Genomic DNA, 72,089 nt, shown 5'->3' with positions numbered 1-72,089 from the left:
AAAGGGTCCCTACCCTGCTCATTGTAGTGAACTATTTTCTGAGTACTTTTGCACTCCATCGTCCTTTGCTACTGTTAATCTCCATCTTCTCCCCCCCTTTCTTTTTGTTGTTGTCACAGTTTAAATTTGGTTTTATTGTGTTCTTCTTGGAGCTTTTACTTGTGGCTCTGTTTTTTTTTTTTGTTCTTTGTATCTGATTGGAGAACCCCCTTTAGTAATTCCTGGAGTGGGGGTTTTCTGATGATAGATTCCCTCATCTTTTCTGTATCTGTGAATGTTTTTATTTCTCCTTCATATTTGAAGGATAACTTTGATGGGTATAGTACTTGTGGCTGAAAGTTCCTCTCTTTCAGGATTTTAAATATTGGGGTCCACTCTCTTCTAGCTTGTAGAGTTTCTGCTGAGAAATCTGATGATAATCTAATAGGCCTTCCTTTATATGTTGTATTCTTCTTTTCCCTGGCTGCCTTGAGAATTTTTTCTTTGCTGTTGGTTTGTGTCAATTTCATTATGATATGCCTTGGAGTAGGTTTGTTGGGGTTAAGAAAACTCGGAGTTCTGTTTGCTTCTTGAACTTGATGCTTTAGTTCTTTCCACAGGCTTGGGAAGTTCTCATCTATTATTTGTTTGAGTATGTTCTCCATTCCATTTTCTCTCTCTTCTCCCTCTGATATACCTATTATTTTTATGTTATTCTTTTTGATGGAGTCAGATAATTCTTGTAGGGCTATCTCAGTTTTTTAAATTTTTGAGTCTCTTTCTTCTTCTCTCTGTTGTGCCTCAAGTTGCTTGTCTTCCATTTCACTAATCCTCTCTTCTATCTGACCTGTTCTATTAACTAAGCTTGTTACTTTGTTTTTCAGCTCGTGAATTGAGTTTTTCATTTTTGTTTGATTTGTTTTTATAGTTTCAATTTCCTTGGACATATATTCTTTGTGTTCATTGAGTTGTTTTTTGGGCTCCCTAAATTGCCTTTCTGTGTTTTATTGTATATCTTGGAGGATTTTTAGGATTTCTATCTTGAATTCTCTGTCATTTAGCTCCAAGGTTTCCAATATATTAAATTTTTTCTCCATAGATATTTCCTCATCTAGCTGTGTTACCTCCCTTTCTTTTGTATCCATGATATTCGATTTTCTCTTCCTTAATGGCATCTGAGGGTGGTTTTGTTGATAGTATTAATGAGATTTAATAAAGAATAAAAAGTTAAAAAAATAAAAAATCGAAAAGAGTTGTTTTTTTAAAAAAATTAATAATGAAATAAAGAAAAATAAAATAAAATAAAAATTTTAAAAAAAGGAAAATATTCCCCCCCTCCTTTTTTCGTCTCCTCTCCTCTCCCCTCTTTCTTGAGAAAATCTTTTGGTGAACTGTGAATTATAAGAAACAATGCCTGTAATGGAGGGCCTGAATTGGGGAAAAGTAATAAAGGGGCAAAAAAAAGAATAAAAAAAAAAGAAAAGAAAAAAGAAGGGGGTATGGACCCACAAAAAGCAAATAAGGAAAAAATTTGGGTCAAGAATAAAATGATTTGCTTTTAGTTGTTGCTTGACTAAGAGTTATGATGAGAGGAATAAGAGGAAAACAGAAGAATGGGGGGACAAATTAAAAAATTACTATTGTATTTAGTGGAACAAGATCTAGATAAAATGGAGAGCCAGGGATGGGAGCACTGCTAGTGAGTTAAAAAGGTGAAGTAAAAACCTCCCCAAATGCCACAAACATAAGTTTGAGTTCCAGATAAGATAATTTGTTCATTATTGAGGTTTGAATGAGAGGAAACGTAAAGGAGAAAGGAAGAAACTAATATAGAGTGAGAAAAGAAAGAGAGAGAGAGAAAAAAAGGGAACCACTAAAAGAAGAAAAAAGAAAAAAGAGGAGAGAAAGTTAAGGGTTTTGGAGTGCAACCCTCATAGAGAGAAAGGAAGAGGAGAGAAAAGATAATGGGAGATGTAACACTTATGGGTAGTGTAGTTCAAGGAGAGGAGAGAGTAAGACTGGCAGAGAGTTAATCAGCCAAATTGGAGGAGGAAAAAAAAATCAAGAATGAAGATAAGAGAAACAAACGAACAAATATAATAAAATAGGATATGTTATAAAGTCTGCAGATTATTCTTGATTTTGAGAGGTTATCTTCTTGCTTTTTCTTTTCTCTCCCTCTTCCTGGTCGGTGACTCTGTACCCCGGGTTCTGCCCCTTTGGCACGCTCAGGTAGAGGTTTGCAGTTGATAAGTCTCTATGGTGATGTCATGTATTGTGCTTTAGTCTCGTTGGCAGTCGAGGCTCATTAGCATTTATAGGCTCCGACAGTGAGAGGGTCCGTGTTCCTGGAGCCTTTCTCCTAGTCTTTCCTTCCTCAATTATTAGACTGATAATCCAGTTATGGGGTTGCTGCTGCCTCTGCCTGGATAGTAAGAGGCTCAAAGAGCTGGCAACCCCCACTCTATTTCCACTCAGCACAGGGCTCTGGGTAAGGCTCAGTCAGTCAGAGCTGCTATCATAATCAGGCGGGGTTACCGCCCACTCAAAGATCTCTGGCTCTGCCGCTCTGTCCGGTAACACAGGCGGGCTCCCACTTCCGGGGCGCTTGGAGGAAACTCTCACTCACTATCTGCTTGCGCAGAGCAGGATATCCGGCCAGCAGTCTCACGCTCTGAGTGAAACCCCCAACCGCATGAAAAAGTTGCAGCATTGGAACTGGCTCTCGCTCCGTTTCCGTGCGCGGCTTTTGCAAGGCGCTGGGGCGGCCCGAGATTCCGCTTTGGCCCACACAAAGGCCCCTTACTCTGCCCCTCTGTGCGATAACACAGGCACGCACTGCCGAGGCACTTGGAGGAATCTCTCGCTCACTATCTGCGCGTGCAGACCAGGATATGAGGCCGGCCGCATTTCCCTCTTAGTGAATCCCCTACCAGCACAGAAAAGTTCCACCGTTGGAATTAGTTCTCACTCCCTCCCGTGCGCGGCTTTCCCAGGGTGCTGGGGCTGCCCAGAGATTCCGCTTTCGGCCCACAGAAAGGCCTCTGACTCTGCCTTTCTGTGGGGTAACACGGGCACCCAGTCCCTGGGCTTAGGAAGAAATCTCTCGCCCACTATCTGTGCGCGCTGACCAGGAGATCGGGTAAAATGGCTGCACCGCTTGTCTTTCTTTGTTTGGGTTTGGCGCGAGTGTTAGCTTGTATTGCCCGGGTTGCCACAGGATCAGTTTTTCCTTGGCTTGGATCTCCGTGCCACAGCCTGGTTCGGCCGTTTGTGCCGTGGCCTGGATCTATTCACCCCCTTTGCCCGCTTCAGTTTCTATATTCATGGATCCCAGAGAAATCCGCCCTGTTTAGGTTAGTGAGGAAGGCAGAGCATTTCTTACTCCCTATTTCCTTCGGGGTTTGGTTATATATTTAGCCACTTTTTTGCTCGACCATACCTTCGGGTGTATTGCGAAACATCTGGAGGCTCCAAGGATAGGTTTTTCTGTTTCTGGTTGAAGATCTTGTTGAGTTTTGGGGGAGATTTATCGGTATCACTTCCTACCCCACCATTACTCTGATGTCATCTCTCCCTGAGGCTTTCTAAAAACAACCCTTAAAGAAAAATGTTTTCTAGAAAACATGGAAATATGTTTACAAATATACAAAAAACATTTCAGAGACAAAAAGGATAGACTGAGAAACACCACAATTTTCTATTTGGAAATAATAAATAGCAGAAATAATTAAAGTATATATATGAAGAAAGAAGTGCTCAGAAAATTCTAGGCTAAAAGGGAGACTTAAATTTCCAGCTTAAAGCTCATTTCAAGAAGTAACCTGCATTTTTTAAAATAAAAAGTAAATCCATATCAAGAAACACTATACTAAAATTACAGAATATGAATTCAAAGGAAAGAGTCTTAAGTCTACTGGAGAAGAAAAAACAAACGCAGAGACATGAGAACAAATGGGTATCATTAGCAATATTTTCCAGAAGAAAATGAAGGTTTTGTGTATAATAAAATGCTAGTTAATTGTTACATTGGATTTACTTATGTTCTAAATAATCTGTATATCTGAGGATATAGTTATTAATATTCTTAATTTAAAAATGAGAAATCAGGTCCAGAAAAGTTAAGGGACTTTCCTAAGCTTATATAGTTATCAAAAGGTGAAGCTATTTGTGTAATATATATTTTCATATCCAGCTTAATTATTATTTGAGAATGAGGGTTAAATCAATATAGAACAAGATATTAGAAAAGAAAGAATTTAGCACCCAAAGTTACTCAAATAACTTCAGGAGATTGTCCTTGATTAAGAAGATAAGTGAAGCCAGAGAGCATGTACAAGATCGAAGGAACAGCAAGCACAGAGTCTGACTAATGATGTGAGAAAATTTGATTATCTTTATATTTTATTTACAGTACAATTTGATTGACTGTAAAAATAATACCTACTTTCTGAGTTTAAAAATCAAAATAAAAACTTAAAAATTTTAAGATGTGTTGACTGGGATGGTAAAGAATGGCAAGGTTTACTGCCATCTTGGGAGGATGACCAAAATATTGAATAACAGTTGGCTTTGTTAAATTAAGATGTTAATAATTTGTATTAAAATTATATTCTATAATATATAGTAACTTAAATATGTTATATATGATCACTTCCAAACAAGGAAATGAATAAAAGAAGAATATGGATTGTAGAAAAAAACAGTATTAATTTCATGGTAGCAAAAAAGGAAATAAATGAAGGGAAAACATAAAATGCAGACTAAAAAGGTGGAAAAAGTTGAACTATATAATCATAATAAATGAAAATGGATTATATATACCTACTAATGCACAAAGGCTTTTTTGTTTAAAAAAGAACTTATCTATTACTTACTTTTAAAGGATATATAACAAATAATATTACATAGAAATGTTCCAAATAAAAAAATGAGCAAAAGATATATTGAATAAAAACTGTTCAGATGAAGATTATTAAACCAATACAATATTAGACAAATTAAATTAAGACAAATGTATTAACATTGACAAATAGGTATATGGCATAATAAAAGAAAATTTACTTTGAAGACATGACATTATGAAACCTTATTACATAACCACATAGTCAAGAAATTAATAAAGTAAAAATTGCAAGCATTGCAATTTCACCAGACACTGATAAATCAGGTAGGTAAAGAAAGAAATTCTTAAACTCAACACACTTTTATACAAAACTCGTTATGATTTTAAAGAAATTATTACCCACAAAACACATTTTAACCATAAGGCAATTAAAATGGAAACCAACACTTTAAAGATTAGTTTAAAAATAATTTTTTTCTAAAATTTAAAATCTTTCATAAATAAGAGTTTCTTTGAAACCTTAGTTGAATGGTTGATTTTTGAAAAATCTAAATGCAGTATTTTATATTCATTACTTTTCAATTTCATCTTACTAAATCAACATTTGGTCCTTTATTTCAACCTGAAAAGATTGTCTTAGATATTAATCTGTAACCATTGTAATTTTCATTCCTCCATGATTTGTGTTTTTTATATTAATATACATGCCTTCATACATTCCTTTGAGTCATTTATAAAAATGAAAAATCTGTTAACATGAAGGATAGAAAATTAAACTCCTAATGTATCTAATTAGCAATGGAATAATGCATTAACCCTTCCAGATTAGAGAGACTTTTAATTTAATCTTCTTTTTTGCTCTCTGATACTTTATAAAATAGTAGCAATGCAAATCCCATTTTTAAGCCTATGCCCAATTATGTACTTAAACTCTCTTTTACTTATTTACACAGACTGAGCAGAAAGTGATATATTTTAAAAGGGAAAAGACTTTTCTAAAGGTTTTATGGAGCAAAGAATAAATAAGCAAATAATGCATAAATCATCTGTTTTGCAGATACAACATGTTTTGAAGCATAGAGAATTTTTTTATAGTCATAACATATAAAAATAAAAACAGCCACAACACTGAATTTTCAGCTTCTCATCTCCCTACTTAGAATAAATACTAATCATATACCTGACCTCTAAGGAGTGTCCTCAGATAGCTAGAACCATTAGTGAAAGCTAAGAAAGGACAAAAAATTTTGTTTCACGTATAATTTTGTGGCTAGTCTCTCCAATTTTGTACAATGCATCAAGATAGCAAAACTTAAGAAATAAGAATAACAATATTCATACAAAAGAAATTCTATTTCTATGGTCATGGAGGAAATGCATTATTTTAGTTAGGTGTTAAGTGGCTTGGGAGCCAATCCTTATTGAAATCAAATACTGGAGTGTGAGTTAGAACAAGATCTTTCCCTTTTGGTTCTCAGTTTGCTCATCTGCAAATGATGGGGTTGAACTAACTTAGGTATCGGTTTCTTCTTGCTTTAATCTTTTGCTGGGCCATGATTTCCTTTACCCTGTTCATCTGTCCAAAGCTTGGTTCCCTGTAAAACTCAGAAAAATTAGTCTTTTTATATAGCTCAGCTATCCAGAAAAAAAATTCTTTTCCTATTATTTTAAAAATATTTCTTGGAAGACATATCTCATTTGTTTATAGTTAAAACTAATGCTCTCTTTCTTTAGTTGGCTCAGATTTTTGTGTTTGTTCAATTGTGATGTCTCTGGTTTCTCAACAGCAGTGGTTTAGCTAGCTGATTTTTTACACTTTCTTGATAGAGAATTAAGTCCTCTCCAGCTTCTCAGTCCTTATTAATCACATCAAGATTTCCTTTTATTACCTGAATCTTCTTCATGTAGAATATTTTCTGCTGTTTCTCTAAGTCTATATGGAAGGTAAGTCTTTAGTAAAATGCAAATATTCCCCAGTATAATTAGTGACATGACCTCAATCTTCAAACATATCCCTTAGCCTACAAGGCACCTCTGACCCTTCAAAGCTGTTTATAAATTGTCTATTAAATATGCACTTCCAGAACAACTTTCCACTCAAATGTCAACAACTTTTGTATGTGGACGTTAAAGGATACCAACTATCTGACCCAAAGTTTCAGGTCCCTTGTTGCAGTAAGGTGCTATCCTATAACATACCATAGAAACTTACTGCCCTGTTATCTCACTCTTCAATACCCTACAACTTGTTGGGAACCATAAATAAAATTTTAAAAAGTCAACTTCTCATTTGTAGATTCTAATAAACTCTAAGTTAATTTATTAATCAACAATAGCTAATTTTTTATTTGATTGTGAAATGTATAACTTATCTTAGTGGAGCAGCGACATTTTAACTCAGTGTTTAAGGATAAGTAGTAATTCACACAGGAGAGGGAGAAAAGAATGTTAGGCTATAATATGTAAGATAAATATGTTGGCTTGGAGTAATAAAAATTTTCTTATAGATATGCTTAAAGTATAAAAGATATTAGGAAAGTATTACATTATGAGGTTAAAACCATAGTCTGGTAAACATGATCAAAAATGTAATCTTAAAGAGTCTTTTTTTAATATTATAGTGAAAGGCAAACTTTTAAAAGGTATATTTGAGGAAAGTAGCAATCAGATTTGTGTGATAGCATGATAATGAAAAGGATGGATTGGAGAGAAAGAGACTGGAAGTGAGAGAAAGTTAAGAAATGTGAACTGCGATAGTGACTAGGAGAGGACAAACTGATAGTTTGGAACTGACTTGGTAACCACCTGACATGAAGATGACAGAGCATTGGCAAAAGGAATAGAGAGGGTTGAGCCATGCCTTACAGTTGAGTAAGTGAGTAGATGGTGATGTTATTAGCAGAATTAGAAAACTGAGAAGTGGTGCAAGCTTGGGGAACCAAGGGTAGACACGATTTCAACTTTAGAGGTGTTGCAGTTAAAGCTGCAAATTTGAACCTTAGGGATGTTCAAAGCTGAGATGTAGAGGTATGGAGTTTGAAAGGTGTTTGAAAAGCAATTACAGCCCTTGTTAATAATTGTGTCTATAAAATGAAGGACAGTCTTTATGGGTACAGAGTTTAGATGTCACCATTATTAGCAAAGCCACATACATTTACTTCATAATACCAAAGACTACTAAATCTGTAAATGCAATGATTTTACGTTCCTTTGACTCCTAGAATCTGACTTTCTTCTTTAAGGTCCATATTATTAAAATGTCTTCAGCATTTGTACAGTTACTTTTAACTACATGACTTAAATTAATGGGAGATTTTAATAAATATAATGAATGAGGATGAATTATATATTAAAGCTATCAGACAAAGGTATTCTTAGTTGCTTATTATATTTTAACCAAGATGTTCTGTCTATTTGTGTGTGTGTGTGTGTGTGTGTGTGTGTGTGTGTGTGTGTGTCACAGGAACAAAGAAAGACAGAGAGAGAACAGATAGGGATAAACAGACAGGAAGGAGAGAGATAAGAAGCATCAGTTCTTCGTTGTGGCACTTTAGTTGTTCATTGATTGCTTTCTCATATGTGCCTTGACTGGGGGACTACAGCAGACCTAATTACCCCTTGCTCAAGCCAGCAACCTTGGGCTCAAACTGATGAACCTTGCTCAAACCAGATGAGCCTGCGCTTAAGCTGGTTATCTCAGGGTTTCAAACCTGGGTTCTCCATGTCCCAGTCCGATGCTCTATCCACTGCACCACCGCCTGCTGGGCCAAGATGTTCTGTCTTTGAAAATTTTTATTGAATTTGACTGAAGCTTCTTAAGTGAAAATTTTAGTGTTTCTTTCAATATCTGAAGATTTACTTATTATTTTTTCAAACAACATGGAATTTCTGTTTCTGCAGGGTATCTCTGCTCCAAATCCCTGCATTTGTTCTCCACTATTCCTCTGAACCTGTGCCTATTCTAGTTTCCACTTTCATTTCTTAAATCCCATTTCCCCCTTCCATATCTGAGTAGTATGCCAAGACTTGGACAAAGGTAACTATTTACTGATTTTTTTGATGATGTTTTGACATAACAGAAATAACATCATATTGCTACACATGTAGCATATTAATATTACTAATATCATTAATTCATAGTCTTACCATTTTGCTTTGCAGTTCCTTTCCTCAGAAGCTTTAAACAACTCATTTCTACATGTAGAATCCTGGCCTTCTAGCATACTTTCAGTTCCCCTTTTATGATTCCCCAGTTTGTTGAACCACAACCACACACCCCAAATCACATTCATCATGTTTGTTTATTAGCAGGGATATATATATATTTTTTCTAGTTACTTCTATGGGACTCATTTCTACAGGATATACTTAGCCTCAAGTTCACACCAAACAAGTACATTAAAGAATGTCTAAAAACAGATAATTTTTCTCCCTGAGAAAAATTCAAGGGTGAGCTCTTAAAATAACATTTTTCCTCTTAGTTCCAATATTATAAATTATTCCATCAGTCTTATCATGTGGCAAATTATAGTGAATAAAAATTCTGTCAATATATAAAATTCCATTAGATCTTTTCTCCCGTAAATATTCTCAAAACTAAAAAAATAACATATGGCTTACTTAAATGATTGCTATTTTATTATGTGGGAGTGAGGTATATTGTAAGAAACATTATCTAATCAATTGATAATGAACATATAAAAGTGGTTGTTTAGTTTCAAGAAACAATTCTATGTTTCTTAAAATTGTAATAAAAGTAAAATATCTTTGAGTTGTGACAGAGATGTTCCCTTGGGGAGTAATACACAAACAGAAATTGTATTTTAGAAACTAGAGTCCAGGAACGGAGCAGATGTGAGAAATGGTGAAGAAGAATGCACTGTAGATAAAACAATCCTGCCTAATATTAGTGATACTATTGCACACTAAAATATCATGGCTTCGTATTGTTCCATCCACTTTGAGTATTTGTGGTAAGGAGGAATTTGTGGTAAGGATCATGTCTTGACATGAGGACTATCTCATCCTAGGAAGATGAGGACTTCAATGATGCACTCACTTTCTCAGGATAATAAGATTCTGCCCTTGGAGAATTGTATCAATCCATCCAAGAAAAGAACAAACAAATAGACAAAATTGAGGAAGACCACAAGCTTTAAGGATAATTATAATTGCATAAACCTATAGTTACACGTCCTCTAAAAAAAAGGAGAGAGCCCACTTTCCAAGAAAGAATAGGCAGTAAAGAGTAACCCTGGAGCTCTAAAGATAAAAGCTCAGAAAGTAACAGAATGTCTGAAAACCATTTTCTCAAAAGGGGTTATCCATGATATTGACCATCCAATGCCAAAACCTGAGAATTGGAGGAGATACTAACTTCTCCAGGAAAACTAACTATAATATTCATTGTGCTTGGACTTTAACTCCAAAACTATTTAGTGTATTTAAAACTTATTTTAATAATGTATTCAGCTATTAAGTTTCTATTTTGTTCCAGATGCTTATGGCTTTTAATTCTCATAATATTGTGAAACTAATATTATCAATCAATAAGTCAAGATTTAATGTATATAATTTCTAAATATTATACAAATTTCAACTGTATATACCAAAAATACCAAGATTTAAATGTAGGTCTGTGTGGACTTGAATCACATGTCTCTTTAACATGATAAAATAGAGGGTTGGGATATAAAAGAAAAGAAAATATATTAAAGCTAGTTATGAATTTTAAGGTCAATTAAAACTTTCTGTTATACAATATTTATTTTATTTACTTATTTTTTTCTATAAAAGGACTAAAATATTCCTTCACTCCTAAGAGATTGAGACCATGGGTAAGTACCAAAGTATGATAACCTGAGGAGGAATTTATGTATATGTTCGGGGTTATACTGCACTTTTTTTTTGGAGATGTTATAACTTTTTATTTTTTCTAATTAATTATAATGGGGTGACATTAATAAATCAGGGTACATATGTTCAGAGAAAACATCTCCAGGTTATTTTGATATTTAATTATGTTGCATACCCTTCGCCCAAAGTCAAATTGTCTTCCGTCACCTTCTATCTAGTTTTCTTTATGCCCCTCCCCACCCTCCCCTCCGTCCCTCTTCTCCCCTCCCCTGTAACCACTACAGTCTTTTCCATGTCTCTTAGTCTCATTTTTATGTCCCACCTGTGTATGGAATCATGCAGTTCTTAGTTTTTTCTGATTTACTTATTTTACTCCGTATAACGTTATCAAGATCCATCCATGTTGTTGTAAATGATCCGATGTCATCATTTCTTATGGCTGAGTAGTATTTCATAGTATATATGTACCACATCTTCTTTATCCAGTCATCTATTGAAGGGCTTTTTGGTTGTTTCCGTGTCTTGGCCACTATGAACAATGCTGCAATGAACAAGGGGCTGCATGTGTCTTTATGTACCAATGTTTTTGAGTTTTGGGGGTATATACCAAGTAGAGGGATTGCTGGGTCTTATGGTAGTTCTATTTTTAGTTTTTTGAGGAAACACCATACTTTCTTCCATAATGTTTGTACTACTTTACATTCCCACCAACAGTGGATGAGGGTTCCTTTTTCTCCACAGCCTCTCCAACACTTGCTATTGCCTGTCTTGTTGATAATAGCTAATCTAAGAGGTGTGAGGTGGTATCTCATTGTAGTTTTGTTTGTCCCCTTGTACTAAAATTAATTCAAAATGGATCAAAGATCTAAATATAAGACCTGAAACAGTAAAGTACATAGAAGAAAACATAGGTACTAAACTCATGGACCTAGGTTACAAAGGCACTTTATGAATTTGACTCCAAAGGCAAGGGAAGTGAAGGCAAAGATAAATGAATGGAACCACATCAGACTAAGAAGTTTTTGCATAGCAAGAGAAACTGACAACAAAACAAACAGACAGCCAACTAAATAGGAGAGGATATTTTCAAACAACAGTTCAGATAAGGACCTAATATCCAAAATGCACAAAGAACTCATAAAACTCAACAATAAACAAACAAATAATCCAATAAAAAATGGGAAGAGGACATGAACAGACACTTCTCCCAGGAAGAAATACAAATGGCCTACAGATATATGAAAAGATGCTCATCTTCATTAGCTATTAGAGATATACTGAACTTTTGTTTCATCTGGCATTTAAACCAATGAGAAAGTCTAGTGAGGAATGGAGAAAGGCACTTTGGGGAGTGAGGGGCAATTTCAAATGTGTATGAGATTGAAACCCTACACATTTGATGTTATCAGCAGTACCAGACATTTCAGAGGAGGAAAACTAATCATTTGCTTAGTTGTTTATAACATGCTTGTTCTCATCTGGGGACATTTTTAAAGGACTTCAACTATGACATACTTTATATCTGCAGTGGCTAGAGAGTGCACAAACTCTGCACAACAATCTTTATATATAATTCCAATAGAAATTTGTGCATTTTCCTGATTACAATACTCATCATGGTTGAAATCAACATAACCTGTATTTTATCATTAAATATAAAATTATTAATGGCATAGTTTGAGTTATGAGTATTTTATTGCATTAATATACTCTATGATATAAAATGATAACAAGCAAATATATATCATAAAACAAAATAATCTATTATTCATTATCAGAATAAAAAAGTTTATTAGTTATAAGAGATATATTTTTCAAGCTACTGGGATATATTAAAAAAAGTAGATTTTAAAGCATATTTTAAATGTATAGTTTACATCTATATGCAAATTACTCCATATCTTAAAAATTATTTAAAGTATTATCGACAAATATATTTTCTTATTCTCAATCTTAGATATAGGAGGCATATTATACTTAGAGTGGTAAAAGATCATTTTAAGGTACAACATGTATTTGTGTGATTAGAGTACTTGTTAAAAATAATGCAGGTCTAAAATTCTCAAGATGGGGACAAATGTTTGCTCTCTATTAGAAGTTTTTATAATAATTTGGTGCTGTATTTCACCACTTGGTACCAGGCTGATTATCAGTGTTTATTAATATTTAACATAATGGGGCAATTTTAACTATTTTAAGATGACAATGATTCTTTTTTTCTTATTGCTGTGATAAAGTGGAAGATTTTTTTGATCTAGAAATAAGTACCATGTTGTTTTCCCCTGAGGCAAATTAATTCAAAATATTTTTTCCTTAAGCTTTAATATTATGATAATAAGCAATCAAATGTCTAGAGTGAGACATTAACATTAACAGTATTATTTGTTTTTACTTATTCATCAAATATATGCTAGTAGATAAAGAGGTCCAGAATTTGGCATAAAGGTCCTTTAAAGTCTTTGTCTCTGCATAGAGAGGGCAAAACCCATTCTGTTGTGTAAGAATAACTTATATAGAAGAATAATTAATATGGTTGCTGTATGGAAACAATTTCCAGAGTAAACACAGAGCTGTCAATCATTTGTGTTCCTCCTAAGCCAGAGTGGAGAAACCTTAGTAACTATAAAGGAAATTAATTAGAGAAGCAGAGGGCCACACAAAGAAATGAGGATGAATTAGCACTAAGGCAAAGGCTAAACTTGATCTCCCCAAAACAAAATATTCGAAATTTGTGAGGCCCTGGCCGGGTGACTCAGTGGATAAAATTTTGACCCAGCACACCAAGGTCACGGGTTTGACCTCCAGTCAGGACAGTTAAGAGAATCAATCAATGAGTACATGAGTAAGTGGAACAACTAAGTGAAACAAGTTGATGCTTCTCTCTTTTTCTCTCCTTTCCCCCATTTCTCTCCCTTCCTTTCTCTCTCACTCATAAATGAAAATTTGTTTAAAAAATTGTGAAATGTAGGTAAAGAAGTGTTCAGAAGAAAATTTATAACATTTAATGCTTAATTTTAAAAATGATGTAGAAACCACTGATTGAGCTTCCTCATTAAAAATAATAAAATAAGAGGCCCTGGCTGGTTGGCTCACCGGTAGAGTGTCTGCCTGATGTCTGGACGTCCCGGGTTCTACTCCAGGCCAGAGCACAGAGGAGAAGCACCCATCTGCTTCTCCATTCTTTCCCCTATCCTCTCTCTCTCTCTCTCTTCCCCTCCTTCAGCCAAGGCTCCATTGGAGCAAACTTGGCCCAGGTGCTGAGAATGGCTCCATGGCCTCAGCCTCAGGTGCTAGAATGGCTCTGATTGCAGTGGAGCAATGCCCCAGAGGGGCTGAGCATTGCCCCTTGGTGGGCATGCCAGGTGCATCCTGATCGGGCACATGAGGGAGACTGTCTGCCTGCCCCCCTATCTGCTTCTCATTTTGGAAAAATACAAAAAATATCATATAACTAGCTTGTGGCAGAGCTGAGATTCAAATCAGGGTTTGATTTAAAAAATAAATAAAAATAAATAAGATATTTAAATACAAAAATAAAAAAATAGAAAACAATTCAATAGGAATAAAACCAATGACATCAAAAGTTGACTCTTAGAAAAGATCACTAAAATTGATAAATCTCTAGAAAACTTAAACAGGAAGAAATAAAAAGCACACAAATCTAAAAAATCAGTAATAGAAGATGATTCCGCAGACATAAGATAATGAATGAGGGAAGGAAAAACAACAAACAGGCATAAGAAAACTTTAGGGAATAATGCAAACGTTATTTTGATTACTATATTTCACACATATATACATGTGCTAATCTTACTGTAAACTTTAAATATGTACAGCTTATTGTATGTTGATTATACCTCAATAAAGCTATTAACAACCATAGTTATTCCTATATATAAAAACGTATTACTGAACATATAGTGGCGTGTGTGTGTGTGTGTAGGTACATGTACCCAGGTATTTGAGTGCTATGCATGTTAATAAATATACATCAAAGATTTTTAAATTTTTATTTATTTTAAATTTATTGTGTTTACATGGATTCAAGTGTCCCACTGAATATAACTCCCTCATTCCCCATGAACATGGTTTATGCTTCCACTTCTTTGTATCTTCCTTGATTTCTTTTAGCAATGTTTTATAATTTTCTGAGTACAAGTTCCTTATCTCCTTTGTTAAATTTACTCCTAGGTACTTTATTTATTGCAATAGTGAAGGGGGATTGTTTCCTTAATTTCTCTTTCAGACAGTTTGTTGTTGGTGTATAAAAATGCCTCTGATTTCTGAATATTAATTTTATATCCTGCCACCTTGCCAAATTAATTTATCAGGTCTAGTAGTTTTATGACAGACCTTAGGGTTTTCTATGTACAGTATCATGTAATCAGCAAATAATGATAGTTTTACTTTTTTTTTTTTTAATTTGGATGCCTTTTATTTCTTCTTGTCTGATTGCTGTGGCTAGGACTTCCAGAACTATGTTGAATAAGAGTGGTAAAAGGGGCACCCCTGCCTTGTTCCTGATCTTAAGGGGATTGCTTTTAATTTTTGCCCATTGAGTATGATGTTGGCTGTGGGTTTGTCATAGATGACCTTTATCATGTTGAGGTATGTTCCCTGTATTCCCACTTTGCTGAGAGTATTGATCATACATGGGTGCTGAATTTTATCAAATGCTTTTTCTGCATCTATTCATATTATCATGTGATTATTATCCTTTCTTCTCTTTATGTGATGAATCACATTGATTGATTTGCAAATATTGTACCAGCCTTGCCTACCCAGAATAAATCTCACTTGATCAAGATGTATGATTTTTTTTTTATGTATTGCTGAATCAGGTTTGCTAATATTTTGTTGAGAATTTTAACATCTAAATTCATCAGGGATATTGACCTATAGTTTTCTTTCTTTGTAGTGTCTTTGCCTGGTTTTGCAATGAGGATTATGCTGGCCTAATAAAAGGAGCCTGGAAGTCTTGCCTCCTTTTGAATTTTTTGAAATACCTTGAGAACGATAAGTGTAAATTTTTCTTTGAATATTTGGTTAAATTCACCTGTGAAGGCATCTGGTCCAAGACTTTTGTTTACTGAGAGTTTTTTGATAACTGTTTCAATTTCATTTCTTGTGATTGGTCTGTTTAGGTTCTCTGATTCTTCCAGATTGAGTTTTGGAAGGTAATATGTTTATAAGGATTTAATCATTTCGCCTAGGTTGTCCAATTTTTTGGCATCCAGATCTTCATAGTATTTTCTTACAATCCTTTGTATTTCTGTGGTGTCAGTTTTTACTTCTTCACATTCATTATAATTTTATTTATTTGAATCTTCTCTTTTTTTTCTTGATGAGTCTGTTTAAAGGTTTATCAATTTTGTTTACCTTCAAAAAACTAGTTCTTGGTTTCATTGATCTTCTGTATTGTTTTTTAGCCTCTATGTCATTTATTTCTGCTCTGATTTTTGTTATTTTCTTCCTTCTACTTACTCTGGGCTTTATTTGTTGTTCTCTTTCTAGTTCTTTTAAATGCAGGGTTAAGTTGTTTATTTGAGCTTTTTTTGCTTCTTAAGGTATGCCTCTAATGGAATGAACTTCCCTCTCAATACTGCTTTTGCTGTGTCCCCTAAATTTTGAGTTGTTGTATGTTCATTTTCATTGGTTTCAAGGAATTTTTTATTTATTCCTTGATCTTGTTGTTAACCTATTTGTATTTAATAACATGCTACTTAGCCTTCAAGTGTTTGAATGTTTTTCAGTTTTCTATTGTAGTTGATTTCTTGTTTTATGCTGTTATGATCAGAGAAGATGCCTGATATGACTTCAATCTTCTTAAATTTATTGAGACTTGCTTTGTGTCTTAACATGTTGTCTATCCTAAAGAATGTACCAAGAGCACTTGAAAGAATGTATATTCTGCTGCTTTGGTGTGAAAGTTTCTGAAGATATCTATTAAATCCAGTTGATCTAGTGTGTCATTTAAGACCACTGTTTCTTTGTTAATTTTCTGTATTGAGGATCTATCCTTTGATGTTAGTGGGGTATTAAAATCCCTTACTATTATAGTATTGCTGTTGATATCACCCTTTATGACTATCAAAGTCTGCTTTATATATTTAGGTGTTCCTATATTAGGTGCATAGATATTTACAATGGTTATATCCTCCTTTTTAATAGCTCTCTTTATCATTATGTAGTGACTTTCTTTATCTCTTACTATTGCCTTTGTTTTAAAGTCTATTTTGTCAGATATAAGTATTGCTATCCCAGCTTTTATTTCATTTCCATTTGCGTGATATGCTTTTTTCCATCCCTTCACTTTTAGTCTATGTGTATCTTCTGTTCTAAGTTGGGCCCCTTGTAGACAGCATATGTACAGGTCCTGTTTTCTTATTGATGCAGCTACCTATGACTTTTGATTGGAGCATTTAACCCATTTACATTCAAGGGTATTATTGATATGTAGTTGTTTATTACCATTTTGTTCTTTAAATCTACAATCCTCTTTTTCTAGATTTTTTTCTTTGGTCTTTTTATAGCAGGCCCCTTAACATTTCTTGCAGTACTGGTTTGGTTGTAATAAATTTTTTTAGTTTTTTTTTTTTTTTTTTTGTCTGGGAAGCTTTTTATTTCTCCTTCAACTTTAAACAAAAACCTTGCTGGATAAAAAAGTCTTGGTTGTAGGTTCTTGCTTTGCATCACTTTGGATATTTCTTGCCAATCCCTTCTGGCCTCAGGTGTTTCTGTTCAGAAGTCAGATGTTATCCTGATAGGGTCCCTCTGTAGGTAATTAACTGCTTTTCTTTTGCAGCTTTTAGTATTCTTTATTTGTCTCTTAACTTTGACACTTTAATTATGATGTGTCTTGCTATAGGCCTCCTCGGGTTCCTCTTTAATGGAACTTCCTGTGCTTCTTGAACTTGTGTGACTTTTTCCTTCATCAATTTAGGGAAATATTCAGCTATGCTTCCTTTAATCAGGTTCTCTATCCTTTGTTCTTTCTCTTCTTTTTCAGGAACCCTTATGATGCAGATGTTGTCATAGAGCTCTCATATAATTTCCTCAGACTTTTTGAGCTGCTTTTCTTTTAGTTGCTCTCATTCTGTGCTTTCATTTATCTTCTCCTCTAAATTGCTGATTTGACCCTCTGCTTCATCGAGCCTGCTATTAATTCCTTCTAGTGCAGTCTTCATTTCTGTTGTTGTATTTATCATTTTTGACTGGTTCTTTTTTAATATTTCAATGTCCTTTTTGATGCTTGCTATCTCTTTATTTAGGTGCTTATTATGGCCATCTATTGTTGCGCTAAGATCCTTGAGCATCATAAAAATCATTGTTTACAACTCTGCATCTGGTATTTTGGTTATTTCCATCTCATTCAAATATTTTTCTGGAGATTTCTCTTGTTGATTCATTTGGGTGGCATTTCTCTCTTTGCCCATTTTGTCTATGTATTAGGTAGCACTGTCCAACTTTGAAATTTTTGTGAGATCTTTCTGAAGAAGATGTGCTTGGTAGTCCTGTCCTCCAGACCACTTGTTTTCCTTGTTCTAGGAATGATTCTTGAGGGTACTACTTTTCCTCTTGTTGCATGTGAATATTATATGCAGTTGGTCTTTTCGTGGGTTTGTTTATCCCTTCAGGCTGGTTGGCTCTAAGGGTCAGCCTCAGTTATGTGTATCACACACTGTGCAATGTCTGTCCTGCTGGTTACTTTTATTTTCCATAGGTTCTGGTGCCTGCTTGACTTCACCTTTTGGTGTGGAGCTTGTGTATGTAGTTGAATCTAGGGTTGGTGTGTCTGCTACTGACTACCAATAGTGTTGGCTCTAGTTCTCTTTGGATTGACATCAACTGTTGTTTGTTACCTGCTGTGGGCTACCAGTCTACAGCTACTGCAATTTTAGCTATTTGTGTCTTCATTTTCTGTGTCTGGGTACTGTGGGATGGGCCAACCTTTGTATAAGGATTAGCTTCCTCCTGCTTAGAGATGACAAGAGCTGTGTAAAAGCTTCAAGCTCTGTAATATTTGTCTCCACTTTTCAGCTGTTCCTCCTCCTCTTGCTGTAGGCCTCCTTGGATTCCTCTGGTCTTCCCACAGTGTCTTCTGTAGTAAGACTGTAGTGTGGGCTCAAATTGGCCTCACCCAACCAACTCTTCTACAGGTTGCACGCTTGGTGGGTTAGGGCAGCTAACAATGTGAAAACAACATTTGTGGGACTCCTACTTCAGGAGTCTCTTGGTCAGGAGCTCAATACTGGGAATGTGGCTTCTACTACAGAGCTTGATCCCTCAGCCACTGCTGGATACTCAAATTTTATTTTTTTCCAACAAGGTGAGCAGCAGGTTCAGACCAAGTGTGGTCAACAATTCCTTCTGGAGAACTTCTTTCAGCTGTTGAGGCCCTGGTCTGAGGGAGGAACACTAAGAGAGTCCTCTCCTGGGGTTGACTGTGCCCCTTCTGAAGGTGGCTACGCCCTTTACCAGATCCAACATTAGACTCACAGGGACCCACACTTTAAATGTCCATGCTCCAAGCCTCTCTCCTTCCTCCTGTAGAATCTAACCTAGCAGTACATAATATCCAGCACCCATTCTGTCTGAATGTGAAGCTCCACCCTATCCAATGCACTTGAGCCACTGTGCTTATCACAGAGAATGGAACTTAACTCAGCTGGGTCAGTTGTAAGGAGCTTTACCTTAGGATACCAACCACTCTAGCAAGGGTTGTTAGGTCCTGAACCAATGCTCTCTGCAGCTGGCCCCTGGATGTGCCATCACTGGGCCTCCTAAGCATAAACTCAGTGCAGACCAGTGGGAGACACTGCTCATGACTGGGCCTCAGCAAACTTCTTGGAGCTACAAGCAATTCAGAGTTTGTGGCTGCCTCTGTTGGGCTCAGGTGTACATGGAAAAAACAACCTGCACTCATAGGCTGGTTTTTACCCACTCTGGTCCTGGGGGAAGGCCCACTCAAATAGCCAAGTTTCCTCAAGTTTTGCCTCCTGCAGCCTGTCTGCTGGCTTCTTGTTGGGCTTAGCAGCTGAAAAAAACCTCTGCTAGAGTCTAGAGCCTGTGGCAATTCATGAATTAGGAAGGGTGCTGGTGTGGCTCTGCCCCTCAGCCCCAGGTGTCAGTCTGTCTAGACTTTTTTTACAGACCTCAGTTGGTTGAGGCCCCGGGAGTCTGGTGGTTGTGACCTCTGAGTCCTAGAAGTGTGGTCTGCCTACCCACAGTTTCAACTGTGTCTCTTGTGAGGTGGGAGCTAGCTCCAGTCTCAACACCAGATAACTGAGACACTGACATGCCTCCTGCTTTGTCAGTGGCATGACAAACAACCTCTCAGAATGACCTGTCACCATGACTGGAGCAGGAGATATTCCTGAGAGCAGAGTAGCTGCTTTTCCTCAAGCTGATACCACGCAGAGGAGATTACTCCACCCAAGAAAGATGGCAACTACAGTACTAGAGAATGATTCAACACAAGGGTTCCAGTGGGCATCCCTCACAGTTTCTCTCCCTGGGCCTCTAACTTTATACTCTCCTCCCACAACTCCAGTCCTCTCAGCTCTCCCCCAACAGAGCCCCAGGTAAGTGGCTGTGAACAAGGTTTTCTGCAGGGGTCCTTTAAAACAAAGTCTGCATCTGAGAGCTCTGTCTCTTTCTCACGGAAAGAAACCCAGCTCTTTTCACAGCTAAATGCTGTCTGGGTGCCTCTTCTAGGCTCTGGAGCTCTAGGCTGGAGCTCTGGGCCTAGGTCTGAGGACCCACACCTCTCAGGGCAACCCACCCTGCTGTGAGAGTCTTTCCGGGCCACCACTTGCCCCTGGGAGTGTGGAAACCCTTTCTGCTTCTCTGCACTTTCTACCAGTCTTGGTGTGGCTTCTTTGGTGATCTTTGATTATAGACTCCTCTCAATTTAGTCCAAAGTTGGTTTGTCAAGATGATTGTTCTTAAATTAAGTTGTAATCCAATTTGGTCCTGGGAGGTGGTAGTTGGAATGCCTGCCTACTCCATCTGCATCTTTCTTCCCACATCAAAGTTTTAATATAAGTTTCTTATAGCATTTACTTCTGAATGACCTTTTCCTAACATTAACAAGAATACATGCTTTCTCCTTAATTGTCTTTATTTTATATTACAATGTACTGGCATAGCCTGGATTTTTAGTTTTCTGACCTGACATTCATCAATATAATTAATAGTGTAAATATTATATATATATATATATATATATATATATATATATATATATATATATATATATGATTTAAACATTTTTTTCTTCATTAAATTAATCTCATAGCTATATATGGCTGTTCCAGTGAATAAGTTATAGTTATTATACATTTATGTGACACAAACAATGTTAATCTCTGAAACATCTTTTAAGGAAGTTATTTTTATTATTTAATTTTATAACTAAGTATAGTGAGACCTAGAGAAGTAAAATAAATAATGCATGAATAATTTCACATAGCTGTTAAATGTTAGCAGGTAAGTGTGGTTGACTCCAGGCCAGCATCTTTGTCTACCTTCCCATACTGTTGCTGCTGCCATGGCAGGTACCCAAAGTTGGGTATATTAGTTGGGCTGATGCATGTGGGAAGAAATTGCAGTTTCTATAGTTCCCTCTGCTTTCTGCTGGTTCTTTCATTCATACAGAGAGCTCACCTAAGTCAAAAGCTAAACTCTTTCTCCAGGATGTGATTAAAGGAAGTGTATCTCAAAGTCAGTCTCTGAAGCACCTGCATAAACATCTCCTACAATGCACATTAAAATGCAGATTCCTGGCTAACCTCAAACTGATCAAATCACAATCTCTGTTTGCAATGGCCAAGGAAATTGCATATTACAAACCTCTCAGGTAATATCAGCAAGATACTGATTAGAGAAGCTGGCCTCAAGAATCAAAACCCAGTGACCTCAAATACATAATGCTCAATTCCTTTATTTCTAAAAGCTGCCTCTATGATGGTAACTTTTAAAATCTTATTTTCAGAAATGTCTTCTTGCTTTCTCATTTAATATTTATGTCATCTATATGCCACTACTACCCTATGGTATGCTTATTGAGTCTGCTGGCTTGTGTCACTTCCTAGAAATAAAAAACACTGTCATTTATAAGTTATTTTTAAAAGCCAAGAGAAAACAAGGAAGTTACTCCTTCAAAATCAAGTACTTGAGCCCTGGCCGGTTGGCTCAGCGGTAGAGCGTCGGCCTAGCGTGCAGAGGACCCGGGTTCGATTCCCGGCCAGGGCACATAGGAGAAGCGCCCATTTGCTTCTCCACCCCTCCGCCGCGCTTTCCTCTCTGTCTCTCTCTTCCCCTCCCGCAGCCAAGGCTCCATTGGAGCAAAGATGGCCCGGGCGCTGGGCATGGCTCTGTGGCCTCTGCCTCAGGCGCTAGAGTGGCTCTGGTCGCAATATGGCGATGCCCAGGATGGGCAGAGCATCGCCCCCTGGGGGGCAGAGCACCGCCCCTGGTGGGCGTGCCGGGTGGATCCCGGCCGGGCGCATGCGGGAGTCTGTCTGACTGTCTCTCCCTGTTTCCAGCTTCAGAAAAATGAAAAAAAAAAAAAAAAAAAAAATCAAGTACTTGAATTATCCATCATCACCTGAACCCTCCCTTTCAAGAGGACTTTTCTTTGTGAAATTTCACAGGCATGACAGAAAGCCATGTGATCTCAGCTTTTCTTTGAACAAGAAACTTTTCCTACAGCTCTAATTAAAAGGAAGTTTCAAACCTACAAATTAACAGTTTTAATATGCTGTTCCTGGTGATTAACTGTTTCATTTTAACAGGCATTCACTGTTAATGCTGCAACTGTTAATTTTAACGGCTTGATTTTTAAATTCCAAGAGGAGTAAAACTGCTTCAAAATGATCCCCGTAATTTTTACTATTGGCCTAACAATCTATTTTGAAAATCTTCTTGAATAACATTATTCTCCTCTCAAGAATTTTATCTCTATTACATATAATAGATACTTAGAGAAAATCTATTTTTTTTTTCTTTTTCTTTGGATAGACAAAGACTTGACTTGGGGGATGATGAGAACACACAATATGATGTACAGAGATGTGTTGTAGAATTAGCCACCTGACACCTGTATAATTATGTCAACCAGTGTCACCCCCTAAAAATTCAATTAAAAAAAACAATAAAAAAATTGGCAAGGCTACAATACTTTGTTAAGATGGGTCTAATTCTAATATTGGGAATGGTTTGGTTCATAGTCTGTCTACAAGCCAAAAATAGCTTGATACTTTAATAAAAGATTCCATAAAAAGCAGTTTTAGCCTGACCAGGCGGTGGTGCAGTGGATAGAGTGTTGGACTGGGATGTGGAAGGACATCCAGGTTTCGACCCAGGTTCGAAACCCCGAGGTCGCCAGCTTGAGCGTGGGCTCATCTGGCTTGAGCAAAAGCTCACCAGCTTGGACCCAGGGTCGCTGGCTCCAGCAAGGGGTTACTCAGTCTGCTGAAGGCCCGCGGTCAAGGCATATATGAAAAAGCAATCAATGAACAACTAAGAAGTCGCAACGTGCAACGAAAAACTAATGATTGATGCATCTCATCTGTCTCCATTTCTGTCTGTCTGTCCCTGTCTATCCCTCTGACTCTCTCTCTCTCTCTCTGTAAAAACAACAACAACAACAAAAAAAAACTGTTTATTTAAAAAAAAAAAGCAGTTTTATTTTCCTGAGGATCTCAACATTGTCACTGGTTTGAACCTGTAAAGTAGACTTTGTCAGACTGGGTGTTTGTTTTCTTTTTCTTCTTATGAAACTAATTTCTATATATTTCCAGATAGTTTCTGTTTTTTTTGTTGTTGTTTTTTTGTTTTTTTGTATTTTTTCTGAAGCTGGAAACGAGGAGAGACATTCATACAGACTCCCGCATGCGCCCGACCGGGATCCACCTGGCACGCCCACCAGGGGGCGATGCTCTGCCCACCAGGGGGTGATGCTCTGACCCTCCGGGGCGTCGCTCTGCCGCGACCAGAGCCACTCCAGCTCCTGGGGCAGAGGCCAAGGAGCCATCCCCAGCGCCCAGGCCATCTTTGCTCCAATGGAGCCGCAGCTGCAGGAGGGGAAGAGAGAGACAGAGAAGAAGGAGAGGGGGAGGGGTGGAGAAGCAGATGGGTGCTTCTCCTGTGTGCCCTGGCCGGGAATCGAACCTGGGACCTCTGCACACCAGGCCGACGCTCTACCACTGAGCCAACCGGCCAGGGCCTAGTTTCTGTTTTTAATGGTTAAATTTAGTTGACCAATAATTACCAGTGACATTTTTAAAGTGAACACCTCATATATTGTATTGGTAGTATTTTCATATAGCAATGTTGACACACATCTGACCTAGTAAATTAGCATACCCATACCATACATATATTTGTCAATATAGTGAATTCATATTCTAGTGCATGGAGTGATATATAATTTTTATAAAAATATCATACATATTGAAATTATTAAACCACAATATTTCCTTTCCTTATATTCTTGTGGCAACAATCCAGATCTGTGTTAGAAATTAACATTCAATGGGAAAGAGTGAAGGGTCATAGGAAAATGAAAGAAACAGAGTTAAATAATATTTGTGATGAGTAATATAATGTTAGTTTTTGATCCAGTTAGACACAGTAAATTATGACTCTATATACCCCACTGAAGTTATTAAGTTCAAATGATATTTTTTTTTTCCTTCTGGAAAAACTAAAGTTCATTATTCCACATTAGGTTCTCCAAAAGCAATTTAAATGATAAAACCAATAACAAAAAAAAATTGTACAGTAACTCTATAAAATATAAAAGCATTATGGGCGTAAATATTATTTAGAATTTACTGTTAAATATAGGACAGTAGGAGCTAGATTAAAAGACACAATTTTAGAGTTTTCTCATACTTTCCTTACTGAGAAAATAGGTCAATATTCCTATTAGAAAGCAAATATTCAAGGGCAGCATTGCCCTTCAATTATAGTTCTATTTTCTTCACTACTGTATGTCCATTGCCTAGAACATTACTTAGAACATAGGTGTCATTCAATTAATAGTTGTTGATTTACCAAATCATTTACTAAATGAATAAAACACTGGGGTGAACAAATTTAAACAAAAAAAGTTAAGAACCATATGATTTCACCCATATGTGGGATATAAAGCTGAGAGCAACAAGCGAACAAACAAGAAAAACAAACAAACAAAAACTCAGAAACAGAAAACAGTGTGGTGGTTACTAGAGGAAAAGAGGATAGGAGGGTGGTAAAAGGTAAAGGGAGTGAAATATATGTTGAAAAAAGATGATTGTAATTTGGGTGGTGGTCACTCAATGTAATATACAGATTATGATGTAACAAAAAAAGTACACTTGTAACCTATATAATCTTATTAACCGATGTTACCTCAATAAACTTAATTTAAAAATAGTGAAAAAAAATGTATGGATTACAGGTAAAAGCATTGGCAGATTATATGAACTATCCTATAATTTGGAGGACCAAAGACTAGAATTCTGGTTGAGTTAAGGTTAGTGGTTTTTCATTTGGATCCCTCATTTCCAATGAGGGGTTGATATCACTTGATAGGATCTGTATATTGAATTGAAAGCCAAAAATAACTCAATAAAACCCAAAGTTCTTGAGTTGCAGAGATTTCTTGTAAATGAAGCTTTCCCACACTAAATGGTCACATCTTAATTTTTTTCCCAAAGTAGTATAGTCCTCTTTTAATGGAGCAGGCATTCTTTAGTTAAAGAAGAAGTCACAGGAGAGAGAATTACAGTGTCAGTCATGGGGGGCAGCATAGATATCAAGCCACATTGAAAACTAAATATGCAATGCTGGTCACTAATTCAGCAGTTCCAATAAACAGAGTTCAGCAATAACACAGTGATGACATTTCTTCTTTGAGAGTATATTCTTTTAGCTCCTTTCCCCTCAGCCCATCAAGACTGTAGGGTTCCTAAAATGATTATATAGAACTACATTATATCATTTCATGATTTATAATCTGACTGGCAGATTCTGACAATTCAGTGAAAAGTAAGAGACCTTGTAAAAACCCACTAATACTACTTTTGTCAAATATCTGCCTAGAATAGACTTATTTTCAGCTAAAAAAGAAGCAGACTTAAAATTTATGTTCTTTGAATAAATTACACAATATAATTAAAAGAAATATACATAACTCTCATGAGGCAAAGGAAAGATTACCATATAAATAATATTATGAATCGCAAAGAAATTTTTATAGCGTCAATTTTTGATCTTAAAGAAATGATGAACACGTAGATAATAAACCTGAAAGATTAAATGATGAATCAAAATACCGATACAAAAAGGAAAATATCCGATTTACAGACATATGTGTACATTTTATATGCATGAATGCAACTGTTAAAAATCCTTTTCCTATATTTAGAAATATTTGGTTGTATTTTTCTTCTCAAAATTTAACAATTTATTGATAAATCTGAAGTTAAAATTGTTTTGTGTTGGTTTTAAAAAACAAAACTATAGCTTGTACTTGGTGTCTGTGAAGCTGTCTGAGGGAAAGCAATTTAAAATTAAGGGTCTAGCAAATTAGTTTTGGGAATTCACAAGAGAGTATTATTTCATATATCTAATAAAATATGATGAAACAAATAATTTTAAAGTATAAGTATTGCTTTGGGATAGTAATATTGTTTAAGTCAGCTTCATAAATCTATCAGTAAATCATGGATCTATAATTTTAGGTAAGTGCCCTTCAAATTAAGAGCAATTTATTTGTAAGCATTTTAGTGTAAATGAGACTAAATGGCAAGGGGTTTTGGAAGTGTAGAGTCTGTTGGAAAGAAATTTATTTATATGATACAAGTGAACTATTTTTAATGTGAAAAATCTGCCTGGCATAGAAAAATGACTTTTTATGTGAACATAAACATAAAATTGTAGCTGCTGTGAAGTTCACCTATAAGTACCTATTATTATATTGTTGAAACCTTCCAAATCTTTCCCATGTCATTTTTTATATTTTTCCTTTATTGTCCAAATTCATCCCTCTGACAAGAGTCAAAATAGTGTCTTTATCACTTCTTTCCAATCTCAAATAATATATGAATCTGGAAGAGTCTAGTCATTCTCAATGTTCTATAGTCTTCAAAAAATATTATTTTCTCACATTCTCTACACTCTTTTTATAAATACTGTACAGTCAGTCACCAAGACTCTTCACTGCAAATACCAAAAAAATATATATATATATATCATTTATGTGCAATCTTTATAATTCACAAAGAAGACTTAGATTACATAGATCATTATGGCAAAGCAATAGATTTTATAAAAAAGAACTTGATCTAAAGATGAAAGTAACTTAGCTATGTGTATGCATTTGTTTCTACATAGCTCTATGACTATGCACATATGTAGCTATAGACACACATTCTCTTTTCATAGATACTCAAAAATGACTAAGACCTTATGTTTAAATAACTCAATATAACCATGACTGCCTAGGAAATGATAAAATCATTAGAGTATTTATTCTTTTAAAACCTTTGTAATTCAGTGAAACTTTAGTAGTCTTTTTGAACTATGGAAAGAAATCAATCAGAAATTATGGTAAAACTAATTGAAACTGTATAAGCAATAAAATACGAGATGGTTTATTTTGTGAAGAAACTATGACTATGTTTTGTTTTGAGTATTTTCTTTGTGTGACAACTGTCCAGCACTCTTGTGAAACAAGACAAGTGCTCTGTATTCACTCAAAGTCAAGAAAGTTTTACGTATGCAGGCCTGATTTAACACTTCAACTATAATTTAAAACCTTGTAAAAATGATTCCTAGCAAAAAAATGCAAAACAATTGGAGCTAGTATAATTCATTCATTAAAGTCCTTTTATATAGATAAAACTATTCCTTTCTATAATCATGGTTTGTTTTTCTAAAAAAAAATAACTAAAAATCATTTAAATTAAAAAAGTACTTATTGAGTGTGTTTAACACTTCAGATACTGTTTTTGGCATTGGTGATATATTAGTAAAGCAAACAGATGAAATATTTCAGCCCTTGAGAAGTTTTATATTTTCACAAATATGAAAAAAAGGCAAATAATTTCATATATATGCCATATTTCCCCATGTATAAGATGCTCCCATGTATAAGACACACCTTAATTTTGGGGCCAGAAATTTGAACAAAAATGTATTGCATAAAGTTATTGAACTCAAGTTTTATTCATCATAAAATTCATACAACTCTTCATCACTGTCAGAACTCTCATCCATTAGCTTGTCCTCATCTGTGTCTGATGACGAATCACTGTCTTCATACATTGCCTTGTCCTCAGTTCCATCAATGGCATTTGAAATGCCACACTTCTTAAATGACTTGACAACAATCTCAATCTTGATATTATCCCAGGATCTTTTCACCCAGGTACAAAGTTTTTCTGTCGTTGGTTTATTGACTCTTTCTGCTGGTGTCAAATTGTCCCCAGAAGACTTCATCCATTGGTTCCATTCATCTCTCATGGCAGCTTTGAAAGGTTTGTTAATGCTGACATCAAGTGGTTGGAAATGAGATGTGAAGCCTACAGGTATGACAGCAAGTTTTGTTTTTTGCTCTGCAGCAATCTTCCTTGTATTTTTTGTTTTATGTGCCCTGAACTGATAGGGCAGGTTTGCATAAGAGCCCCACCTGGTCTCCTTCTCCAAACTTTCTCAAACCAGATCTGCTTGCCATCCTGATCCATCCAACCCATGTCATGAACACAGACAATCACTCCTTGAGGAATGTTTTCATTTGGCATTGTTTTGTGTTTGAAAATCAGCATAGGAGGCAGCTTGGTTTCATCAGCACAACAAGCTAGAACAACTGTATAATGGCTCTTTTCATGTCCACTGGTCTTCACAGTTACAGTTTTCACCCCCTTCTTATCAACAGTTCTTTTACTTGGGACATCAGATTGAAGGGGGACTTTGTCTATATTTGTAACCTGTCCCAACTCAAAGTGATGTGTCTTCTGACACTGAATGACAAAACGATGAAATTCAAGGACCTTCTGCTCATAGCTTTCAGAAATCTTTTGGCCAAGTCTGGTGCATGTATGCATGCTTAGTCCACCCTCTTTCATGAACCTAAAGCACCAATTGTGTCTTCCTTTGAAATCAGTAACTTCTTTTTCATCAGCAATTCTTCTTGCCTCATGCTGAACCATCTTGGTGGGCACAGGAATTCCAATTGCGCTTTACTCTTCAATCCATATCTTCAATTCCCTCCCTAAATCAGGCCATTTCACTGACTTGCCTTTCATGGCCTTCTTCTGCCATGACTTTTTCAGAAGGATTTCTTCTTCCCATAGCCAGTCTTGGATTGATTTATCAATTGGAGGAGGACCAAACTTATGTTCAGCAGCATGACTTCCATTCACGTTTGCAAGCTGGATCACTTTTAACTTGAACTATATGAATATCTTTTTCTGAGCCATTTCTGTGTAGAACATGGCAAAATGTAACCTACGATAATATACCAGTAACAAGTGCAAAACAATGAGTGCAAAGACAACAAGCACAAAAAAGCAAAAAATGCAAGTAAAAATAAACTACAACCACTGTATAAGATGCACCCAGTTTTTAGACCCCAATTTTTTTTGAAAAAGGGTATGTCTTATACATGGGGATATATATGAGAGAGAGAATGGTAAGTAAGATTGGGAATGTCTTTGGCTCGGTGGTACATTAAATCCATTTTTAAACCGAGAGGTATATATTGGTATATTATCATATTGCTAAACTGCTCATTAATCATAGTAGATTAGTTAAAGATGTGTTAAAATTTTTCATATAGACAATGCTGTTATATGAGAATAAATGCAATTGTACTTCTTCCTTTTCAATATTTGTATCTTTTATTTAATTTACTTCCTGCTAGTACACTGACTAGAATCTCCAATATAATTGTTGATTAGAAATGATGAAAGTAGATATTCTAGCCTTATTCTTATAAGGGATAAAAGTTTAATATTTCACAATTTTTTTTTTACTATTTAAAAAAAATGTCTTAAGTGAGAAGAGGGGAGATAGTGAGACAGACTCCCATTTGAACCTCCACTGGAATCCAACTGGCAACCTTATCTTGTGCCAATGCTCAAGTACCAAACAATTTTTAGTATCTAAGGATATGTGCTCCAATATGAGTTATCTTCAGTGCTTGTGGCCACCGTCAAACCACTCAAGCCACTAGCTGCAGGAGAGAAAGAGGGAGAGAAAAGGGAGTAGGAGGGGTGGGAAACAGATGGTCACTTCTCTGTGTTTCCTGACTTGGAAATCAAACCTGAGATGTCCATATGTTGGGCCCATGCTCTATCCACTGAGCCAGCTAGACATGGCCATATTTCATAATTAAGTAGATGTTGACTCTGTTTTCTGAAGAGGAAGTTTTCTGTTTTCTCATCTATATTTGAAAACAATCATGATATTTTCCTAACTTTATTATATCACTTTGATACATCTACTATGTTGATTTTTTAATGGTAAACCAGCCTTGCATTCCTAGGGTAAATCTCCTTGACTGTTATGTCTTATATTTTTATGTGTTTCTGGATTCCATTTGCTAATACATTGTTTATAATTTTTTTTATCAATGTACATGAGAGATATTATCTCTAGTCTTTTTTTTTTTTTATCTTGCAATATCTTTGCCAGTTTTTGGTGTTGTGGTTGAATTGGTTTGATAAAAACAGTTTGAAAAATACTCCCTCCTTTTCTTTTTTTGTAAAGCTTTTATAAAATTGGTACTGTTTTTTAGAAGTGTGATAGAATTCACCAGTACAATCATATGGCCTTGGAATATTATTTATTGAAAGTTTTTATAATGAATTTAATGATTTTAATAGATATAGTAACATATATCTTTACCACTTGTTATTTCACATACACTTTAGTGCTTAGCCATTGGCTAAGTTTCTGTAGTCTACAATAGTATTCTCTGAGAGAAAAGAGAAGGGAAAAGAAAGAGAAACAAAGAAAAATCATCTTGTTGGTTGGAGAGTATACTCTGTTTTAACCTTGACTTTGAATCTCTAGTGCCTATCTGCACCTGACAATGATTTCTTGGAAAACAAGTTCTAAAATCCAAGGAAATATGTCTAATTAAGTCCAGTACAGCTTTATAAGCAGCACTCTAGGTTTACATTGTAAAAATAAGTACTTTGAATCTCTGGAGTATCACAGTAATTTTGGTTATTCAAGATATAAAGAATAGCTTATATATTTGTCCTCTATAAAGAAGCAACTCTAGGGATCTACCCCAGGTAAGAAAACCCTCACAGATATTTTAATATTTTTTCTAATTTATCTCTAAAAACTCAGCATATTTAAAACAATGAACCAAGGAAAACAAGTAGCCTAAATGGAGATTTAGGTCACAATAGCAGAGGAACTTCAATGAAAATAATCAAACAAGGCTGAAACACATCATGTGCTCTGTGCCTTGCCTCTTGGGTTTTACTCAAAGCTAGCAGTGCAATTTTTCTCTTCCAAGCCTGACCCACTTGTGCATGGTGCTGATAATTATTTCCGTCTAAATTCAGTATTTTAAAAAGCTTCCCAACTTTTGCATACTGCTGCATAAAACAATCATTAAAAGAGATTCAAGTTTAAGTATAAACTTCTTATGGGAAATAAAATAACTTATATGATGAAATATCTGTGCTTAAAGCCTACACTTAAGAATGTCCGAGGGATCCATCAGTTAGAGTCTATGGCCCTTTATTTTTCTTGGATTAGCTACTAAGTCAGGAAAAAGTAATGCACTGTATTGATTTTTCTTATAAAACTAGCAGAACTTTTTTCTTATAGTGGGTCATTTATTTTTAAATAGGGCAGAACAGTTGTTGCAAGAGGCAAAAGTTGACTTTGGAAAACTAATAAGTAAAAGAAAAAGAATTAAAACTTCCAAAGCACAGAACATAAACTAAAATTGAGAGAGACTAAGTTTTCCAAAGGTCTATATGTTAGTAATTAAAAACTTATCTACAAAACCCTTATAGTCTTTAAAATCAATATGCTCCTTAATTTAACAGAATTATATAAATATTAAAAAGGCTGAGTTTAAGCAATGAAAATAATTTCATCTATAATGAAATAATTATAAATATTACATAAGAATATGGAGCTGTAGCAATAAAATTCCTTGACAAAAGACATGATGCCAATTCATGAGATAGCAACATAGTGAATCACATAATTCATATTAAGGTCGATCACTGGCTATTGGCCAAAAAATTCAAGTTTTATTAATCTTAATTCTTTGCTGTTAAGAAAAACTATACTAAATAATTTTAAATATTCCAGATTAAGGAAGGATCATTAGGCCCTGGCCAGTTGGCTCAGTGGTAGAGCATCAACCTGGCATATAGATGTCCCAGTTTGATTACTGGTCAGGGTACACAGGAGAAACAACCATCTGCTTCTTCACCCTTCCCACAGCTTCTCTTTCTCTCTCTCTTTCCTGCCTCCCACAACCATGACTCAATTGGCTTGAGTGAGTTGGCCCCAATCACTGAGGATGGCCTCTGTCTCAGGCACTTAAAAATTAGGATTTTGCTGAGCAACAGAGCAACAGTCATATGGGCAGAGCATCAGGGGACCTGCTGAATACATCACAGTCCAGGCACATGCCAGAGTCTATCTCACTGCCTCCCCTGCTCTCACGTAAATAAAAAAATTAAAAAATAAAGTGTCATTAACTAAAAAATTACTACATGACTATTTCTAAGAAAAAAATTATTTTATGACTACTAAGAAATTTAAAACAAATCCTTTGAATAATATAAATGAAGGCTAGCCTGACCAGGCAATAGTGAAGTGGATAGAACATTGAATGGGATGCAGAGGACCCAGGTTAAGAACCGTGAGGTCACTGACTTGATTGTGGGTTCATCTGGCTTGAGAAGGGCTCACCAGTAGAGAAGTGGTAGGTCTAGAATTAGATAACAGCCACCCCAAAGGTTGAGAGCTGCTTTAGTCCACAAACCAGCATATCTTACACTGTGAAGATTATTCCTTTGGTCACATATTATGTACTTGCCCCCCCACCCCCATCTTTGCAACCACAAGAATGAAGACCAGAATACCTGTAACAGATGTAGCCCCAGGGAATTTTATATGATTTTAGGAAATATGCTCAAACTCCCAATATTGATTCATATATACGTTTACTTTTAAATATAGCAACACAACAAGGAATCACCAAGTAGTTGAATAAATCAACTTCATGAAAGGGAGAGAAAACTAACCACAGAAAAAAATGAATATATACAATAAGAGTATATATCAAAGAAAAAAATAAATGCATGTAATTCAAATCTATTGAGATTACTTGAAAAAGTTGCCATACCACAAAATAAAAATTTACTGTTATATAAAAATTAAACATTAAAAAAACCAATGAATAAAATTTTAAAAGCAAACAGATAATAAACAAATCTTGAACTAGCTATTAGGGTAAACACACCTGACTCTTTGATTTGGTATATGAACACAATAAATTATCTCAATATACTGTGAAAACAAAAAGAGATAAAAACATTATGGTAGTACTAGAAGTTGGACAATCTGTCTAACAAGGCTGTAGAAAAAGTTGAATAAAGGAAATGGGAGGAGAGGAATGTGCAATAAATATTATCCAGAGCTGAATACACCTCAAGCTTGGGTGTTGGAGGTGTTAATAAAGGAGACTTGCAGACTTAGTATAGAATTTAAAAATTTCAAAGTTAAAAGACTTCATAATAACTTCCTATGAAGAAAGCAGGCAAACAAAAGGTGACTATCGTCAAAGGGATTCAAGTTAAATTCAATATAAAACTGTAATCAGATTTATATTTCTAACTCAGGATATTTGAAAAAAATGGAGAATTTTTCTTTTTTTGTGTGTGACAGAGACAGAGAGAGGGACTGATAGAGACAGACAGACAGGAAGGGAAAGATAAGAGAAGCATCAATTCTTTATTGCAGCATCCTAGTTGTTCACTGATTGCTTTCTCATATGTGCCTTGATTGGGGGCTGCAGCAGACTGAGTGACCCCTGGCTCAAGCCAGCGACCTTGGGCTCAAGCTAGTGAACCTTGCTCAAACAGGTCAGCTCATGCTCAAGCTGGTGACCTTGGGGTTTTGAAATTGGGTCCTCCGTGTCCCAGTCCAATGCTCTATCCACTGCACCACTACCTGGTCAGGCTAAAGAAATATTTTTAAGTTATAAAAGAAAAGCAGAACTTTATATACTTCAAATATATAATTCATTTTTTTCTCAGTTTAAAGAACTTTTATTAAAGCAAAAATTTTATAATCCAAATTACATTTTTTTGCTAAGTTATCATTTCTTTTGTTTAAAACAGAGTGAGTTTGTGAGCCTTCCCACAGTTAAAAGTTATAATATTTAAAAAAAGGTTTAAAATTTTTGTACTTTGCTGAAAATTTTTTTACAGGGGACAACAAAACATTAATTTGTAAAGTATATCATTCACTTTTGAGGAGAAATTAATGACATTTTCCAATTTGCATGAAGGCCAGAAAGTCTTCCGAAAACAATTCATGATTTTCTCCAACAAAATGAACAAAAATGAGGTCAGGAACTATTGAACTCACACGAATATGGAAAGCAAGCTTAAAAAATAAGTCAGCAAAATTTAGAGTTGAAGATATATGATAATTGAAAGTGTGACTGTAAACTTTTAAAACAATCAATATGATTTATATTGATAAAAGTAGAAGCTTAATGAAAATATAATAAAAACCAGAAATTAAAACAACAAAATATGGCATATTGGAAAGAAAAGGATAAAGTAACAGACTGCAAAAAATATTTATATTTGGAAGGAAATGTTATAGTTGTTGATTAGTTCTTTATGTTGATAGAGAAATATGTTTAAATATTAAACAAATGTTTAATTTAAATGTTATATAAATAATGGTGGAGTCTCATCTACTTCAACACTACTTTTATATTAAAATATAAAGCTCTGTTTTTTTGAAATAGTTATTGTATATGCAATGAAAACTAATTCTGACTGTTAAGTCTTCTCTTTGGGTGAAAAAATAAGCTGACCATGGTTTTTTTTTCATTTTTAAAAATTCATTTCAGATTTTAATTTCAACCTTCTATTTATTTTAACCCCTAGATGTAATAGGTTATTTTTTCCTCCTTATTGTTCCTTTTATCCCATATCCTATTAACCATACTTTTCTTGCTAAAATGCAACCTTTAGCAATATTTAAATATCTCTTGTCTTTGCAGCTCTAAAATAGGTCCATATTTTCTCCCCCAGTTAAATAATATTTATGATACTTTAGTTTTGTTAACATTATATCTAGCAACATGTAAATTTTAAGTTAAAATACTTTTAGAACAGTATTTTGAAAACGTTGCCCTTTTACTTTTAATGTAATAAGTAGGAAAGTTGGGGTCTGTAAAACCAGTAGCCACGGCCACCATCACAGCCACCTGGCTATTCAGGTTCTCATTAGATTCGGACAGTCAATAATGAAACAATGGAGCCAAAAACTGGTGGGCCATTAGCTCTAATTGTAGCTTGCACCTGGCGGGCAAGTAAAAAAACACACTGGGCTCCAAAACCCACTCATTCAGTGCTCACAAAGGTACTGACTTATCTGAGTTTTCTAGAATCAAAGGTTTCTAGCTCACCAGCCTTATTTACCTCTGTTCCCCATCTCCTTCTCTCTGCACAAACTCTGCACAAACTGGCTTCTCCTTCAGCACTCCTCCATCTTGGCTGTCTCCTCTCCTCCATGTGGCCTTTCTCTGCTCTCTCCTCTAATGCTAATCTCAGGAACCAAGAGAGAGCAAGCTCCAGGTCTGTCTTATTTTATAGTGTAGAAACCAAAACATTTAATCCAATATACAAACAAGGAAGTCTCCATTACAAAGTCACTTATCTGAGGCATAATGGGTTTCCTCATGAGAGGGCACCAGCCCACATCAAAAAGGGTGGAAAAGGCTTAGTCCTATAACCAAGCCCCAGGCTACAAGGATCCTGCATGCCCACAGCATGCCCCCAACACACATTAATATAATCACACCCATCCCAAACAAGAAGGGCAACCAATATCATCACCTTGGTGACGGGCTTCCACATGGGCAGCGCCATCTTTAACAAAGTGAGCCTAATATATTTTATCTGCCCAACAGGGTCCATTTGATTTTTGTTATTTAAATAGTTTGTTACTTCTCATTATGAAGATTTTATAATTTTTTTCTTTTTTACTCTGGGATTCTAAAATTTGCTATGATATTTCTGAGAGTGATTTTTTTTTTTTTATTATCTGTCCTTCTTGGGGCTTGGTATGCCCTTTCCATTTACAGATTATGCCTTTTAAACAATACATTATTTTATTAAATTTATATTTTTAAAAGAACATTTACGTTCTATGAAGCAAATTTCAATTATATAGCACAGTGCTATAAATTATAATTGATAACAATAAACAATGCATTCTTTTTTAATGAGATTTGAGTGGGTGTGGGGGAGGGTACAGAAATAACTTCTTGGCCTAATCTTTCTTCTTGAACATAAAGTGGATCATTTAAACTTTTAATAAGTGCCAATTTTTGGTAAAACCTTCACCTGAAAAATGTTTCAGGTTGCCCTTTGTGCTTAGGTAACTTGAACAGATATGGCAAAGAGAAACAAGCCAAGCTTACGCTGCCTGTTATGAAAACAATACATAGAGACAAGTACTGAATTGAATATAAATGTTTTTTTTTTCTTTTTCTTTTTTTTTTTTTGTATTTTTCTGAAGCTGGAAACAGGGAGAGACAGTCAGACAGACCCCCGCATGCGCCCGACAGGGATCCACCTGGCACACCCACCAGGGGACAATGCTCTGCCCCTCTGGGGCGTCGCTATGTCATGACCAGAGCCACTCTAGCGCCTGGGGCAGAGGCCAAGGAGCCATCCCCAGCGCCCGGGCCATCCTTGCTCCAATGGAGCCTCGCTGCGGGAGGGGAAGAGAGAGACAGAGAGGAAGGAGAGGGGGAGGGGTGGAGAAGCAGATGGGCGCTTCTCCTGTGTGCCCTGGCTGGGAATCGAACCCGGGACTTCTGCACGCCAGGCTGACACTCTACCACTGAGCCAATCGGCCAGGGCTTGAATATAAATGTTTTTAATTGTATTTTCAGCAAACCCAAGAAGGCAGAGGACTTCAGCTCCAAAGTCTGCCTTAACAGCCTCAGTTTGCAGGCCTTTTTATAGGGTGATCAGGTCTTGTTAGGGGCGGGAAAGGAATGTGGCTTCATGTCCCTTCTCAGATCTGGATTCTATTTATCATTAGGGCTTGTCATGGTCATTATTCTTGGAGATAAGGTTTATAGCTTTTCTACTTTTCTCAAGGACTTGGATTGGGTCCAACCAGTCCATGGTCAAGGCTGTGGACTCCTGTGTTTGATCTGGTTTTCAAGGCCTGATGTCTGAGTGAGGGAAGCAATTCAGCTGGCATTCCTAGGCTTTAGAAACAAACAAACAAAATACACAAAGAAAAAAACACTCACAATTCTACAACATAGGATGTAAGATTAATATGTCTACTGTCTATCTTAATCTCTCAGTTCCTCCCAGATGCTTTCCAGGGGCTGCATGAAAGATAAATTCCAATTTAACAAAGGCTCCTTTGGAAAAAAAGAAAGAAAAGAAAAAGAATAAAATAAAAGATAAGATCCTCACTGCATATCAAAGAGAAGGGTCATGGAGAAATCAAGAAGGAAGAAAAAAGCAAATGTACTTGTAAAGCCAGTAGCCACAGCCACCATCACAGCCGCCTGGCCCATGCAGGTTTGCATTCGATTCAGACAGATGATAATGAAACAATGGAGCCAATAACTGGTGGGCCATACCTTTAATCCTAGCTTGCACCCATCGGGCAAGAAATACACACAGTGGGAGAACACTTCCCTTTCCATTCAGGGCTCCCAAAGCCACTGACTTATCTGAGTTTCCTAGATTCAAAGGTTTCTAGCTCACTAGCCTTATTCACATCTGTTCCCCATCTCCTTCTCTTTGCACAAACTCTGCACAAACTGGCTTCTCCTTCAGCACTCTGCCATCTTGGCTGCTTCTCCTCTCCTCCACATGGCCCTTCTCTGCTCTGCTCTCTAATGCTAATCTCAGGAAACAAGAGAGAGCAAGCTCTCGGTCTGCCCCATTTTATAGTGTAGAAATTCAAACTTTTAATCCAATATACAACCAAAGAAGTCTCTGATACAAAGTCATTTAGGCTGGGAAAGGCTTAGTCTTAAAACTAAGCCTTAGGCTATAACGACCCTGCCTGCTTACAGCCTGTCCCCCACACCCAATGCAAATTATAAGTGAACAAACCTATATATTATATTTACAAACTTATTTGACCAACAGTACTAAATAACTATTTCTTAACTGATACAAATATATAAATTATAACAATTTTCAAAAGAAATAACTTTTTTAAAACAAAGTGAAATTTCAAGTCCTCAAACAAAGAGCATAATCAAAACAAATTCAGAAAGTACTGGTAAATTCTGATAATGCCAGTGGTCTCAGGGGTTTTGGATTCATCTATAGCAGGGGTCCCCAAACAATGGCCCGCAGGCTGCATCGGCCCCCTGAGGCTATTTATCTAGCCCCCACTGCACTTTCGGAAGGGGCATCACTCACATACAGTACTACTTCTGGTGACGTGGTACGCAAGCGTCACGGCTCCAGAAGCGCGTCATATCACTTGTTACGGCTAGCAGTGACAAATATGGAACCGGACATTGACCATCTCATTAGCCAAAAGCAGGCCCATAGTTCCCATTGAAATACTGGTTAGTTTGTTGATTTAAATTTACTTGTTCTTTATTTTAAATATTGTATTTGTTCCCGTTTTGTTTTTTTACTTTAAAATAAGATATGTGCAGTGTGTGTAGGGATTTGTTCATAGTTTTTTTTTTTTTGGTATTTTTCTGAAGCTGGAAACGGGGAGAGACAGTCAGACAGACTCCCGCATGCGCCCGACCGGGATCCACCCGGCACGCCCACCAGGGGCGACGCTCTGCCCACCAGGGGGCGATGCTCTGCTCCTCCGGGGCATCACTCTGCCGCGACCAGAGCCACTCTAGCACCTGGGGCAGAGGCCAAGGAGCCATCCCCAGCGCCTGGGCCATCTTTGCTCCAATGGAGCCTTGGCTGCGGTAGGGGAAGAGAGAGACAGAGAGGAAGGAGAGGGGGAGGGGTGGAGAAGCAAATGGGCGCTTCTCCTATGTGCCCTGGCCGGGAATCGAACCCGGGTTCCCCGCACGCCAGGCTGACGCTCTACCGCTGAGCCAACCGGCCAGGGCCTGTTCATAGTTTTTTTATAGTTCGGCCCTCCAACGGTCTGAGGGACAGTGAACTGGACCCCTATGTAAAAAGTTTGGGGACCTCTGATCTATAGAAATGTTTTACCCTTGATCCCTAGAGAACAAGAGACCTGAAAGGGAATGCCTAACATACACTTGCAGCTCCATTTAGCCACAGGAATGAGGGTTAGAAATCTTCCTTTTCTTTATTGTGAATTGTTGGTCAAATAAGTTTGTAAATGTGATATATATGTTTGCTCGCTTGTGACTTATATTGGGTGTGGGGGACAGGCTATAAGCAGGCCAGGTCGTTGTAGCCTGGGGTTTGGTTTTGGGACTAAGCTTTTCCCCACACCCTTGAATGATTGTATTATCTGGGTGGTGCACTCTCATGAGGAATCCAATTATGCCTTGGATGGGTGACTTTGTATCGGAGACTTCCTTGTTTGTATATTGGATTAAGGGATTTTGGTTTTCTACACTATAAAGTGGGACAGACCAGGAGCTTGGACACACAGTTCCTGCTATCACAATTGCAGGGGCTTCCCTGATCCCTTGCCCTTCATGGGAAGAGCTGGTTTTCTGCTTTTCCCTTGTCTTCTTTTGTGGTTTGCCTGTCTTGGTGAGACACCAATAAATAGGATGGCCCCCCGTCCTCTGACTCCGCCATTTCTTTATCGTCTGCCTGAATCCAATGGGAACCTGCATGTGAATGGCCACGATGGCAGTTCCTGGCCTTACATGAATCAACATGGACATTTGTGTCTTAGGGCCATAGAAGTCACCTGAGAGGAATCAAGGAGAACTACCAATATACAGAAGCAATTGGAAGGTTTAAAAAATAAAATAAGTGAATTCAGAGTCATTAAACTCCTTCTGAGTCAAGGTAATCAAAGGGAGTGCTCTGTAAAGGTACATCGATTACAGGGCAACATCCACTTGTATTAAAAGAAAAATGAAAATGACCTGTTGGTCAAATAAGTGTAAATATGATATATATGTTTTCTCACTTATAGTTTGCATTGGGTGTGGAGGACAGGCTGTAAGCAGGCAGGGTCATTATAGCCTAAGGCTTAGTTTTAAGGCTAAGCTTTGTCCCACACCCTAGACTGTTGCATGATGTGGGTCCTGCACTCTCATGAGGAATCCCATTATGCCTCAGATAAGTGACTTTGTATCAGAGACTTTCTTATTTGTATATTGGATTAAAGGTTTTGATTTCTACACTACAAAATGGGACAGACCGGCAGACTGGGAGCTTGCTCTCTCTCGGTTCTTGAGATTAGGATTAGAGGGGAGAGCAGAGAAAGGCCATATGGAGGAGAGAAGAGGCAGCCAAGATGGTGGAGTGCTGAAGGAGAAGTCAGTTTGTGCAGAGTCTGTGCAGAGAAAAGGAGATGGGGAACAGAGGTAAATAAGGCTGGTGAGCTAGAACCTTTGATTCTAGGAAACTCGGGTAAGTAGGTGGCTTTGTGAGCACTGAATGAGTGGGTTTTGGAGCCCAGTGTGTGTAAGGTACCAAAAAGCTGAAAATTAATATTGATATTCTAAAAAGAAAAGGCCAGGCTTTCCTGTCCTTTCTTTGGAAAATGGAGGAAAAGGAATGTAAAAGTATCCTGACTTATAAGGACGACTAGGGTCATTTGGTTATAAGTTCTCTGAAAAGATTAATGTTAACTGAGAAACTTCTTCTCTTTCAATAGGAGGCAGAATTTACATACTACCTTGCATTGATTGTATTTCCTTCCTTTCCCAGAATCTTGACAGTAAAATACCTCTAGGCTAGTGAGGGAAGAAGAACCCTGAAAGATTTGTAAATATCTTTGATTGTGTTACCTTAAAAGTCTTAATGTTTCTGTGTATCCCCTAAATGTTATAATCTTGTTAATGATTGTGCCATAATGACATGCTCTCCCCTGCACATGTGTGATCAAGGGTATATAAAGAGCCCCTGAACTATTTTTGGGACTGCACGATTTGGGCCTGCAGATACCCCGTGTCAGCCGTATGCGGCCAGCATATTTAAAATTTTCTCCTTTAGTAAAACTCTTCAAAATTTATCTCGACTGGGTGTCTCTACATGGACTCAATGAAGTGAGGTACAGTGCCTTTCAGAATCTGGGGTGCGGTACTTCACAACAATACAAAAAACAAAAAATGTATATCTCAGAAATAGAATCTCAAAAGGTTCTGAAAAATATTTAAAAGTGATCATGGATAACTTATGATCTCAAGCTACCAGTGTCTTATATTGTTTGGTGTTCAATATTTAAAAATATCCCTTATGACTAATGTAAAGCCAGTAGCCAGGGCCACTATCACAGCAGCCCAGCCCATGCAGGTTCGCATTGGATTCGGACAGTAGGTAAAGAAACAACGGAGCCAAAAACTGGTGGGCCATCATCTTTAATCCTAGCTTGTACCCAGCGGGCAAGTAAAAACACACACTGGGCTCCAAAACCCACTCACATTCAGTGCTCACAAAGCTTCTGACTTATTCGAGTTTCCTAGAATCAAAGGTTTCTAGCTCACCAGACTTATTCACCTCTGTTCCCTATCTCCTTCCTTCTCCCTGCACAAACTGGCTTCTCACTCAGCACTCCACCATTTGGCTGCTGCTCCTCTCCTCCACGTGGCCTCTGCTCTCCTCTCTGCTCTGTCCTCTAATGCTAATCTCAGGAACCGAGAGAGCAAGCTTCTGTTCTGCTCCCATTTTATAGTGTAGAAATCAAAACCTTTAATCCAATATACAAAATAGGGAAGTCTCTAATACAAAGTCACTTATCTAATGCATGATGGGATTGTACCACCGCACATCAAAAAGGGTGGGAAAGGTCGGCCTAGTGTGCGGAGGACCCGGGTTCGATTCCCGGCCAGGGCACACAGGAGAAGCGCCCATTTGCTTCTCCACCCCTCTGCTGCGCTTTCCTCTCTGTCTCTCTCTTCCCCTCCCGCAGCCAAGGCTCCATTGGAGCAAAGATGGCCCGGGCGCTGGGGATGGCTCTGTGGCCTCTGCCTCAGGCGCTAGAGTGGCTCTGGTCACAACATGGCGATGCCCAGGATGGGCAGAGCGTCGCCCCTGGTGGGCGTGCCGGGTGGATCCTGGTCGGGCGCATGCGGGAGTCTGTCTGACTGTCTCTCCCTATTTCCAGCTTCAGAAAAATGAAAAAAAAAAAAAAAAGGGTGGGAAAGGCTTTTTCCCAAAACCAAACCCCAGGCTACAAGGATCCTGCCTGCCCACAGCCCACAGCCCACAGAGACACATTAATATCACTTGGGCAATGGCCTCCACGTGGGCAGTGCCATCTTTAACAAAGTGAGCATAATATATTTTATCTGCCTAACAACAAAATTAAGTTTAGTTTTTATATATTTATGGCCATGTAAAGCCAATAGGCATGGCCACCATCACAGCAGCCGGGCCCAAGCAGGTTCGCATTGGATTCGGACAGTCGGTAAAGAAACAACAGATGGGCCATCATCTGATGGCCCAAAAACTGATGGGCCATCATCTTTAATCCTAGTTTGTACCCAGCAGGCAAGTAAAAACACACACTGGGCTCCAAAACCCACTCACATTCAGTGCTCACAAAGCTTCTGACTTATTCGAGTTTCCTAGAATCAAAGGTTTCTAGCTCACCAGACTTATTCACCTCTGTTCCCCATCTCCTTCCTTCTCCCTGCACAAACTGGCTTCTCACTCAGCACTCCGCCATCTTGGCTGCTGCTCCTCTCCTCCACGTGGCCTTCTGCTCTCCTCTCTGCTCTCTCCACTAATGCTAATCTCAGGAACTAAGAGAGCAAGGTCTCGTTCTGCCCCACTTTATAGTGTAGAAATCAAAACCTTTAATCCAATATACAAAATAGGGAAGTCTCTAATACAAAGTCACTTATCTGAAGCATGATGGGATTGTACCACCCCACATCAAAAAGGGTGGAAAAGGCTTAGTCCTAAAGTCAAGCCCCAGGCTACAAGGATCCTGCCTGCCCACAGCCCGCCCCCAACACACATTAATATCACCTGAGTGGCAGGCTTCCATGTGGGCAGCGCCATCTTTAACAAAGTGAGCATAATATATTTTATCTGCCCAACAGGCCAGTACTCGCAGCCATCATGGCCATGCACATCAAGGTTCTCACTGAATTTGGGCAGACAGTAAAGAAACCAGAGAATGGTGGGCCATTCTGTTTATTGGTTTCTCATCAAGACAGTCAAACCATAAGAAAGCCAAGGGAAAGGCAGAAAACCTGTTTTTCCCATGGAGGGCAAGGGATCATGGAGGAAAAAGAAATCTTTCACACCTCTCAGTGGTGAGTTCAGAATCTCTCTTCTCCTTCCACTCTTTCCTTTCAAAACTTTCTGGTGCAAAAAAACCTCTCCTCCAGAAAACATCAGCAAAACAATGACCCTTCCCAAGCAAGAAGGTAATTTGCAATTTCACAGACCACATATACCTGGTACAGCCTAGCATCAATTTGTAACAATAAAAGTGAGCAATATCAAAAAATACAAATTTAGAAAAAACCAAGAACTACATGATTCCATACATTGGTGGGGCATAAAAACGAGACTAAGAGACATGGACAAGAGTGTGGTGGTTACCGAGAGTGGGGGTGGGGGGGCATGGGAGGGAAGGAAGAGAGGGGAAGGGGCACAAAGAAATCTAGATAAAAGGTGATGGAGGACAATCTGACTTTGGGTGATGGGTATGAAACATAATTGAATGACAAGATAATCTGGACATGTTTTCTTTGAATATATGTACCCTGATTTATTGATGTCACCCCATTAACATTAATAAAAATTTATAAAAAAATACAAATTTTATAAACTCATTTGCCTAACAATATATCTAAAGAAAACACATTTTCATAATTATTAATTTTTAGAGTATTATAAAAATAACATTAAATGGGCCTGGTGTGCAGACAGTCTGGGCTCTATCCTCAGTCAGAGCACACATGAGAAGAGACCATCTGCTTCTTTTCCTCTCTCTCTCTCCTCTTTCTCTCTTGCCTACCCTCTTGCAGCCAGTGGCTTGATTGGTTCGAGCATTGGCCCCAGGCACTGAGGATGGCTTGGTTGATTCAAGCATTGGCCCCAGATGGGAGTTGCTTGGTGCATGTGGGAGTCTGTCTCACTATCTCCTCTCCTCTCACTTAAAAAAAACATTAAATGATTAATGTAAAGATGTGGTTCCAAAATTTGAAATAACTCCTTAGGCAAAGTGAAATAGAAAACTACAGAATTATATATATACTTTTTGTTGCAAGGAGGTCCAAACAATTTCTTTTCCTGAAAACCTTAACATTGTATAGCTTTGATTTTTAAATGTATTGGCTGATAATGTTCCTTAAAATTATTATTAATCTTTGTTTTATTTAGAATTATATAAATCTTTTCTCTGTATGCACATATTTTTTCATTATCAGACTCGCCAAATAGTTAACTATTTTAGAAAATTTAAAAAAAATAAGATTTAATTTTCTTGATTATTTTGTTGGTTTTGTTCCTTATTTCATTGATTTTTCCTGTATATTTATTATTAATTTCTTCCTTATGCCTTTAGATTTGTCCAATTTTCTTCCTAATTTTTTGATTTAAATATTTAGATCACTTTTCTCAGTATTTCTTATTTTCTGATAAATGATAATAAAGTCACCACTAACTAAATATTTACATATATTCTATAAAATTTGGCATAGTGTTTAATTATTATTCCAGGTTATATATTTTGTAATTGCCCTTATGATTTTCTCTGTAACTCACTTTTCATCTAATAGAATAGTTGTTGTTGATTCTAGAACTTAGTATCTTTTTAGGTTATGTTTCTGTCACTGATTTCTAATTATATTTTATTAGTGTCACAAACCTCAGGCTATGTAAAGTTGGTTATGTTTTTCTATTTTTAAATATGATGTAATAATTAATATGTAAATCAAATATGTAATTTTCAAAGGTTAATGATAAACAACTCCAAACCCAACATTCAGGTAAAGATCTAAAGCATCACCCTTTCCAGAGACTGCTTCTTCTCTCCTCCATATGTTTCTCCTTTTTCTATGGTAATAGAAATGTGGTTATAAGTTTAGGTTCTTAATAAAGTGATAACAGTGGAAGTGTCCTATAAATAAATCCTCAAACTTTAATCTTAAAAATGAAAGAATAGTAACTTCTAACTCTCCTTTCTTTTTTTTCCCATTCCTGTGGGCTAGTAGAATTATGTAGTTTTGTGCTATGTTCCAAAAGGCATATTAGATTAACATAATCTTGTTGTTCATTGATGCTGTCCAGCTCCCATGTCAGCACAGAACTTTGCTATTGACATTGGAGAGAGGGGCAGAGGCAGATTAAGGTCTGTTGAAGCCCCGGGTGCAGAAAAAATATTGAGCCCCTAAGGGCCCAATGAAGGGCCCCCTTCACTAGAAAAAAGTATAAAGTTGGGGTTTTGCAGGGCTCTTTAGAACTTGAGGCCCAGGGCGCATGCCTGGTGCATCTGCTGCCATTAAATCCACCTCTGGAGAAGGAGAAAGGACAGAAGAAGAAGGAGAATAATAATATAAATATTAATAATAAAGAGAATAAGGAGTGGGGGAAACGTAAGAGGAAGAGGACTAAAATTTTGCCATCTTAAAACTGCTTTTTTTTGAATATTGATTTTAACCTGGCTATTCAGAAACACAAGACTCAGAAAAAACCTTTGACCCTCCCCCCTTTCCTGCCTGAGAGATTCTGATGGAAAGATCTGCTCTAGGAAGGAAGTCTTAATGTAATCACCAAAGGGATTCTGTTAACTAGATCACCCCATATGTCCCATTGTTTCTAGAGTGCCTAGCAAGATTTGTCTGCCATGTATGATCTACTCTTCCTCAGCTATGTGTAAGTTGTTATTTCCTTTGAAATCTCAGACACCAGACACCCCTTTTTCCTTTGTTCATAATTGCATATAAGCCTTAACTGCTGAACAAATTTCAGGTTCATTTTTATATAGCACCTCCAGATGTGCATTTGTATAATAAATTTTATACATTTCTTCCTTTTAATATGTCTCTGGTAATTTGATTATTAGCCCAGACAGAACTAAAAAGGTGGAATGAAAAGTAATTTTTTTAATCTCCCACAAGGAGGAGGAAGAGAAGGAAGAAGAGAAAAATAAGAATATTTCTGTCTTATTTAAGCTGCTATATTTTAGAGTTTCCTTCTACAGAATTACAAAGTGAATGCCAAATAACAGCATTAATATTATTGATAAACTTCCTGTGTTCTCACCTGATCATTTCCAATGTCTCTCACTTTAGAAATACTATCTTGAAATTTTTGTTTATTATTATTATTTAATTTTCTTTTAGTCAGAGGAGGGGATGCAGAGAGACAGACTTTCTCATGCGTCTAGAACAGGATCCAACAGAAATACCACTAGGGGGCAATGATCTGCCCATCTGGGGTCATTGCTCCATTGCTCAGCAACAGAGCCATTTTTTTTTTTAGTGTCTGAAACAGAGGCAATGGAGCCATCCTCATTCAGCACCCGAGGTCAACTTTTCTGGAACCAATAGAGTTATGGCTCCAGTAGAGGAAGAGAGAGAGAGAGAGAGAGAGAGAGAGAGAAAGAGAGAGAGAGGAAGACAGAGAGAGAAGGGGGAGGAGTGGAGAAGCAGATGGTTGCTTCTCCTGTGTGCCCTGACCAGGAATCAAACCCGGCACATCCACACACTAGGCAATGCTCTACCACTAAGCCAACCAGACAGGGCTGTTTATTATTTTTATGCTTTTAAACTGTAACTGTACTTTTGTGTGGGTGAATACCTAACAAATCTATGAAATTGAGTAAAAGAAGAAATGCTAAATTCTTAATTTTACTATTTTTAAATGGAAAACTTTATGATCCCTTTGATAAGTACAGTATGTTTTCTATTTGACCTCTGAATGTCATTAGTCTGTGCTGATGATTTTAGTCAGCCTACAGTTACTGACAGAAATGACTGAACTATCATTATATGAAGTCCAGGAGAAAGAATCTGCTTTAATTGTAAGATTTAGTAATAAGTAAAGACTGTATTTATGTCACCATTATTAAATATATGTACCTTTATAATGAATGTAAAATACACTTTTCCCTTGCTTTAAAAAAAAAAAAAAAAGTGGTGGGTGGCCTGACCTTGGATTCCCTGACCCATGTAACAATTTTTGACTCATCAATTCAGTAAGACTATTATTCTAGGCATTAAACAGTGTAATGATAACACTTAGTTTGTGTCTTCACTCTTCTTAGGGATCACAAATTTCATTGTTTAATTGTCAGAGACTAGAAATAGTTTTTTGTGTATTTTAGTTGTTTTGTATGCTTGCGTTGTTTACATGCTTCATATAGTTGAATATATTCTAGTTGTTTCATATATTTCTAATTACTTAAGGCAAGAACGTAAATCTTTCCCTGCTATTCCATCTTGGTGGAAAACAGAATCCAAGCATTTTAATTACATTATATATCTTTTTAAAATTGATTTATAGAATATCTTTACATATTTTGTGTAACACGGCATCATACATATGTATTAAAAGTATTTTTCTTCGCCTGACCTGTGGTGGCGCAGTGGATAAAGCATCGACCTGGAAATGCTGAGGTCGTTGGTTCAAACCCTGGGCTTGCCTGGTCAAGGCACATATGGGAGTTGATGCTTCCAGCTCCTTCCCCCTTCTCTCTCTCTGTCTCTCTCCCTCTCTGTCTCTCTGTCTCCTCTCTAAAAATGAATAAATAAAAAAAAAATAGTTTTAGGCCTGACCTGTGGTGGCGTAGTGGATAAAGCATCGACCTGCAAATGCTGAGGTCACCGGTTCGAAACCCTGGGCTTGCCTGGTCAAGGCACATATGGGAGTTGATGCTTCCAGCTCCTCCCCCTGTCTCTCTCTCTGTCTCTCTCTCTCTCTCCCTCTCTCCTCTCTAAAATGAATAAATAAAATAAAATAAAATAAAAAAATAAAAAAATAAAAAAAGTATTTTTCTTATCTCTGATTTGCCTTTTTACTTTTAAGATTGGATGGATTTTTTGGATGTATTCTGTTTAAGACTCTTTTATTAACCAATAATCATGAAGACCTCTTATGTTCTCCTCTAAGTGTTTTATATTTATAATTTGTTTTTATGATTCATTAAAAACAATTTTTTTGTGTATTGCGGGAGGTAATTTTTTTCCAAATAGATATCCAACTAATCTAACACCATTTATTGAAGAGGTCATGTTTATCCACTCAATTGCAGTGGCACTTTTGCCATAACACATGTGACTGAATACAGTTGTCCCTTGCCATATCACAGTTCACTTTTCACTGTCTCACTCTATTGCAGATTTTTATATTGTATTTATCTAATTTAATATTGCAGATTTTTCACTATATCACAGGATTTTGTGGTAAAATATGCAATTTCAATCCTAAAAAATTGAAAACAATATAAAATATTAAAATATTAATTGATACATATTAAAAGAATATTAAATCAAAATAAAATACATAACATCATCAGTACTGCACAACTAATTCATCATCATCTTCATCATTCAAGTTGTAGTATATTCACTGGTGAGTACCCATATAGAATTTTATATGCTGTTAAAATTACATAGGTTTAAGAGTGCAGAAAGTGTTTAAGAGCATAAGAAGTGTTTGTAGGAGTGTAGGAAAGGTTAGCAACAGTGTGGGAAAGGTTTATAAGAGTGTAGGGAGGGTTTATAAAACCTTAATATATATATATATAAATAATAAAATAAATATAAGGTTCTACTTTACAGATTTTTGCCTATTGCAGGGGGGTTCTGGAACCTAACTCCCACAATAGACGAGGGACCATGGTATATGATTCTGAACTCTTTCACAGAAAGACACTTAAGTATAATTAAATATTTAGTTTGCTAATGTGAGTCCTCCAGCTTTGTTCTTCTTTTGAAAATTTATATTACCTATCCAAGCTTTCTTAACTCTCAAATTTATTTTGGAATCAGATTGTTGATTATGTACACATACCTTCACACATACCTGCAATCAATCTATAAGTAAATTTGCAGAGATTGTCATTTTAACCATATTGATACCCTCAATACATAAACCTGTTTATTTGCCTACTTCTTTTTCCTTTTAAATTAGTTTAGCAGTATTTTTTTAAAATTTACCTGATACATCTCTTGCATTTCTACAAACTGATAGTTTTATCTATAAGTTTGATTATATTCAAGTTAACTTTTACTACCTTAATTTTAAGGACATTTTTTATATTATAAAAATTACAGAAGTAATATTCATTTGCCATGATCCATTCAACATGGGGAAAACAATGGATTTCAGGAAAATTCACCCTTGTTGCAGATAAATATTCATTATAATATACAAATTTCTGGTGTCCTTTTTCATACATTAATTTTTATATATTCACCTCCACTATCTTCTTTATTTCATTAACAAAATAACATCATATTGAATTTTCTTTTTGTCACTGAAAAACAGATTATTTCCTCAAGCCAAAGAGTGTAGCTAAGGCATTTTTTCTTGTATATCTGCAAAATTTCATTTCATAAGGAAGTTGTACAATATAATCAAAAATTTTTCTACTGATGAAACTTACACTTGTTTCCAGTGAAACTGAGGGTCCTTATTACTTCTTTAAATTTAGTTTTAAGTTCTAACTCTAGAAATCATGTCTCTCTCACCCCCTCTCAAAGAAGTACTATATCTATAAAGACTAATGGTCGCATTATCTGGACCTCTGGCAAGCTAAACATAACATCTTGAATTAAGTTATATTTCAGTTCCTGATTTCTAAGATGATACCATTCCCTGGCTGCTTTCCCATGAGACTGGACAGAGGGACTGGAAAAGACCTCAGATCTCCAATCAGCTCCCTGCATGCCCCCAAGCCCCTAACCCACAGTGTCTTGTGGTTTTGCCCTATATAATCTGTAACTTACATGCCTTCAGGGAGTTCAGAATGGCACCATTCAAACTGAAATAACCAATATTTCTCCAACACAATTCTCAACATCTAATGTTCAGTTCTGCTAGCACTGGGTAGATGAGTGCTTTCTATCTGTAATACCAGTTCAAACATAATATAGTAAAAACAATTCTTTCTACATCACTGATGTATGCAGTAAGCTATCTTTGTTGTTGTTGCTATGATATCAAAGGACTGTAATTTTATATTATTTATAAAAAAAACTAACTTTCACAGTTTCTGTTCAATATGGTTACATAATATTTTTGATTTGAATAAACAGAATCCTAAAACACTAGTAATTTGTCAACTACTTTATTTCATTGTTTGGTTGCATTTTGTATTTTTTTGTTTCTCTGAAGAAGTTTTAATAGATTTCCATTTGGCTCTGAGATAGCTTAATGCCTCCATTCAGACCTTTAAATCATTATTTTCTCTAATTTGAATAAACAAGGATTTTCACTTCACTGCACACATTACTAAGGTCATAGCTAAGTTTTCATCAATCTCTTATAGCCTGAATGAACTCTGTATTTTTTCATGTTCTTTCTTCTTAACAGCTGTAGATTGTCAATGGAATGTTTTGAGAATTTAAGGTCACAATAAAAGTTTTATTTGCGGTTACACAAGTAAAGCATTTTACTTTATTACTTGCAATGAGCAGGAAGCATGGCCTCAATGATTTATCTTAATTACTATGAAACCAATCAATCTGACAGATATTTATTCTCTATAATGATGGGAGATCTAAAACTGAGAATCAAGATTTCAGAAATGGTGTCATATTCAAAGAAACAGCTTTCCCAAGAACTTTGGATCAAGCAGCAAACTGCTTGCTATGTGTAGATACAAATCAAAAGCTTCAGACCAAGAATTCTAAATGGCAGAAGGCAATGACAGCCACATTCTTCCCTGTTTCTTTCTCCTCCTTATCTTATGGTTATCTTTCTTTAGCTCTGTTGTTTTAAAGCTTGTATAGAAAACTTCTCTTTGGCAGATGGAACAAGCGGTATTGATATATATATATCTATTTGGTGTCTCTCATTTAATAAACTGACATCATGTTAAAACTCAGATTCTGATTCAGTATATCTGGGGTCAGATCTGTGATTTTGTGTTTTAATGAGCAACTAGGTTATACAGGTGCTGCTGGTCCAAGGATATCACTTTGCAGAACATGAATCAGAGAGATTTTACATTTGGGATTGTAAGCATGTGCTGTAAAAACAATGAAAGATTACAGTTAGCACAGCCTAAAGTCCCTCTATTAATTTCTTCCTCCTAGCCTAACACCATTTAGGCAGAATATAGAAAATATAATAAAGAAACTAAAAATAAAATCTAGACATAAAGTATTTCTTTAACTAGATTATGTCATGATTTCACATGAGAGGTACTCTTATACCATAGAATCTTGCCCTTGACATGTTGTTCCTAATTATTGCATTAATTAAAAAGTGACTAAATTCTTGCCAAAAAATATTGCTTCTTTATGAAGCCCTCTTTAGGTAATTATCTTGCAATGCAGTAATCTCTGTCTTTCAATAGGGTAGAACATTAATAATCACAAAGGAAATAGCACCAAAATTTAATTACATTTCAGATTTTTCTGATTTCTAATTCTGATTAGATATGCAAAATATCATTAAACTAACTGTACATGAATAAAAAATATTAAGATAGTAAATTTAATACAAAATCATAAAATCAAATATGACATTTGATTACAAAGCATTAAGTTTTATGAAGCCATAAATTAATCTGTTTGGAGATGTACAAAGAAGTTAACCATTCAACATATAATTGAGTCCACAGGATCAACTAAAGTATGCAATAAAGAAAATAGGAAAATTCATAAATTTGCTGTTTATATTCCAACCACAAACACATATTTTGTTTAACTAACACCTCTGTTCCCCATCTTCTTCTCTCTGCACAAACTCTGCACAAACTGGCTTCTTCTTCAGCACTCCTCCATCTTGGCTGTCTCCTCTCCTCCACATAGCCTTTCTCTGCTCTCCTTTCTCTGCTCTCTCCTCTAATGCTAATCTCAGGAACCAAGAGAGAGCAAGCTCCAGGTCTGTCTTATTTTATAGTGTAGAAACCAAAAGCTTTAATCCAATATACAAACAAGGAGGTCTCTGATACAAAGTCACTTATTGGAGACATAATGGGATTCCTCATGAGAGTGCACCACCCTATATCAAAAAGAATGGGAAAGGCTTAGTCTTAAAACTTATAGCCTTAGGCTATAAGAATCCTGCCTGCTTATAGCCTGTCCCCCCACATCCAATGCAAACTATAAGTGAGCAAACATATCATATATATCATTATTTACAAACTTTTTGACCAACAGAAGGAAGAACACATGGAAAGGGCTGCTCAGAGGAGCCAGCAGGGAAGAGGTTCCAGAGAAATTCTGACTGTAAAGGAGGTCCTCCCTGAGAGGTATAGGTCCTAAGCCCCAGGCCTGAGGCCCCAGCCTAGAGCCCCAGAGCTCTCAGAGATGAGATGCAGGCTCCACTTTAAAGGGCCAGTGTAAAAAAATCTCATTCACAGCCACTTACCTGGAGCTCTGGCAGAGGAGGGCTGAAAAATAAAGTTGCATGAAGAGAGTGTGAAGTTGGTGGCCCAGGGAAAATCAGGGAGGGGTAGTGCTGTAAGGAATCACCCATTTAACCTTGAATCCTCTATGACTTGGATTGTGAAACTTTATTTAAAAGCCTTGAGTAAATGTCTCTTGAATGCAAACACCAAGAAGCTGGGTGAGCGAGTGACCTTTGTGCAGACACAAAGGAATGCATGTGAATGGGCTTTAGAAAATTAGTCTAGAGCAGGGTAGTCAACCTTCTTATACCTACCGCCCACTTTTGTATCTCTATTAGTAGTAAAATTTTCTAACTGTCTAACAGAAGTGAATAAGTCTGGTTCCAGAGTAATGGTGATTTATAAAGTAGGGAAGTAACTTTACTTTATAAAATTTATAAAGCAGAGTTACAGCAAGTTAAAGCATATAATAATAATTACTTACCAAGTACTTTATGTCAGATTTTTGCTGATTGGCAGAATAAATCTTTATAAAACAACTTACTATAGTTAAATCTATCTTTTTATTTATACTTTGGTTGCTTCGCTATTGCCCACCATGAAAGCTAGAATACCCACTAGTGGGCGGTAGGGACCAGATTGACTACCACTGCTCTAGAGGTCCTAAAAAAAAGAAGAATGTACTGACCCAAATTAGTCCTTTCTTCCTGTCAGCAAAATGGCCATTAGTCATTCTTTTCCCTTATCACCTGGCCTTCTGTTGGGCAGATAAAATATATTATGCTCACTTTGTCGAAGATGGCACTGCCCACGTGGAAGCAGTTGCCCAGGTGATATTAATGTGTGTTGGGAGTAGGCTGTGGACAGGCAGGATCCTTGTAGCCTGGGGCTTAGTTTTAGACTAAACCTTTCCCACCCTTTTTGATGTGGGGTGGTACAATCCCATCATGCATTAGATAAGTGACTTTGTATTAGAGATTTCCCTATTTTGTATATTGGATTAAAGGTTTTGATTTTTGCACTATAAAGTGGAACAGACGAGGAGCTTGCTCTCTTGGTTCCTGAGATTAGCATTAGAGGAGAGAGCAGAGAGGAGAGCAGAGAAAGGCCACGTGGAGGAGGCCAGGAGAAGCAGCCCAGATGGTGAAGTGGTGAGTGAGAAGCCAGTTTGTGCAGAGTTTGTGCAGGGAGAAGGAAAGAGATGGAGAACAGAAGTGAATAAGTCTGGTGCTAGAAACCTTTGATTCTAGGAACCTCGGATAAAGTCAGTAGCTTTGTAAGCACTGAATGAGAGTGGGTTTTGGAGTCCAGTGTGTGTTTTTACTTGCCCGCTGGGTTCAAACTAGGATTAAAGATGATGGCCCATCAACTTTTGGCTCTATTGTTTTTTTACCAACTGTCTAAATCCAGTGAGAACCTGTGTGGGTCAGGCTGCTGTGATGGTGGCCCTGGCTACTGGATTTACACCTTTCTTCCTTGTAATCCTGTTTCCATTGTTCTGCTTCTGATCAATAAAAGCTAAAGGAGAAAGAAATTCAGCAGACCTCCCACTCTCTTCCTCTTGACATAAATTTGTGTCTTGAGTAGGTTTCTTTTATGGGACGCAGGTAGTTTCTAGCAGGCTGAAGTACTACAGACAGCCACTGGAATCCTCGTGCTGAGAGTCATTCTCCAATTCCCTAGTCATCATCTTTTTTTTGGTAAAGTAGTACCCTCCCTATGGCATCAGCCTGGATGTTGGGCAGATAAAATATATTATGCTCACTTTGTTAAAAATGGCACTGCCCATGTGGAAGCCCATCTCCCAGTGATAATATTAGTTGCCCTTTCTGCTTGGGATGGGCATGAATATATTGATGTGTATTGGGGGCGGGCTGTTGGCAGGCAGGATCCTTGTAGCCTGGGGCTTGGTTTTGGGACTAACCCTTTTCCACCCTTTTTGATGTGGGGTGGTGCACTCTCATGAGGTATCCCATTATGCCTCAGATATGTGACTTTGTATTAGAGACTTCCTTGTTTGTATATTGGATTAAAGGCAAGGCCCACCAGTTCTTGGCTCCATTGTTTTATTACCATCTGTCTGAATCAAATGCAAACCTGCATGGGCCAGGCAGCTGTGATGGTGGCTGTGGCTACTGGATTTACACTGGGGTGAGCAATTCCTCCACCTTTGGAATCTCTCCTACCCCACCATGTGGAGACTGGGTCATTCTGAGAAGTCAATCAGGAAGCAGCGGGCATGTTAGTGCTCAGTTTTCTGACATTGAGGCCAAAGCATTTCCCATAGTCTCCTGAGTTTATGACTCTCTACCTCATGGGAGACTCAGTAGAAACTGTCCAGACTGTGGGAAGACCACATCTCTAGGTCTCAGAGGCCACACCAACTGGACTCCTGGTAGCCATACCCTACTGAGGTCTAAGTAAAAGGTCTGGTCAGACTGACACCTGGAACAGATCCACACCCATCACCCCTCCTAATCCCTGAATTTCCTCAGGCTTTAGACTCTACCAGAGGTAATTTCAGTGGCTTAGCCCAAGAAGCAGTCAGCAGACAGAGCTGTAGGAGGTAGGGCTCAGGGAACCAGGTCTTTTGTGAACCTTCCCCCAGGCCAGGTGTGGGTAAAAACCAGCCTAGGTGTGCAGGTTGGTATTTCCATGTGTACCTGGCCCAGCAGAGGCAGCCACAAACAGTAAATTGCTTGTATCTCCAAGAAGCTTGCTGAAAGTCAATCACAGGCAGTGTTCCCCACTGGTTTCCATGAGCCCCTTCCAGGGAGGCCCAGGGCCAGAATATCTAGAGACCAACTTCAAAAAGCATCAGTTCAGGACCTAATGACCCTTACTGGTGGCATGTCCTAAGGGAGGGCTTATTGGACATTGGGCCCAGCTTACACAAATTCTATTTTTAATGATCAGCACTGGCACAGTGGCTTATGTGCATATAACAGGGTGGTGCTTCACAGTCAGCCAGCCCAGATGCTGGATATCCTGCCCCCACTTGGCAAGATTCCACAGGGGAAAGTGAGAGAGCCTTGAAGTATAGACATTCAAAGTGTGGGTCCACATGAGCCTATTGTTGGGTCCAGTTGAGGAACTTTGCTACTTTCTGGGGAGAAAAAGCCAGCTCCATGGGAAGACTCTCACACTCTTCCTCCCAGCGGCTAGGAGCTCATTAGCTGGAAGAACTTTTCCAGAAGGGCTGACAGTCCCCAATCTGAACCTGTTGCTCACCTCACTGGGGAGAAATAGAATTGGAATATCCAACAGTGTCTGAGGGATTAGGTGCTGAAATAGGAGCCACTTTCCTCATTCTGAGCTACTGACCAATAGATCCCTTAAGTGGGTTTACTAATATGCCTCCAACCTCAGATGCCCTAATCTACCAAGCTTGCAACCTGCAGAGGGGTTGGTTGGGTGAGGCTAGTCTGAGCCCACACTACTCTTTTTCTACAAAAGACTCAGTGGAAAGACCATGCAGCTGCAAGAAAAGGTGGAGCAGCTGGAAAATAGAGGCATATCTTACAAAGCTTGGGGCTTTTACAGAGTTGCTGTCACCTCTAAGTAAGAGAAAGCTGATCCTTATAGACAGATTGGCCCCTCCCACAATACCTAGGCACAGAAAATGCAGACATAAAGAGCAAACAGAGCAGTAGCTCCAGACCAGTAGCATATGGAAGGTTACAAGCAATGGTTGAATTAATATTTTCATACAAAAGGAGGGTAAATACTATCCAAAAGAAGCATTTCTAGTGCAAAAATCAAACAAATAAAAAACAGGTGGCCTGGAGGTCAGGACATGGAGCCCATCTTTGTCATAAAGACAGCACAACAAATTTCAAAGCCAAAGCAGATCTACCTAATACACAGACAAAATGGACAAAGAAATATGACCCAAATGAATCAATAAGAGAAAACCCCAGAAAAAGAACTAAATGAAATGGAAATAACCAAACTACCAGTTGCGGAGTTTAAAATGATAGTTTTTAGGATGCTCATGGACCTTAGAGCAACAATAAATGATCACAATAAGAACTTAGACAAAAAGATAGCAATCTTCAAAAAGGATATTGAAATAATTTTAAAAATACAGTAAGAAATGACAAATACAATATCAGAAATGAAGACTGCACTAGAAGGAATCAACACCAGGCAGGATGAAGCAAAGGGTCAAATCAGTGATTTGGAGGACAAGATAGGCATAAGCACAGAAACAGAGTAGCAAAAGGAAAAGAGGAAATTCTAAGAGAGCTCTGTGACAACATGAAGAGAAACAACATCCACATCATATGGATTCCTGAAGGAGAAGAAAATGAACAGGGTGTGGAGAACTTATTTGAAGAATCATAACAAAGAACTTCCCAAAAATGAAGAAGAAAAAAATTCACACAAGATCAAGAAGCAGAAAGTTCCATTAAGATGAACCAAAAAAGGTATACACCAAGACATATCATAATTTAAGTGCCAATGTTAAAAGACAAAGAAAGAATACCAAAAGCTACAAGAGAAAAGAAGTTAATTACCTACATAGGAGCCCCCATAAGGATGACATCTGACTTCTCAACAGAAATATTACAGGCCAGAGGAATTGGCAGAAAATATTCAGTGATGCAAAACAAGAACCCACAACTAAGACTATTTAATCCAGCAAGGTTATCATTTAAAATAGAAAGAGAAATAAAAAGCTTACAGACAAAAACCAAAAACAGAACTCAAGGAATTCATTACAACAAAATCAGTAATTCAAAAGATATTAGGGAGCCTGCTATAAAAACAAAAAAAGAAATGGAGAGAAAAAATTATAGGTTTAGAGAATAAAATGACAAGAAATAAGTACTTATTAATAATAACCTTAAATGTAAATAAATTAAATTCTCCAATAAAAAGACATAAGGTAGTTGTATGGATAAGAAAACAGGATCTACATATATGCTGTCTACAAGAGACCCACCTAAGAACAAAAGATACAGATAGACTTAAAGTGATGAGATGGGGAGAAGTATTTTATGAAAATGGAAATAAAAAAAACTGGGGTAGCAATAATTATATCTGACAAATAGCCTTTTAAAGAAAGGCCATAGTAAGAAACAAAGAAGGTCATTACTTAATGATAAAGGGAGAAATCTAATAAGAGAATATAATCATTGTAAATATCTATGCACCTAATATAGCAGCAATTATATATATAAAATATTTAAATGGACATAAAGGGCAAGACTAACAGCAATCCCATAATATTATAGAATTTTAATACCCAAATAACTTCAATACACAGATTCTTTAAACAAAAAATTAACAAAGAAACAGTGGGCTTAAATGAAAACCAGATCAACTGGATTTAATTGATATCATCAGAACATTTCACCCCAAAGCAACAGAATGTACATTGTTCTCAAATGTTCCTGTTACATTTTCTTGGATAGACTACATGTTAGGACATAAAACAAGACTCAATATATACTGCTCACAAAAATTAGGGAATATTTTATTGCTTCATATTCATTTTGAAATATTCCCTAGTTTTTGTGAGCAGTATATTTAATAATATTAAAATCATATCAAGCATATTCTCTAATCACAATGGCATGAAACTAGAAATTAACTACAATACAAAAACTGAAAAACATTCAAACACTTGGTAGCTAAATAGCATGTTATTAAATAATAAATGAGTTAATAATCAGCATAAGAAAGAAATAAAAAATTTCCTCAAAACAATTGACAATGAACATAAAAAAATTCTAAATTTATGAACACAACAAAAGCAGTCCTGAAAGGGAAATTCACAGTATTATAGGCATACCCTAAGAAGAAAGAGAAAGCATAAATAAACAATCTAACCCTGCACCTAAAAAAATTAGAAAAACAAACAAACAAAGCCCAGAGGAAGTAGAAGGAAGAAAATAACAAAAATTAGGGTGAAAATATATGACATAGAGGCTAAAAATACAGTACAAAAGATCAGTGAAACCAAGAGCTGGTTTTTTGAAAAGGTAAACAAGATAAATGAACCTTAGTCAGATGCATCAAGAAAAAAAGAGAGAAGACCAAATTAAATAAAATTAGAAATAAAAGAAAAGAAATAACAACTAATATCACAGAAATAAGAGAATCATAGGAAAATACTCTAATCTGTACATCAAAAAATTGGAGAACCTAGGTCAGTGATGGCAAACCTTTTATTAAAACTGCCCACTTTTGGCCCTGGCTGGTTGGTTCAGTGGTAGAGCATCGGCCTGGCATGCAGGAGTCCCGGGTTCAATTCCCGGCCAGGGCACACAGGAGAAGCACCCATCTGCTTCTCCACCCCTCCCCGTCTGTCTCTCTCTTCCCCTCCTGCAGCCGAGCCTCCATTGGAGCAAAGATGGCCCTGGCACTGGGGATGGCTCTGTGGCCTCTGCCTCAGGCGCTAGAATGGCTCTGGTTGCAACAGAGCAATGCCCCAGATGGGCAGAGCATTGCCCCCTGGTGGGCATGCCTGGTGGATCCCAGTCGGGCACATGCGGGAGTCTGACTGCCTCCCCATTTCCAACTTCAGAAAAATACAAAAAAAAACAAAAAACCCTGCCCACTTTTGCAGTGTGGGTCAACCTGGTCCCTCCTGCTCACTAGTGGGCATTCCAGCTTTCATGGTGGGCCAATCAAGGTGCAGTTTGGTTGCTCCACGACCAGTCCACCATGAAAGCTGGAAGACCACTAGTGGACAGGAGGGACCAAGTTGACCAGCACTGCAAAAGTGGGCGGTTTTTATAAAAAGGTTTGCTATCATGGACCTAGGTGAAATGGACAAATTCCTACAAAAAATCATGCAAAACTGAATGTGGAAAAATCAGAAAACCTAAGCAGACCGATCACAACAAATGATACTGAAACAGTTATCAAAAAACTTCAAGCAAACAAAAGTCCTGGGCTAGGTGGCTTTACAGGTGAATCTTACCAAATGTTTAAAGAACTAACATTTATCTTTCTCAAGCTATTCCAAAAAATTTAAGAAGAGGAAGAATTCTTATTTATTTTAAAAGGCGAGCATTATCCTAATTCCAAAATCAAGTAAAGAGTCTACAAAAAAAGAAAACTATAGGTCAATATCTCTAATAAACATATATGCTAAAATTCTCAACAAGATATTAACAAATCAGATCCAGCAATACATTAAAAAGATCATACATCATAATCAAGTAAGATTTATTCTGGAGAGAAAAGGTTGGTACAATATTCACAAATTAAAAAACATGGTTCATCATATAAACAAAGTAAAAGATAAAAATTATAACAATAGAGGCAAAAAAGGCATTTGATAAAATCCAGCAGCCATTTATGATCAAAACTCTGAGGGAAATGGGAATACAGGGAACATACTTCAACATAATGAAGGCCATATATAACAAATTGAAAACCAACCTCACACCCAATGTGAAAATTTAAAAGTGATCCCTTAAGATCAGGAACAATACAGGGATACCCCCCTGGCTACTTATTCAACATAGTTCTGGAAGTCCTAGCCACAGCAATTAAATAATAATAAGAAATAAAGGCATCCAAATTGGAAAAGAAGAAGTAAAACTTTCATTATTTGCTGAAAACATGATACTGTACATAGAAAACCCTAAAGTCTCAGTCAAAAAATTACTTGACCTAGTAAGAAAACTCAGCAAAGTGGCAGGATAAAAAAACAATATTCAGAAGTCAGTAGCATTTTTATACACCAACAATAAACAGTCCAAAAGAGAAATTAAGGAAACAATTCTCTTTACTACTGCAACAACAACAAAAAAGTACCTAGGAATACATTTAACCAAGGAGGGAAAAGAGTTGTGCTCGGACAATTATAAGATATTGAAAAAAGAAATCAAGAAGCATAGAAACAATTAGAAGCATATACCGTGTTCATGGATAGGAAGAATTAACTTAACATCACTAAAATGTCTATTACTACCCAAATCAATCTATAGATTCAATGCAATTCCTATTAAAATATCAATAGCATAAATCATATATCTAAAACAAATATTCCAAAAATTTATATGGAACCAAAAAAGAACAAGAATAGCCTCAGCAATCTTGAAAATGAGGAGCAAATTGGGAAGTATCACACTTCCTGATATCAAGTTATACTACAAGGCCACTGTAATCAAAGCACCTTTGTATTGACATAAGAATAGGCATACATATCAATGGAACAGATCAGAGAACATAGAAATAAATCCATGCTTTTACGGTCAACTGATATTTGACAAAGGAGGCAAGAATATACAATGGAGTAAAAACAATCTCTTTAATAAATGGTTTTGGAAAAATTGGACAGGTACATGGGTAAAAATGAAACTTGACAATCAGCAGAAACCACTCACAAAAACAAATTCAAAATAGATTAAAGACTTACATGTAAGGCACGACACCATAAAAATCTTGGAAGAAAACATAGGCAGTAATAATAAGACCATCCACTCAATGGGAGAACATATTCCCTGATACATATGATAGGGAATTAATAACCAAAATTTATAAAGTACTTCTAAAACTCAACATCAGAAAGGTAAAAAATTCAATTGAAAAATGGACAGAGGAACCAGAATATTGCAACAGAGTAGGCAGACATTACAACTCCCACCTACCAGAACTGAAGTGGATTACAACGTAACTTGAGAACAATCATCTTGAAAAAACAACTTTGGACTAAACAAAGAGAAATCTATAACCAAGGATCACTGAAGAAACCACACTGAGACTGGTAGGAAGGGCGGAAATGTGGAAAGGGCTGCCCCACTCCCAAGAGTGAGAGGTGGCCTGGATGGACTCTCATGGTGGGGTGGATTGCCCAGAGAACTATGGGTGCTCAGCCCCAAGACCAGAGCCCCAGCCTAAAGTCCCAGAGACTAGAAGAGGCATACAAACAGTATTTAGCTGAAAGAAGAGCCAGGTTACTGCTTGCGAGAGGGAGACAGAACTCTCAGATCCAGGCTCCATCTTAAAAGAACCACACAGAAAACCTCATTTACAGCCACTTTCCCAGAGCTCTTGTAAAGGAGAGCACTGAGAAGACTGTAATTATGAGAGGAGATTGTAATCTCGGAGGCACAGGGAGAGACTGTGGGAGACAGCCACCCTAACCCCTGCTCTTCTGAGTCACTCCCCAAATCTAAAGTGGCCATTTATTTCTGGGAGAAGCAACACCAGCAAAGGGAAGGAATTACCCCTCTCACCAGAGGCTCTCCTACTCCAATCAGAGCAAAGAGTTGCTTAGAAGCAGGGGTCATGTCAGGAACACAGCTTTTGAGTGCTGAGGTCAGGGCTACACCATCTCCCCATGCTGCTGTGTACCCCCTGAAGAATGGGTGGGCCAGGCTTAAGCAGCAGTGGGGGCATTGCCTGGTGAGTCGGCCGGTGCTCCTGTTGGGGTGGTACCTGGCAAAGTGGCCCACACACCACAGGGGCAATGGCCCATGTGCCTGTGCACTCAGCAGTGTTCATGCCCAAATGCCCAAGGATGTGGCAGCAATGTCAGGCCAGCAGGCAGACCACACCTCAGGAACACAGAGGCCACACCCACTGGCTAAGAGTAGATAAAAGCCAGCCTAGGAGTGCAGCTAATATTTACAATGGGCACCTGGGCCCAGCAGAGGCAGCCACAAATTCTGGATCACCTGTAGCTCCAGGAAGGTTGCTGAGGGCAAGGCATAGGCAGTGACTCCCAATAGTCTGCACCAGGTTCTTGCTAGGGAGGTCCAGGGCTGGCACATCCAGCAGCCAGATACAGAGAGCATCAGCTCAGGACCTCACAACCCTACTTAGACTGGTATCTTTACAGAGGGATCCTCACACCTGACCCAGCTAAGGCATAGAAAATGCTGACACAAATAGCAAAAATAGCAGTAACAGCAGAAAAGTAGCCTACAGCAGATTAGAAACAAAAGCTGATGCCAACACAAGAAGATCTAGAAACAACACATCTGGAAGGTGGAGGAAGACAACACCAACCCTAATCACAGCTAGCTACACAAACAGCACACCCAAATGAGCAGTCTACACACAGGCAAAATGGGAAGACAGAGAAATGCAATCCAAATGAATTAACAAGAGAAATCCCAGAAACTGAAGTGATGGAGATAACAATTAAAATAATGATTGTTCGAATGCTCAAGGATCTTAGAGCAACAATGGATGGACATAATGAGCACCTAAATAAAGAGATAGAAAGCATAAAAAGAGACATTAAAATCATAAAAAAAGACTCAGAAATGACAGATACAATATCAGAAATGTAGACTACACTAGAAGGAATTAACAGCAGGCTGGATGAAGCAGAGAATCAAATCAGTGATTTAGAGGACAAGATAAACAAAAGTACAGAAGCAGAACAGCAAAAAGAAAAGAGGCTCAGAAAGTCTGAGGAAACTCTAAGAGAGTTCTGTGACAACATGAAGAGAAACAACATCTGCATCATAAGGATTCCTGAAGGAGAAGAGAAAGAACAAGGGACAGAGAACCTGATTGAAGAAATCATAGCAGAAAGCTTCCCTAAATTGACAAAGGAAAAAGTCACACAAATTCAAGAAGCACAGAGTCCCATTAAAGAGGCACCCAAAGAAACTTACAACAAGACACATCATAATTAAAATACCAATGATAAGAGAATACCAAAAGCTGCAAGGGAAAAGCAGTCAATCACCTACAAAGGATCCTTCATAAGAATGACATCTGACTTTTCAACAAAAAACTTAAGGCCAAAAGGGAATGGCAAGAAATATTCAAAGTAATGCAAAACAAGAGTCTATCACCAAAACTTCTTTATCCAGCAAGCCTATTACTTAAAATTGAAGGAGAAATAAAAAACTTCCCAGGAAAAAAAAAACTCAAGGAATTCACTACAACCAAACCAATGCTGCAAGAATGTTAAGGGGCCTGTAGTAAACAGAACAAAGGGGAAAAAAAATCTAGAAAAAGAGGAATGTAGATTTAAGTAATAAAATGGCAATAAAAAACTACGTATCAATAATAACCTTAAATGTAAATAGATTAAATGCTCCAATCAAAAGACAGGCCAGCTGTGTGAATAAAACAGAAACTGTACATATGCTGTCTACAAGAGACCCACCTCAAAACAAAAGATACACATAGAATGAAAGTGAAAGAATGCAAAAAAATATTTCATACAAATGGAAATTAAAAAAAAAAAGTTGGGTTGTCAATACTATCTGACAAATAGACTTTAAAACAAAGGTTATAGTAAGGAATAAAGAAGGTCACTGCATAATGATAAAGAGAGCAAGCCAACAGGAAGATATAACCATTATAAATATCTATGCATCTAATATAGGAGCATTTAAATATATAAAGCAGATTTTGATGGATATAAAGGGCAAGATCAACAGCAATACTATAATAGTAGGGGATTTTAATACAATACTAACATCAATGGAGAGATCCTCAAGAAAGAAAATTAACAAAGTAACAGTGGCCTTAAAGGACACACTAGATCAGTGGTAGTCAACCTGGTCCCTACCACCCACTAGTGGGTGTTCCAGCTTTTATGGTGGGCAGTAGCAGAGCAACCAAAGTATAAATAAAAAGATATATTTAACTATAGTAAGTTGTTTTATAAAGATTTATTTTGCCAAACTTAGTGAAAATCTGACATAAAGTACTTGGTAAGTAATTATTATTATATGCTTTAACTTGCTGTAACTCTGCTTTATAAATTTTATAAAGTAAAATTACTTCCCTACATTATAAATTACCATTACTGTGGAACCTGTGGGCAGTTAGAAAATTTTACAACTAACAGAGATACAACAGTGGGCGGTAGGTATAAAAAGGTTGACTACTCCTGCACTAGATCAATTGGATTTAATAGATATCTTCAGAACCTTTCACCCTAAAGCATCAGAATATACATTCTTTGCAAGTGCTCATGCTACAATCTCTAGGATATACCACATGTTAGGACACAAAATGAATCTCAATAAATTTAAGGAGATTGAAATCATATCAAAGCATCTTCTCTGATCACAATGGTGTGAAACTAAAAATCAACTACAATAGAAAAACTAAAAGACATTCAAACACTTGGAGACTAAATAGCATGTTATTAAATAATGAATGGGTTAACAAAAAGATCAAAGAAGGAATAAAAAATGTCCTTGAAACAAATGAAACTAAAATATACAACAACTCAAAATTTATGGGATACAGCGAAAGCAGTCCTGATGGGAAATTTCATAGCATTACACACATACTTTAAGAAGCAAAAAAAGGCTCAAATAAACAACTTAACCCTGCATCTAAATGAACTAGAAAAAATAACAACAAGGAAAGCCCAGAGGAAGTAGAAGGAAGGAAATAATAAAGATCAGAGTGGACATAAATGACCCAGAGGCCAAAAAAAAAAAAAAATACAGAAGATCAATGAAACCAAGAGCTGGTTCTTTGAGTAAGAATAGAAACCTTTAACCAGACTCACCAAGAAAAAAAGAGAGAGGACTCAAATAAATAAATGAGAGTGGAGAAGTAACAACTGACACAGCAGAAATAAAAAGGATTGTAAAGAAAATACTATGAAGAACTGTATGCCAAAAAATTAGATGACCTAGGTAAAATGGACAAATTCCTTAAAACATATAATCTTTCAAAATTCAATCTGGAAGAATCAGAAAACCTAAATAGTCGATTACAACAAATGTGATTGAAAGAGTTATCAAAATACTCCCAACAAAGAAAAGTCCTAGACCAGATGGCTTCACAGGCTAATTCTACCAAATTTTCAATGAGGAATTAACTTCTATCCTTCTCAAGCTATTTTAAAAACTCAAGAGGAGGCAAGATTTCTAAGCTCCTTTTATGAGACCAGCATAATCCTTATTGCAAAACCAGGCAAAGGCACTACAAAGAAAGGAAACTATAGGTCAATATCCCTGATGAATTGAGATGCTAAAATTCTCAACAAAATATTAGCAAACTGGATCCAGCAATACATGAAAAAAATCATACATCATGATCAAGTGGAATTTATTCAGGGGAGGCTAGGCTGGTATAATATTCGCAAATCAATCACTGTTATTCATCACATAAACAAAAGGAATGGGAAAAATCACATGATAATATCATAGAATGCAGAAAAAGCAATTGATAAAAGTCCAGCACACATTTATAATCAAAACTCTCAGGAAAGTGCAAAAACAGGAAACATGCCTCAACATGATAAAGGCCATCTATGACAAATCCACAGCCAACATCATACTCAATGTGCAAAAATTAAAAGAAATTCCCTTATAATCAGGAACAAAGCAGGGGTGCCTACTTTCAACACTCTCCGTCAACATAGTTCTGGAAGTCCTAGCCACAGCAATCAGACAAGAAGAAGAAATAAAAGGTATCCAAATTGGAAAAGAGGAAGTAAACCTATCATTATTTGCTGATGACATGATACTGTACATAGAAAACCTTAAAGTCTCAGTCAAAGAAACTACTGGACCTGATAAATGAATTATCAGGCTGGCAGGATATAAAATTAATTTTCAGAAATCAGAGGCATTTTTATACACCAACAATGAACTGTCTGAAAGGGAAATTAAGAAAACAGTTCCCTTTACTATTGCAACAAAAAGAATAAAGTACCTAGGAGTAAATTTAACCATGAACATTAAAGAATTATACACAGAAAATTATAAAACATTGATGAAAGAAATCAAGGAAGATACAGACAAGTGGAAGCATATATCATGTTCATCGATAAGAAGAATAAACATCATGAAAATATCTATTTTAACCAAATCAATTTATAAATTCAATGCAATTCTTATTAAAATTCCAATGGCATACTTCAACAATGTAGCACAAATATTCCAAAATTTTATATGGAACTAAAAGAGAACATGAATAGCCTCAGCAATCATGAAAAAAATAAAGTGGGTGCTATTACACTTCCTGATATCAAGTTATACTACAATACCATTGCAATCAAAACAGCTTGGTACTGGCATAAGAACAGGTATATAGATCAATGGAACAGAACAAAGAACCCAGAAATAAACCCACAGCTTTATGGACAATTGATATTTGACAAAGGAGGTAAAAGCATACAATGGAGTAAAGACAGTCTTTTACAAATGGTGTTGGGAAAATTGGACAGGTAAGTGCAAAAAACATGAAACTAGACCACCAATTTACACCATTCACAAAAGTAAACTCAAAAGGGATAAAAGACTTAAATGTAAGTCACAAAACCATAATCATCTTGGAAGAAAACATAGGCAATAAGCTCTCCCACATCTCTTAGAGCAATATACTTGCTGATTTAACTCCACCGTCAAGTGAAATAAAGGACAGGATGAACAAATGGGACTATATCAAACTAAAAAGCTTTTGCACAGCAAAAGACACTGTTAACAAAATAAAAAGACAATGCACACAGTGGGAGAAGATATTCGCCTATACAGCTGATAAGGGTTTAATAATCAAAATTTATAAAAAATTTCTGAAACTCAACACCAGGAAGTTAAATAATCCAATCAAAAATGGGCAAAAAAAAATGAAGAGACACTTTTCTAATGAAGACATACAGATGGCCAATGGACAGATGAAAAAATGTTCAACATTACTAGAGAAATGCAAATTAAAACCACAATGAGATAACACCTCATACCAGTCAGAATGGTGCTCATTAACAAAACAACACGATAGATGCTGGCGAGAATGTGGAGAAAGGGGAACCCTCCTGCACTGCTGGTGGGAATGCGGACTGATGCAGCTATTGTGGAAAACAGTATGGAGATTCCTCAAAAAATTAAAAATGGAACTGCCTTTTGACCGAACTATCCCACTTTTAGGAATATATCCTAAGTATAGCAAATCACTGATTCAAAAGAAGAAATGCACCCCCATGTTTATGGCAGCATTGTTCACAACAACCGAGATCTGAAAAGAGCCTGTCAGTGGATGAGTGGTTTAAAATGCTGTGGTACAGATACACAGTGGAATACTAGGTGGCCATGAAAAGGAAGGAAATCTTACTTTTTGCGACAACATGGATGGACCTGGATGCTATTATGTTAAATGAAATAAGCTAAGCAGAGAAAGAAAAATATCGTATGACCTCACTCATTTAAGGAATCTAATGAACAATGTGAACTGAGGAACGAAATAGAGGCAGAGGTGGAATCAAAGGACCACAGAGAAAGCTGACGGAAGGAAAGGGGATGAGAGGATGGATCAAAGAAGGTAAAGAGATTAGTAAAATTATATATACATAACAGCGTTATAGAGAGCAAGACAGCAAATCCTGTAGGGAAGGTGGGAAGGCATTGAGGTGAGGGGCAAGGCAAGGCCAAGGGGAACATGGGGATGGGGGGAGATATATTTGTTGGGGCACTTGAATCTATGGAAACACAATAAATTAAAATCAATAAAAATTTTTTTAAAAAGTAAAATGGTCAAAGGAACTGAATAGATACTTCTCAAAAGAGGAAATACAAATGGCCAATAGGCATATGAAAGAATGTTCAATGTCATTAGTCATTTGAAAAATGCAAGTTAAAACCACAATGAGATACCACCTCACTTGTGTCAGAATGGCTTTCATTAACAAATCAACACAGAGCAAGTCCTGGCAAAGTTGAGGCAAAAAAGGGAACCCTCCTACACTGCTGGTGGAATGCAGACTTGTGCAGTCACTATTAAAAACAGTATGGCATTTTCTCAAAAAATTAAAAATGAAACTGCCTTTTGACCCAGCTATCACACTCTTAGAAATCCTAAAACACTAATTGAAAAGAAGATATGCACCCCCCCTTTTTATTGCAGCATTGTTTATAATAGCTAAGATCTGAATATAGACCAAGTGTCCCTCAGTGGACAAGTGGATAAAAAAGGTGTGGTACATTTAACACAATAGAATACTACTTGGCTTTGAGAAAAAAAGGAAATCTTACATTTTTTAATGGCATGGATAGACCTGGAAATTATTATGCTAAAGGAAATAAACCAGGCATAGATGACAAATACCATATGATCTCACTAATGTGTGGAATCTAATGATCATGGTGAACTGAGGAACAGAATAGAGGCAGAGGTGGGATCATGGGGAGCAGAGGTATAGCTATCAGAGGGAAAAAGCATGAGGGACAGAATCAAAGAAAGTGTAGTGATCAGTGAAATTACATATACATACCAAATAGATATGGATAACAGGAATGCCAATCCCAGAGAGAAGAGGGAGAGGGGCCAAATGAGCTGTAATGTGGGGCACATTGTTGGTGGTTGAGGGTGTTACATTGAATGGGACACCTGAATCCATGTTAACAAAATAAAAAGAAAATTTAATAAAAATATATAAAACAATGTTGGTGAGCATATGAAAAAATTGAAACCCTTGTGCCCTATTTGTAGGAGTGTAAACTAGAACAGCCATTATCGAAAACAATATAAAAGTTTCTCAAATAATTAAAAATAGAATTACCATGTGATTTAAAAATCCCATTTCTGGCTATATGACTAAAAAATTGAAAATATAACTATGAAGATATATTTTCACACCCAGGTTCATTGAAGCCTTATTTGCAATTGTCAAGAGGTAGAAGCAACTTAAATGTTCATTGTGGTAAGTGGATAAGGACAATGCAGGATATATATATATATATATATATATATATATATATACACACAATGGAATATTACTCATTCTTAGAAAGATGTATATCCTGTCATATGCTACAACTTGGATGAAATTTAAGGGCATGAGGCTAAGTGAAATAAGTCAATCACAGAAGACAAATACTGCATGATTCTATTTATATGAGTTGTGTAAAGTAGTTAAATTTTTAAAAATAGAAAGTAGAATGGTAATTTCCTTTGGCTAATGAAAAAAAATCTTGGAAAAAAGGAGTTGTGGTCCTGGTTGGTTGGCTCAGTGGTATAGCATCAGCCTGGCATTTGGAATTCCTGGGCTCTATTCCCAGTCAGGGCACACAGTAGAAGCGACCATCTGCTTCTCCACCCCTCCCCATCTTGCTTCTCTCTCTGTCTCTCTGTCTCTGTCTCTGTCTCTGTCTCTCTCTCTCTCTCTCTCTTTTTCCCTACTGCAGCCATGGCTCTATTTGAGTGAGTTGGCCTAGGATGCTGAGAATGACTTCATGGCTTCCATCTCAGGGGCTAAGATCTTGGTTGCTGAGCAATGGAGCAACTCCCTAAATGAGCAGAGCATCACTCCCTAGTGGGCTTTCTGGGTGGATCCTGGTCGGGGCACAAGCCAGAGTCTGTCTGTGTACCCTAACTGAATAAAAAGAAGAAGAAAGAAAAAGGGAGTTGTGTGATGGATATAGAGTATCAGTTTTGTAAGATGAAAGAAAATGTTTTAGAGATATATATCAAGTTGTATATACTTTACATACTATATAATGCATTTAAAAATATAAAGGTGAATAGTATGTTATCATTTTTTGCATAAAAAAAGAAAAATTTCTTTTACTGTCATGTATAAAGTTAGTCATCAGGTAGCTTTATTGGGGGGGCAATGAAGAAAATAAACATTAACCTCTGAGAAGTAAACTATTATCTAAAAGAAAGAGTGAAACTTGTATTTATACATTTATATTGGATAATTAAAAAAATAATAATGGACCTGGGCAGATGGGTTATTTGGTTACAGCATTGACCCAATAGGTTGCAGGTTTGATCTCTGGTCAGGGAACAAACAGGAACAGATCAATGTTTCTGTCTCTCTTCTCCCTTCCTCTCTAAAATCAATAGAAAATTAATAATAATAGTGGATAAATAACAAATATTATATAAAACAATGAGCAAGCTAGACCTACATGGATAATCAAATTAAAAGTTATGCAGGTTAAAAATACTAAATTAAATATAGGGCATGCCATTTTGCTTCTTTGTATACTAAGTAAAATAAAATTAAAGTTTCATAGATGTGAAGAAATCTGAATGCATTATTTTTATGGTGTTCTAAATTTTCAGGTTAACAAAGAGTTTGGTGGCAAATATTTAGAAAATACAAGCTTTTTCTCCTTGATGATGTTCAATTTAGTTTAGCTCAAAATGAATATTTAAAGGTATAAAGAAATGACATTATTAATTTTCCTCTTAAATGTTGAGAATACACAGAAACTTTTAAAAAGTGATTTAAACTATGAATATGAAAATAATGAATGGATTTAAATTTATAACATAATTATAGAATGACATATATAAATTTTAACTAATAATGTACACATTCATTAAAGTTATTTAAGACTCCAATGATATTTAATTAATGGGCGTTTAATGTTGTTTCATCAGGATTAACAAGATAGAAAATAAATAATAGAAAATAAATAAATTTCTCCATACTGGGGTACAAGTCAACCAAATATAAATCCTGCTCTCAGAAACCTTATAGTTAGAAATCAAGTTTATATTGAATTTCTAAAATCAGAGACTGGTCTTTTAAGCCTGTCTTCCCAAAACTTAACATAGTGGGTTTTTTTTAGTTTTTTATTTGTTTAATTACATTAAATTTATTGAGGTGACATTGGTTAATAAAATTATAAAGATTTCAAATGTACAGTTCTATAATAAATCATCTATATATTATATTGCAGGGGTCCCCAAACTATGGCCCGTGGGCCGCATGTGGCCCCCTGAGGCCATTTATCTGGCCCCCCGCCACACTTTCAGAAGGGGCACCTCTTTCATTGGTGGTCAGTGAGAGGAGCACATTGACCATCTCATTAGCCAAAAGCAGGCCCATAGTTCCCATTGAAATACTGGTCAGTTTGTTGATTTAAATTTACTTGTTCTTTATTTTAAATATTGTATTTGTTCCTGTTTTGTTTTTTTACTTTAAAATAAGATATGTGTAGTGTGCATAGGGATTTACCCATAGTTTTTTTATAGTCCAGTCCTCCGATGGTATGAGGAACAGTGAACTGGCCCCCTGTGTAAAAAGTTTGGGGACCCCTGTTATATTGTATTCATCATCCAAAGAGAAGTCTCCTCCCATAACCATTTATCCTCATTGTACTCTCTTCTACTCCCTTAATCCTTTTCTTTTTGGTAATTATCATACTGTTTTTTGTGTCTATAAGCTTTATTTATTTATTTTTTGTTTAGTCCATTCATCCATCCCCAACCTGCTTCCCCTCTGACAGCTGTCAGTCTATTCTCTGCACCTATAAGTCGGTGTCTACATTGACTGTTAGTTTATTTTGTTCTCTGGATTCTACATATGAAATCATATGGCATTTGTCTTTCTCTGACTGGCTTATTTCACTCATAATACTCTCCAGGTACATCCATGCAGTCCACAAAGATAAGATTTCCATCTTTTAAACAACTGAGTAGTATTTTATTGTGTAGAAGTATCCCATCTTTTTTATCCTCTCACCTACTGAGGGGAATTTTTTTTTCTTTTTTTTTTCTTTTTGCATTTTTCCGAAGCTGGAAACGGGGAGGCAGTCTGACAGACTCCCGCATGCACCTGACCGGGATCGACCGGGATCCACCTGGCACGCCCACCAGGGGGCGATGTTCTGCTCCT

The sequence above is a fragment of the Saccopteryx leptura genome, chromosome 2 (genome assembly GCF_036850995.1).
Source record: "Saccopteryx leptura isolate mSacLep1 chromosome 2, mSacLep1_pri_phased_curated, whole genome shotgun sequence".
Taxonomy (NCBI): domain Eukaryota; kingdom Metazoa; phylum Chordata; class Mammalia; order Chiroptera; family Emballonuridae; genus Saccopteryx; species Saccopteryx leptura.
The sequence above is the reverse complement of the archived record's forward strand: the minus strand, read 5'-3'. Positions refer to the sequence as shown.